We start from the raw sequence: 72,089 nt of genomic DNA on the forward strand, positions 1-72,089 counted from the left end.
GTATTTTCTTTCAACAAAAATACTTCTTTCCATTCTTAGAGCAGGGCAAGGCTAATCATTATTATTATCTTGTAAGCAAGTGATAAAACACAGTGACATACACGAAGCAGCTGTCACAGCTTCTCTCAGCCAGCACATCAGCCCTGTCTGCCTCTTTATAACAGTAATAATGACAGTGCCATGCTGATGTCAGAGACAGGAAGCACTGTAGGAGGGTCAGAGCATCACTGAGTTTGTCCCGTTGCCCAAGGCGACTCTGAGTATACACAGACCTTTGCAAGCTGCGTGAAAAGACATTATTTTCATGGCCCTTGTCTTGCTTAATTATCACTTCACAAGATAACTTTTTTTTTTTTTTTTTCTTGCCTATTCTTTATAAAGATCTCTCTGGAGTAGAAAAGGTCAGCTATGGAAAAAATCATAGCAGAAACTAATGCTAAATAAAGGTTAGGTTATTTGATTTGACTCCTATGTAAACAGCAATTATGTTCTCTTCTTTGTGATTTATTAGAGAGGAAGCTGATAGAAATATCTATATTTAGATTGTCTGAAAGATTTCATTATAATGGGCACTTGAGGCTTTTTCTTTCCTTGAATAAGCCCGATGTTTGACAGAAGGACAGCCCTGGAGCTGCAGGATGTCTCTGCTTCACTTATGAAGCTCCATTCAGTTTCTGTCCATGGGAATGAGGTGTGTATCCAGAAAGGTACATGGTCAAACAGGCCACCTCTTGAAATCAGCAAACAAAATGTCAATCCAGCCAAGGAGATCAGTGATTTTTAAAGAGATGTAAGCTCTGCGTTTACAGGAGGAGGACAAAAGAGGTTTGACCATTAAACTTTATCTCTGTTTGCTGTCATCTGATAAATACAAATTTTTACGACGTCCCATATTCCCTATTTGATTCCTAGGAGTAACTGTAGCTACTCCAGACCTAAACAGATACAAGTTAGGAAGAATATATACATAAGGACTATAAAGTAAAAATAGGAAGAAATTTTATGTGTTGCTCTGAAAGCACAAAGAGAAGCCCAGGAAAAAAAATAAAATAAAATAAATAAGTTTAAGTGATGAACCCTTAGGCCTCCTGTTACTTGCTTTGTTTGTTAGTTTACCTAATACAGATCTTATACCTTCTAGCCAGTCAGCATGGGAAGTTGTAAGACTTAAGAATCCCTTGCATCTAGCTACACGTGCTTACTGATACTACACTTACACCAGCTGTCATATCACCTTCTGTTTGGTCTAATGAACTGTAATGAAGCTCAGGTGGTCTGTCTCCACTCCAAAAAGTATGCAAGATAAAGCTTCTTGGATAAATGTGCTATCAAGTAATACTGCAAATGGAAAGCGTAGGTGGCTGGAAAGGGAGGAGTTGTTGAAAAAGATTGGTCTAAAGGGAGATTTGAGGTATAAGGCTGGAGGAGTAAAGGAATATCACTTCAGTTGCAGAAACCTGATTGCTGATGAGGACCAGAAAGCCAGTCATTTTTCACAAACAAGCTTTTGCTTTCTCCTGTCCATTTGTATGCAACACATCATACGTTCATGCTCATGGAGAAAGTGACCTTACACAAGGGAAAGCAGGAGTGAGCTCAACCACTGTGCTGCTCCAGGGCAGCCAATCCACAACCGATTCCTTGTTGCTAAATTAAGCAACAGGCCAGGGTCTGTAGCAGACATGGAATCAAGGCTTCATAAATCAAATTTCCCTGCAGAAATAGAAGCTTGCAGAGAAAAAGCAAACAGTGCTTTTGTAAACCCATTGCTGTTTCTATTTTTTTTTTTTTTTTTTTTTGGTTCTTTCTGAACAGTTCAGGGCTATTAGTAAATAAATGTTGCAACAGACTTTTACTACATGATAATGGATCATTTATATTATTACTGAAATATTTGCTGAAACTAAACAGTATTATGTGTGCAAAACCCAAATCTCATCTGCAAGAAAACTGAAACAGAAGCAATATAAATGTTGGATCGTAATTATCCTTAATTGCAAAAGCTTTAAAGGAGAAGAAAAAAAAAAAAAAAGAATTGAATCCTTCCACTTGCTGGGCTTGATTTAGCACTTCGTTAGTGAGGTTTTGCACTGGTTACAGAGCTGATTTGGAATTCAATTGGAGTAGCACAGTGATGAATAATGGGCATGCTTTATATACGTACTACTTGTGGAACTGGAGATTTTTGGGTGCTTCTAATGTTCACTTTTAAATGGCTGCCAACTAGGCATTACCTGAACTTCCTCTCAAGGGGAGAATCTTAGTGCCACCACTTTCAAAAATAAAATTTGAATGGTGTGTTCATGTTATCAAGCTGTCCTGGAGGGAGGGATGCTAGACCCACTTGAAGTGCTCAGCTGGAAATGATTTTGGTGAATCTTGTAAAGGCAAATGTCTTTCAGTGTCAGTCCAGAGAAAGGCAGGATCCTGGAGCCATTTGCCTGGTTTCTGCAAGGAAGTGTGCCATTTTGCTTCTTGAGCTGCTCTGGGACATACTCAGCCTGCGCTTCAATAGCCTTCTAGCAGATGTAACAGCATGGAGATAGTTCCAGATTTCTGAAGGTCCTTTTCATCTCCAGAAATCCTTTGCTGCAGAAAATGGCTTCCAAAAACCTTTGACTGTACCAACGCTTTGTTTCCCAGTTTCTGGAGGCCTGGCCCTTTTGGCTATAGCATGGGGAGCAGACATGGGGAAGCATAAAGGAGGCTCCTAGGTGAGCTCTTGCCTTCCAGGAAAAAAAGAAAAAAAAAAAAAAAAAAAAAAATGTTGTTAGGGCTTCCAGATTTCACAGCTGTAGTACAGTCTTCTGGGTAAACTTCCCTACAGCAGCTGTATCTGGAACTTCACCTTCTGTAGGTTAAATGGGAAAGTAATTCAAAATTACAGGTTAGAGGAAACTCAACATACAAACCGTCAGATACTGTAACTGGATTGAAGCCTTTCATCACACAATTCTGCTAGTTATGTGCATTTGGTATACTTTATTTGTAGCATTTAAATGTTCTTATTTATATGTATGTGTTTATACATATAAAGCAACAAGGAACAGCACATGCCAAATGAGCTTACAGTATCCATCACAAGTTATTCTCTTGTAGGCAACCATTCAGCTTTTCCATGAGTCTGTTTTCCTAGGGCCACTGTTTTTATGAGTTTCTTGCTGCAATAGTAACCACTATGTGGTAAGATCCATTAAAATATTTCTTTAATATTTCAGCCTTTGAAGAAGCCACCCTTTCTTTTCAATAAACCTTGGAGTACTGTGTCTTATTGTAAAAAAGGCTTGTTTTTATTTATAGAAACTGAAAGGCCTACTTCTTCTTTCTGAAGCAGAACCGAGAAACAATTGACTTTCATATCAATGTTGAAAAGAGAAGTGATAGAGAACTGGGACCTTATCTATGATCTAGGTACAGTTCCACAAAAGCTCAGGCCAGTTGAAGTCCATGATCTGGGGGCTTCACTCCTGTATCTGCACGTCACTTGAGGTGATGGGAGTTCTGTAGGCACTTGGGGTGAGGCGGTTTGGAAAGCTGTTACAATTACGATTAAGAGTTTGTAGAGTGACGGATTATGCCTGGATTAGCCCTCCGTTCCACCTCACAATGAAGGTAGTTTGGGAGTTTATGCTGCTCTGGGGAGAGGCAGAAGTGTGCAGTTGGGAGAGGGAGTGAGGCAGGCAGAGCTGTAGCCAGTTTGTACTGCCCTGAAACAGCACTCCTGCACATCCTTCTGGCAGCCCTCAAGCAAAGGCTGAGTCTGTGCTCCCTTTACCAAAGGATGAGTCCAAATAGCATGAAGCAAACTGCATTGAATTTTGTAAATTCTCATATCCTCTACAACAGGATGATTGCATGGAAATTGCTGTTGGGGTGGATCTGGAGCATCCTACCTGCCAGCCATTCATGCCCAGGAATTGCCTGGGAGACTGCTAGATGGCACTAATAAAATCTTGAAATACATGAAGGCATGATCGTGATCAACTCACACTGGAGTGTTGCAGTGGATGGCTATAAACTTTTCAGAAGGGATAGCCTGTCTTATAAGAAGCCTCTGGGTTGTATGATTTTCAGAAAATCTTATAAAGGGAGAAAAATATCTTAGGTAACTGTCTTGTTTTCTTCGCTGAATTCCCTCTGTGTCTTTGTTTTATGTTTCTGGAAAGGCTGTCCTTGCTCCTGCATCATACAGGCAGGGAAATTCTTCCTGCATGAGGCTCCCAGGGGAAACGTCCCGGAGGAGACTGGACAAAGCCTGAGCTCTGTGGCTATGGAAAGCAAGCATATTGCTCTCCTCTATGGAAACAAGATTAAAACGAGTCAGTAAACAACACATGCAGCACAAGAAAAATCCACACATTGCTGACTTACATGGAAAAGCAACGTGTTGATTAGTCCTCAAATACACTGCATCTCTCTGGTTCAAGAGACTCGAAATTAACTCATTTGTCTCAATTCACTTCACAATTTTCTTTAACTTCTGAAGAGTCAGTTAGATAAGGCTGGCTATTAAGTCATAGCCCATGCAAGGAGCTATTTGTTAGAAATGCCCATGTAAATGTATCCAGCTTATTTCCCACGTACAGGTCCAACATTTTCTTGAACACAAATAAGTGACTGCATTGAGGAGCCTCACTAGGAGCACATTTGGATGTATGGTATTTGCCAGAAGATTAAATATTTGAAAACTGTACATGCCATAGATTTTTTGTGAGACGTTTCTAGTGGTTTGCTATTTTTTAGAGGGTGGGAGCTATTTTGTTTTATTATTTATTTTTTTAAAAAGGGACTCAGTTCTGTTTCCTCTAGAATATTACACAACTCTCAGTGACTTTCAGAGAGGAATAGACTTTGTTTTATCTCTTCCTAGCATGGGATGTGTCTTCCTGCACCTTCTTTCCCTAAGATGCTCTTGCTTTACGCAAGGGTAGCCTGAGCCAAGCAGTTAAAAAACTTTAAAGAAATACGAATCTCAACTTTAGCCAATTTTGCAAAGAGCAATATATCTAGCCTAATTTTATAAAGGTGTCAAATTCTCACAGACGCTTTGTCCAAGTTTAGGTCATCTGTGCTGTTTTCTTTGAAAAATGAGGTACAGCATGATTCAGGACACTGTTTGAAATGTCTGGTCCTAGGACCTGCTCCTGACCCTGGGAAAAGCATTGCTGAGCAGGGAGAAGGCACGCTGGATCCCAGTTTTTGACAGCAAGATACTGTTTGTGGGGGCCAGAGGAAGAAACCTCCCAAACTGAAGGAGAAACCTTGCATTTCTGAAAGGCTGGCCTTGCTGAGGAAGCCCAGTTGGGTGCTAATGACTTGACCCAGTAATTTGTAACCAAGGCTATAGGGTATGTATGTCAAGATGCTTGTCATCTAACAGAAGTTCTGATCAGCACCACCATGCCCTTAATGGCAGTCATACAGCAAACAGGCAAGCACATGCAAATTCCCCTGTGCCCTACTGTGACTCAAATCCATGGGGATTTGCCTCTGAAGGTGGAATGGTTAACCTGTGCAGTTGTGCAATACAAATGAACACAGGAGGGAATATCGCTTTCATTTATCTAGCCTTTTCTCATCAACCTCAGTACATAAATAGTTGTTTTTTTTTTTTTTCTTGAGTCCACATTTCTCTTAATATAAGTAAATGAGACTAAAAAGAATCTGCCTCTTAAGTGAGACTAAAAAGAATCTGCCTCTGACTGTGCTCAGCTGAAGCTGAGTCCCTCCTTAGCACTGCTGTTGAGATCAGAGAAGTATTGCCAACCATTAACCTAGACTGAGAGCACAATGGGATCTATCTTTGATTACAGTTTTTAATAAAAAGCCTCAAACTCTTTGATAGATTCTTTATTGCAATTGAGATTTTCCTTTTTCTTCCCTACCTCTATTTCAAGAGAGCCATTCAGTACATTGGTAATATCCAATTTATTCTTCTAATTGTGAGTGATATCCCCTGTTAGTGGTATAAATTGTACCCTTTGCCCTTGGCAGAATTCACAACAATTCTCCTGCTGCCTATTACAGCACTTTCATAGATAGACACGCTTCATTAATACACACTTCTTCAAGGACTAATTGAATCTTTCCAATATATCCCTGAACAGCCATTGAATTATCTAGCTAGTGGTGGATGTGTGTAAACTCATGGGCAGTGTTGTTTAAAAGTCACCAGTGGTTAAAAGAAAGAACAGGATGTGCTGTACTTAAGTACAGGCTGAGATGCTTCAGAAGGCTGCATTCCTGAGAAAGCAGGCGAAATAGGAAGCTCTTCTCGTCAGCATCGTCTTGCTGTGGCAGTGATGCCTGCTCGTAGAGCAGAAGATTGTCAAAATCACCTCATGAGAATGCACTGAGAAAGAGTAAGGCAACCTAGGCTGAAAAGAGGAGGAACATCACAGAACTTTAAAAGAAAAGATAGGCTTTAGAGCTTTTTATTAAAATCACAATGAAGATGGCTTTAAGCATGTCACTGGGCATGGAAGCAGCTGAGGTGAAGCACAAGTACCTTTTTTCTTCCACAGACCTGGGGATGGCAATTCCTGTTGGGAAGGATTAACCTTCAGTCTTGTTTGATTAAACCAAGGCTCATTTGTCAAATTTCCAAACATTCTGTCATTTATTCCAGGACGAAAGAATTCATCTGGCTCAAAATAAAATAAAATAGAGAGGGGTTGAATCATGTGAACAGGTTCAGAAGTAGGTTTTCTCCATATGTGTCTATGCCAATGTGACTTTTCATACTGCTCTTCGACTAATATCAATTTATTTTTTTTTACATTTTTTTCCTCTTGGCAATATGAATTCTTTGCATGTATATGCACAATAGAAAATTGTTTATGTGTACAGGTAGATAACCATGTTGCCGTTAGTATCAAATGCAAACTCATTCATCTTAGTGGAAGTTAATCCCGTTAAGATTTACTTTAAAAGATATTTGCTGATCTTCTTTACCATCTTCAGTAATTACTGAAGTTATTGTTTATCTTTGTCTATGTTAAAGGTTGATGTTGTGTTGGGTTCAAGACAAGTTACACGGGCGCAGAGGTTCTTCTAGAGGACCCGCAACATATGAGACTGTTATTGACTATATTGCCAAAATTGCTGTACACCATCTGTTACAGGCTTCAGCCTTTTTGTCCATTAGCACAATCCACTTAAAGACTAGGCTCAACCAAATTTCCTGTGCTGAAGAGAGTTTACGGACTGCTTTTCCAATAAACAATGTAGCTCTTTCCAAAGAAAAGCAGGAAAAAATGTGAAGTAACTGCAAGATCTGATAGATCTGGGGACATCCCCATGGAAAAAATCGCACTGATGCCTACTGAAACAGGGTATTGGTGTCTCCTGGAACAGAGTACTTCCGCATATACATGTGAGTTAAAAGGAATTGGAGGAAATCTGAAATGATTGTGGGTGCAAATAACATTTACGAAATATAAATCATTTCTTTCAGTTAGGTTGATGATATTATTTCAGCAAAGAATTCACTGCCTTAAAAAAAAATGGTTTTGAATAGTAAACCATTCTCTAGCAAATTTAAATGGCCATGAGCCTCTCAAACATGATAATCTTCTGTGGAGAATATGGGTTGTATGATAGTCATGTCAAAGTAAAGTGACTAATAGCAGAGTCTTAGCCACCCTTTGCAATCTGGTAGTTAATATACTGTAGCTTTATGGAGATGGCTATAGCTTCACTTACGTCTCTCATATATGTACGTATGGTAAGCTGACTTTCTCTCTATGAGTCCCTTAACTACAGAATGTTTCCCAGAGAACAATGCAATAAATCTTCTGGCTGAGGACTGAGTAGGTGATAAGAATGTCAAGTCATATTTATGCTTTTATTCCCCCGTAACAAGTAAAAGTGATTTATATGCGGACAAAGAGCTGATAGAAAAAGACCCCTATAAATTTTATTATTTTTTTATTATTATTCTAGTGACATTAAAGTACCCTATTTTGCTGGAAGTAAGAAACATTCTTTTTCCATGTATTCTAAAGAGTCAACACCAAGAGAGAGTTAAAATTTCAAGTTATTTTTTAGCATTCAGAAACCTTTCTTTTTTTTCTGTCTGAACTTCAGTGTGTCTTCCTGGGATCCAGGCTGCCTCATGTCACTACCTCATTCTCAGAGTCTTTGCAGCTCTCAATACCCAGCAAAAGGAGGGCCAGTTTTATGACTACTTGAAGCTGAAGCCATTTGCTTTGTATCTCAGGGCTTTTTGAAGCATGTGCTGTACCTGGCAATGCTGCCTCATTCTAAATCACCAGATTGCCCACTTAACCCATTATGACAGCTTTATGACTGCTGAAGATTTCTGTGTCTTACTGGGCATTTTAGATCAGCTTTAAGTCTTTATCTATTGCTAAAGGCAGATTCTTATAAATTCTTATAAATTGCCAAAAATCCATTGATTTCAGCTTACTGACAATGATTTCTTCTTGCAGTATAACCAGTAGGCCTCATTTTGATTAAGAGCCTGGCTCAGAAAATAAATAAATAAGTACAATTCTCTCATTTAAATCCAACATGATTATGTTAGGAGGACTAAATATTAAATATTAAAATAATAATAATAATTAAATAATTAAAAGGGGAGGTCCAGCTCCTTTGAAGAAAGCACTCATGCAGCATTAAAAGTTAGCTTTTATGCTAGCCTTTGCCTAGAAGGATATATCTCATTGTGTTTGTTTGTGTATATACCCACAGAAAACATTGACCATAATGGCTGAGAGCTTTGCTGTTTTTCATCTATAGTATGGAAGTAGTAGAGGAAAGAGGACTTTGGTTTGCTTTATTCTCCCTCAGCTTTGGCATCACACTCAGTGACCCCATCCAGGACCTCACACCATCTGAATCTGATGATGAGCAGGAAGGCAGGATTAGCCCCAGGCTTCAGGTTTTGTAGTCACCCAGTCAATATGCCCTCTAAGAAAAACTGGCAGCTGGCTCAGAAACATTTAGCACAATTATGGAAAAGATGGGAGGGTGAAAGATGCCATCACATGAGGCTTGAGGTCATTCCCAGTGGGAGAGTGGGGAAATGTGTTCCAGTGGAGACTCATAAGGGTGAGCCCAATGCTAGGTCTGAAAAAGCAAATCTAGACAGAGTCCTCTTTGTCAGCTCTTGGAATCATACCTCTGGGTATGTCCATTGCAAGCTTAGCAAAGAAATTCAACACTGTTTTTCAATGAGAATATCCAGCCTTTCAGTTAGTAATCTGGGTGTTTTCTCTCTGTTATATTTTTGGGGGTGTGAGGGAGGAGAGAGGATTGGTTTTGATTTGTTTTTGCTCTTTATGTGCAGGTGGTTCAGCATTGTTGATGTTGACAGTAAGTGCTATTTAATGCTTTCGTCTATGCACTCAGCATTGATCTTAACACCCTTTAGCTACACATAGTAGTACTAAATATTCAACTAGGAACAGTGGCAAATAATAAAAGTAAGAGAGTAAACAAAAGGTGGATCTACGGTCATGTATTTTAGACACAGTCTTCTCTAAAATAGTGTCTGTTTCTAAAAATTTTTGAGCTTTCACTACTATTAGTACCTAAGCATTGGGATGATAATAATTACATGAACTATTTTGACTAATATTTGTAATGTTTCCTGGATATTGATATAACAAAATTCACCCATGTTTTATTTTTTCTCATGTACATTCTGAGAATTAATATCTGCTGTCTTACTCTTATACTGTGGGAAAAGAAACTGAAGTCATTTGGTCAGATTTAGTGCCTGAATTTATTTCACAGAGCCAACTGTGAAATGCACTTTTTGTTATCCCAAATATGTCTGAAATGCTCAACTGACTTTCAGTAAGAAAATTTTCCTACCTGTGCTATCTGAAAGAAGAGAGACGTTGTGATTCTTACAACAATTTTATCTGGTAATCCTCACTATAATGCGCATTTGCATTCATGGTCAGATGAGATTAACATCTGTTGAGAAAAGCTTACAAAAAAAAAAAAAAAAAAGTTAAAACGTCTTTCCTAATAGAATATGTAAAATACTCTACCCACTGTTGGAGGAAAAGACAGAGGAGGTGTCTGGGCTCACACAGGCATATGACATGTTGAGACAGAATTGGAAGAGGAAAGGTTTATCATCATCATCAAATGGTTTAGGTTGGAAGGGATCTTTGAAAGTCAGCTAGTTTCATCTGCCATGGTCAGGGACACTTTCCACCAGACCAGGTTGCTCAAAGCCTCATCCAACCTGGCCTTGAACAGTTCAGTTGTCTGTAGGTCACTTCGCCTTGTGAAACTTCATAAGGCTTGCAGAGACCCACCTTTCAAATCTGTTCAGGTCCCTCTGGATGGCATCCCTTCCCTCCAGTATGTCAACAGCAACATGCAGCTTAGTTACGTAAGGTTACTTAAGCTTGCAAGAGTTTTGTAATTTGTTCCTGATGTGGAACAAAGAGGAGATCCTACTGTGAGCACCTCATTTTGACTTGTCTTGAATGTCTTTACGTGTATTTTATATTGGAAAGAAGTGGTTTTCTATCTTTTGATGTTGTTGTTGTTCCAATCTTCCCACAGTAGAACTTAAGCCCAACCAAAAAAGCCTATCCTGATCTTTCATATAAAGGGAAAACTCTACAGCACAAAAGCAGTGAAATGTCATGGCATTGATCTTAATGCTCTTTAACTACACATAATTGATATGTATAGTTGTGCTACTTCATCTAGTACGCAAGTAGTCTCAGGAGCCTCTGGATTGAAGTTTAGCTTTGCAAATTGAACAAAATTCACATTCATTCATTCTGAATATTTTTCAAATATTTCAAATATTCAAATACTTTTTGTTACATATTTGTAACAAAAGTTACAAGTCCCAGAATGATTGAAAGTTACACCAAGACTTCTACATAGTAATGTGAAATCTAGCGCATGTGGCCATAGCTAAGGATGTGTGGTTGTGACTACTGATAATGTATACCTGTATTTTCTTGGCTCTGAACTCTGGAGGAATATACCAAAAAGAAGAAATAAGCAGTCTTAGTAATTTTGAGTTTATCAGCTTTCTAGAGCTGAGATAAGATCACAGACCACCAACTTTTGAGTTCAGAATGGTGATAGTTAATCAAAGGTTCTGACACAAAGCAATGTGTCATTAAGCTCCCATTAGATGTGGATGGAAAAATGCCTTATTTTTTTCCTATGCTGAACACCACTCAAATATGTTATCAGCAGGCAAGATAATATAAAATAATTAGAATTATTTTTAGTTAATTCTCCCTGATTCTTTTCCCTGTTTTCTAGAATTCTGAAGATTTTTGAACTCAAAGACAAGCTCTTCTGAAATTATTTTAAGGGATGTTGGCTTCAAAAGGACAGTAACCATTTGTAAGCTCACTGGCTCATCTGCTGTCTGTGGCTTACTCCTTTATTTTTGCCTCATCCATTGAAATCAGTAAGAAACCACCTAGAAACTTCAGTGTTAGTCATATTGAACCCAAAGACAATTCTTGGTACCCATGCATTTCCTTAGAAACAGCTGGAAAATACCTTCTTGCTCTGCAACTGTGAGATGTATCTTGCAAGGCTGCCCATGACTCACAAAACCTTGACTAGCTCTTTTTGTGGAGAGACGCCCCAGATTCCAAAGGAAAAAAATAGATATTTTAAGAATATGCAGGTAAAGCACCTTACAACCATATTGATATTCTTAATGCATTCACCCAAACCAAAATGGATATGTTTTTAGCTAGAATTTACACAGGGAACATTGATGATTATTACTGCAGAAAATCTATCTCAAAATGCTTTCCATAGGTTTGCAGGACACAGAGGGCTGGAATCACACGGAACGGGTCCTGCATGTACCCCAGAGGAACCAGGACAGTCCTGGCTTGAACAGGTCATGTCTAACTCTTTGGTGTCAGTGACAGAGTTTGGATGCTGCCTGCAGCAAGAAAATACTTTAAGGGGGCAGCAACTAGGAAACAGTGGAAAAATCAGCCTTGCAGAAAGTTATAAGGCCAAAGAGGGAAGGAGAAACTCCCAGGCAAACCTTGTCCATTCAAGTGAAACTAAACTGGTGTAAACTCCTTCGTGAGCACTGTTCTGGTGGAGTCCATGGGGAAGGTGCAGTGAGGTCATTTGGCCAGCCTGCTGCACATGAGAGTGTCCAGTGTGAATGGACTGAGCTGTTTACAGCATGCACGGAGGCTTTAACATAAAATAATCCTGAAAAGCAGAAGAAAAGGTCTGACTTACTGCAAATTGAGGAAATGTAAAAGTAGTTGGTTTGATTGAATGGAGATAATTACTTCTGTGTTAAGAGAAAGAGAAAAAATAAAAGCAAAGTCAACTTTTCGAAAAGAGCAACCTCAGCTTCTAGAAGGATCTACACTGAGCTGCATTTGAGCTACAACTGAGCTTTCTTAGCAAAAGATTTTGTCCCTATTTATTTAGATAAATAGAGGATCTAAATTTTATTAGACATGTGGCTGAGCAGGAGGTGCAATAGGGGCATGAAAAGGCAAAAAAAAAAAAAAAAAAAAAAAAGGAAACATTGGACTTCTATATTTTAGATAAAATAACATAATAGATAGATGATGATGATAGATACAACAACACAAAGAATGGCCAAGGGAAAGTAAATCAGATTTTTTTTTAATAATTCAAGAATAATGGGTGCACAGGCAAATTTAAAGATGACACAAGAATGTCACTTCGCAATGCAGAAATACATCACAGTATCATTGTATCATAATACGTTGATACCGCATGTTGGTAGGATTCTGGTTAGAATTAGTGAATACATAGTAGAAACAGGAACAACCACGTTTTCATTTTATCAACTGTCTTGACTGAATGTAAAGCTTTCTGTTTCAGGGCAGTATTGATGTGTTTAGAGATCATATTGACAGGTGATTTAATTCCAGACTTTTTTTTTTTTTTTTTTTTATCTTTTCAGGGAGCTGGTTCTAGACTGAGATACATTGTACATAGTTGTTTGTTATATCATATTCTTTACATTTAAACAAATTCTGTTTCTCCTCGGTTCTTTTCGTCTGCACTCCTTGCTGTTCTTGGTATTTATTCTCCATGCTTACACCTATCCATCTTTTATCTACTCACCTTGCCAATTCTATTATATCTGCATTTCATCTCCCCTATTGTATGAATCAGCTTAAAACTCCATGTTATAAGGAAAGCAACAGTGAGACATAAACAGTCTTGGTGGTTGTCCAGGAGAGGATTCTTTTGGTAGCATGAGGAGAAGATCCTGTCTTGTGTGACAAAATGTGAAAACATAAAAATGGCTGCAGTAGCCCTGCCAAAGGATGTTTCCCTCTGGAATAACATCTTACACAGCCAGCCGATGACATCCAAGGACATTGGCAGAACTAGACTTGCAATTAGAACAAATAGGTTCTTAAAATCTGTACAAATGTGCAAGCCATATAGCAGTCCAGCCTCACAGAACTGCATTGGGAAAAGAATTTAGGTTTGATTTACATTTACCTGCAACACTCACAACCAATCCTTAAAAGAAACTCAGACTTATTTTCTTATTTCCTGAACTTGTGAAGATACCAAAAACATTTGGTAGATACATACAGTCAACATAGCTTAACTGGAGACAGGGCTCTGAATCCAGAGCCCCCATGTGTCTGGTACCCCATTAGCTTAATTTATTGTTCACAGTAGGCAGTGGTTATCTGAGCAAATAGGTTTTCTGGTTGTGTTATTTGACATCATTACTGTTGAATATGCACCAGAATACCATGTGGTGAGTACGTAATAAATCAGCTCATTATGCCTATAATCATTATGATTATGTGTTGTTCCAGATCTCAGTTTTGTTGACATAAAAGGAGGTAAATAGCATAAATTACTGACTCATCAAATGGTTGTTTTAATTTGTTGAGAAGGCGGGGGGCGGATGGGGGAAGTTGTTTGTGTGTGTGTGGTTTTCTTTTGTTTGTTTGTTTGTTGTGCGTGGCTTGTTTCACATTTAGAATCACAGTAATGAATAAATAGAATATGTGTGAAATGGGAATAGGAGATGGTGAAATTAATCATACCCAAATGTACTATGGAGACACTAAGGGGGAAAATATAATTATTACAACGCATCAACCAAAAGTTTCCAATTTCAAATGCTGATTACTCCTGATGATTTTCTTGTCATTCATGTGCCTGGAAATGTTTTTCAGGACTAGCTGCTGCACCCCCTTCCCAGGGATCAAGGTGAGGCTGACTGGCCTGTAGTTTTCCTCCTTCTTGCCCTTCTGAAGATAGGAGTGAAATTTGCTTTCCTCCAGTCTCCAGGCACTTCTCCCAGTTTCCATGATCAAGCAAAGATTATAAAGAGTTGCCTCACAGGTACATCTGCCAACTCCCTCAGCACTCATGGGTGTATACCATCAGGACTCATGGATGTCCAATTTGCTTAAGTAATCCCTGACCTAAATCTCTTCCACAATGAGTACATCTTCTTTGCTCCAGATTTTCCTCTTGCTCTCTGGGGCCTGAGATTCCTGAAAGCTGGTCTTGTTACTTAAATAATGAGGTGAAGGTATTGGGTTTATGTGGCAAGGGTTTGATAGTAGGAGGGTTGCAGGAGTGGCAGACCTCATCCCCATCTTATGGCTGATGAAATCTCTCATGTTTTCTTGCAACAGGCTTAAGAGCAGTCAGGAAAATTGTGTAAACTGGTGTATTGGGTTTATATGGTAAGATTTTTTATGGGGGGATGCGGGGTGGCCTCTGTGAGAAGAGTCCAGAAGCTGCCCCATGTTAGATGAGGGACAGATTTGACCAGTTCTAAAAAGGACCCATCTCTGGCCAGAGCCAAGCCAATAAGTGATGTTGTATGTGCCTCTGTGATAACAGATTTAAGAAAGATGGAAAAAAAAAAAAAGAAGAGAGAGGGAAAAAAAATAATAATAAAGCACCTTCTGCACAACAGCAGCTCAGAGAGTGATGAGTGATAAAGATCCCTGCAGACACCCAGGTCAATGCAGAAGGAGTGTAGAAGGTGCTCCAGGCACACAGCAGCAGTTCCCCTGAGGCCTATGAAGAGGCCCCTATGAGCTTACTTTATAACCTCCTCCTTTTCTTCAGGATCCCCATCTCCACTATCTCTTAGCCACTGCCTTTGGCCTTCACATACCCAATGAGCCCCTCATTAGTGATGAGTACGAGATCCAGTGGAACACCTCTCTTCATTGGCTCCTCTATCACTTGGGTGAGGAGGTTGTCATTGATGCACTTTAGGAACATCCTGGATTGCTTATGCCCTGCTGTGTTGTCCTTCTTGTAGGTATTTCTGTAGCTGAAGTTCCCCATGAGGGCTAGGATGTTCACAGCACACTCTGAAACAAAAACTGTCAAGCAAAAACTGTGCATGGTAAATGTCAAGGACATTTTCATAATGCTGTAGAAACTCACATCTACATATCTGCAAGTGAAATTTGACACAGCTGTCTGAGGTATTGCAACTAGCATATGGATTTCTAGTGCCTTGGAACCACCATGAAATTGAAAAACATCCATTCACTCACAATGGTATATTATTCGCTCTTTATATTCCTTTTTTGTATATATCTATATTTATGTAGACTATAATGTTAAAAGAACACAGTCTTAGAGGAAATATGACCAAGAAATCCTTATCTCTCTAGTCATAGTGTCATCAGAGCCAATCTAATGATCCAGGAGTGTTATTGCTCTGGCTGAACAGAGCATCCATTTATGAGATGCCCAGTACAGCCCATTAGGTATGTGAGAGGTAACGGGAGACAGAGATGCTGTGTAACATGGAATTACTGTTTGCTCTGCTCTGTTGGTTGTACTGGAAGTGCGTGATCACAAAACACACACATCACGTCACCTTGTGTATGTTTCTTCGCTGATATGTTTGTCTCTAGTTGTACAGCTACTTAATGCAGCTATCATACCAGAGGATTATATCTTTTGTGGCTTGGTTCCCAGTCCAAAATAAGCATGTTCATTCAGTCCTTCAATATTTTTTAATGAGAAATGAAAGTGTAAATGCATTCACAAAACTACAAATGTTAAATGATTGTATTAGCGAGTTTGCTCTTCATTGCTCTTCTCAGCCCAGTCATCAGTTGTTTTGCCTATAAAAGCTGTTTTATTTACTTTTTTGAAGTATTTATAGCTCTTTTTCATGAAGAAGACATGAAACATGAAATATGCCATGTAAAAACTGCTTCTACAGAATTTATATTCAGTATCAATGTCATTAAAATTGAAAATATATTAAGGGATATGGTATAAGGAGTGCAAAAAGCAACAGGGCGAATCTATACCAATGTAAATCTCTGTATTGCTACTGAAGTAAATGAAAATATGCTAGCTTAGGGCAACTGCAAATCTTCTCCACATGTCGTGGTGCTTCTCATTTTAAATAGTCATCAGCTCTATTTTTTCAGCTCCAGGAAAGAACTTTCTTTAGCAAGATGGTGATATAGTTTTAAAATGATGTTCTTTCCAGCCTGTCAAAAAATATTAAAGCAATCTACAGGAGTCTTCGAAGGCACTGTAGAAGTGCGGTTGTCATTTCTGATGATTACTTGTATTTTGGCAGCACCTTGAAAATCCATCATCCTATTGCCCTGAGCTCTGGCCTAATACATATCAGAAAACAATTCCTCTACAGTTAAACATTAGCAAGTTAGAGAGGTTTAATTCTGTATCAGTCTTGATATTATAGAGACCTATGTACACATTTATTTTTAAGCATGTTCCATTGACTTCAGTAAGTGCTAAGCACAGTGCTTAAAACTATGCAAATGTCTGTGTGCTGCCCTCAGTATGAATGCTTCTCTACATTAACACCTACAAGAAATTAACATAAAACAAATATTTATAGCTGGAGATTGAAGCAGACAAAAGGATGGGGAAAAATTGTAAAATATTGGCCGTGACTCACAGGTGATTAAGCAAATGAGGTAAAAATTCTGGTAGACCAGCATATTCATCTCAATATCTGGTTTGTACTGATACGGTGATGCATTGATATGTTGACATATGATGGCCTCCTTAGCATATCAGTACAGAAGCTAGTGGAGTACAGGGCTCATAGCTGGCTTTAGAAGATGGTTTAAAGATATTTAATATTAATATCGCATGGGGTACCAAATGAAACCATTCTGTGGTAGGCTAGGATTCAGTAAAGAGAGGTAGGAGACAAAACATGTACATTAGAAGACTATGTAAATAAAGCGGCCATGCCCTTTGTGCATGTGTGCACTTTGTCACCTTAACCAATTCCTGCAATGATCCAAATCTCGTGATGCCTCTACTCAGCTTTCCAGAGGCATCAATGCATTCAGAAATGAAACACTTGTGCCCTACTGGGCATGGCAAAGAGATTACTAATTGAGCTGTATTTCAGTCATATTACTGCTTCATTCCTCTTTGATTTTCTTGCCATCAGACCCAGAGCTCAGTCATGACCACTAAGAGCAGCAAAGGAATTTTCAGTAATGCTGCACAGACATAAAGAGAGAAATGTTTATCTGAACTCAGCAGGAAAACATTTAGGCACTAGTTTTCAAGCGCATCAGCATGAAGAGGCTTAGAGCAAAGAAAGATTCCTAGTCAACTATTTTTGTCCTCAGAATTACAGTTGCTCTTTTCTGGCAGGGTTTCTCTACCTGCTCTGAAGGTGCTTGACAACCCTAAAACAGGAAGGGTGCAGTAGCCTGTAGAAAGTCTTCCCAGCCTTTCCAGCTGAAGCTGTATGGCTCTTACTGCTGTGACTTTCAAGGCTTTCAGGTTGACCATCCAGTCAGCTGCATGTCTTGCATGCCTTTGAAAATCCTACTATGTTTCCATTTCAATTAATTCTGAAGTTGATTTCCAAAGAAGTCAAATGTATTAGCTATAAATACTAAAACAACTGAAATTCCTTCCTTTGTAAATAGTGCCAGAGTCATGTAAGGACTGCCAGGTGACAAACCTGAATCTCACCTTTCCACAGTGTCTTATATCTTCCGGGGCAGGAAAAGTTGCTGTAGAAGGGACTAGAGATATTATTTGGGGGATTTGGAACTGGGGAGAAAGATGCAGAAAGGAAAACCTGGATCCGATGACACAAGTTTACAGAATTATCTGAGTTAATTGGTTAACTGAGTGCCAAGACTGAGATTTTAGTATCTTGGGCTAAGGAGTCTCAAGAATCTAGATAAGGAACCTTCTGTCTAGCAAAGTTTAGGAAAACTATAATAACTGAAGTCCAGGGAAGTCCTCATAGCAGCAAGGTCTGTTAAGTGTCTATAGCTACCTCTTCATAAAAGCACAATTGCTGACAAAGGAAATTGATTCATCCAGTCTTTCTTCTTTTTTAACACAAAAGTGGAAGCTGCACTGTAGTAATGTTAATGGTAGTGGGATTAATTCTAGGAAGTCTGGCAGTGCTTCTGTAAAAAATAGTTCCTTTTGGAGAATAATGAAGAGGAGTTGGCTAGCCTGACCTTGAATTCCTGACTCAGACATGACCAGGGTGAAGACTAGTCTCTATACAAGTCTTCCAAAGCACCAAAAAAGAAGTGAGATTGTAAAGACAGCAAAGTAGATTTGAACTACCAGGAAACCCCGGTTGTTAATGCTGTTCATCTTTGCCTTTCCTGATAAAGTCTGATGCTTTCCTCACTCTCTCCCTCCAGTGAGATTCCCCAGTGTTTGAATGTTTAAGTTCTTAAAAGTACTGTTACGATTTTGGCACAGGTAAGGAAGCAGCTATTGTCGGTGATTATTGAAAATCTCTCTTTATTTAATCACAGAAAAAATCAGCCACATTCAAGCATTGATACTACATATGTGCTGATCTCACTGGCCAGTGTTGGGGAAGAAATTGCATATACCATGGTAGGAGACATGAGAAGAGTTTCATGATCCACCAATGATCACTTAACTCATGAGTCAAAGAGATTTAGGATCAGTAACTGAGCCTGAGGGTGTTTTGCAGAACAGTAAATAAAATACGGATCCACTAACATGGATTGTGAGGACATGATTTATTGATGTTTTTGATGATAAGAGATTTAAAAAAAAAAAAAAAAAAAAAAAAAAAAAAAAAAGATGATTTGTTAGGTCCTCTAGTCCACTGTTCTTTCTGTTTCCCAATCTTTTCCAGATTGCAAAGCCAGGGTGAGAACAGGAGTTCTCCTTGCAGCTTGTCCTATGGTTTTGGAAACCTTGTTCCTATATGCCTATTAAGTAAAGTAGAGGAGTTGGAATCTTCCTGGTTGGAAACCTGTACTTTACTTGAACCTCCTGGCACTGCAGAACCATTTCCTGTGATTGCAGCAGATAAAATTCCTCGCTGGTGGGAATGCACTGCAATTAGATCAAAGCTTTCCAGACAAGTGTGAGTCCTAACGCAAAGCACTTCTGTTGCTGCTATTTTTGCGGGGATCTATTTTTCTGATGGCTAGCCGCAGGCAGGCCGGCCAGCTTCATAGCGGAAGCCAGATTTCCGTCTCAAAAGCAGCAAGCAGCCCGAACTGAACGCGTGACAGGAGCCCATCACCATTTGCATCCGCTGCAATGCCCCACGCAAATTTGGATGATGGCTCGTCGGGTGCCTGGATAGCTAAGCTAAGCGACACACGGAGGAGGGCTGGATGGGACCGGCGGATTTCCTCCCGATGTGCTGCAGGTCTGGTGGCTCTTGTACCGCGGAGGAGCAGGCGGTTTCCCCCTCCGAGCACGTAGTTTTTGCTCCGGGAGCGGCTCCGAGGTGGGCTCGGCGCGGGGGATGCCTGCACCGAAACCGGGGGCCCGGGGCGGGCTGGCGGGGGCTCGGGGCTGCCCCGCTCCGCCGGCGGCCGCCGGGGGGAGCGCTGCCCGGGTCCTTGGCTCCCCGGCTCCCCGCCTCCCACCGCCGCAGCTCCGAGCGGCCCGGAGCCTCCCGGTGCCTCTTGCGAGCCCGCCCGGGTTGCCTCTCCCTGCCGCCGCGGCGGGGAGGGCACCCCGGCGCAGCCCTCCTCCCTCTCTCCATCCCTTCTTTCTTCCCTCCCTCCCTCCTTCCCTCCCTCCGCCGCACACCCCGAGGACGGGCTTGTTTTCCTGCCCGGATGATGAATTTCTCCGCAAGGTCATCCCTGCCCGCGGCGGCGGCGCGCCCGCAGCTTCCCGGGCGCCGCCGCGGAGGTAAGGGGCGGGGGGGGGGGAGCTGGGGGGCAGCGGGAGCACCTCCACCCCCCGGCAAGTCCTTACGGAGCCGGTGAGGAGCGGGCTCAGTGCGAGGGCAGGTGCCCGGGGGGCTACGGATTATTATTATTAATAATAAACCCCCGCCCGGCCGGCCCGGGGAGGGAGGGATGCGCGGTGCGGTCGCCACGGCAGCGGAGAGGTCGCCACGGCCAAGTCCCGCGGTGGTGCAGAGCGGGGGACCCCCCCGCGGGTAGGGCCAGCCCTCGACCCCACCTTTGGTCCCCCCCGGGGGTTTCCATGCGAAGGGGAGACCCCCACGGCCCGTTCCTGCAGGGTGGATGTCAGCAGAGCGCACGCCTTGATGTGCCAAGGTACTAGGGGCTGGGGGTCCTAATGCCAGGGCTCCCAAAATTTGCTCTCTGAGTGCAGGGCCAAGAGCAGGAGGCTCACCCGCTGGGTTTCCAAGCTGTTGAGTTGCATCCAAATAACATGACACCTTAAAGACTTGCCTGATGCTGCTTACCCCTTCTAACCACCGTTAGTTGTGCAGCAAGTTTGCTGGAGACACTTGGAGCAACCTGGCTTGGGGTCATAAATCCCTAACAGGCCTTTTCTTTTTGCTGCTGAAATTATTGGCAAAACTCTGGATGATCTTACCCATTCTTAGTCTGTGAACATGTCTGCTGTCCACAGATTAACCTACTTTTTTGTGCCCTCCACAAGTCTTGGCTCCCTTAATGTGTTTTTCTTTCATCCTTCTTTCTGTTTTTCCCAGGCAAAGATAACAGTGCTGCTAGTGGGTCTCACAGAGTCGTAAGGAATTGTTATGGCCCTGTAGTCTAAGCTCTTGCATAACATAAAACACAGACTATTCCCCAAAAAGTCCAAAAGGTGGGCTCTGGCCCACCAGCCTCTTCACACCGTCTTGATTTAATGACCTCAAAAGATTGGGAATTTACTACTTTCACAGATAATTGGCTGCAATTGTTAATCTCATAGCTAAACGTTTGCATCTCACTTCCAATTTGAACTTTTCTGACTTCATCTTCCAGCTACTGGATCTGGTAATGTCTTTTTCTGTCAGATTAAATAGCTATCTAGTTTCAGATAGTCTCTCTGTGCAAGTATTTAAGGACGGTAATTAAATAGCCACTTAACGTTGTCTCTGATGAGATAAATAGACCGAGCTCCTTCGGTTTCTCCCAAGAATGTAAATGCTCCAGAGGAAAAAAGGCCCATCTGCTCTTCTCTGGGCCCCCAAAGTGGCCGCTTGCAAAGCGTGGCCACCGGCACAGCACAGTGGATTCCAGGAAGGCTCCCATTAATGTCACGTGCAGAGATAATAACATCGTGCTCAGTATTCCCCTGTCTATTCCCCCAACGATACGAACTTTTCTTTCCCACGACTGCACGGTGGGAACTTGTATTCCGTTAGTCGCATGCAGTGATCCCTGCATTTCCCTACAATCCACTCTTTTCTCAGAAGTTGGTTGCCAATCCTGTAAGGGGTGTTTAAATTAAGATTTCCTACATGCATAACTTTGGATCTCTCTATTCTCTCTTTTTTTTCTTTTTTTTTTTTTTCCCACTCCTATAACTTTACTTCCAGGGTGTTCACAGCTTGGTAATGAGGGTCAAGCTCTGGTATTTCTCCCTCTGCAAGTCAACTGAATTTTTCCTCAGACCTCCATGATAAAATTGTCTTTTTGGTAGCATTTGGTCCATGTGAGCTTTAAGTTATTTGAAGTTTAGTGGGCGAGAAGTTCTACTGGGTAATACAAAAACTGAGAACTGAAAGCACACAGGAGAGTTTCGTAGCTGTTTTCATTCAGCTGTGCTTCTGAGTGATGGTGGGAGAGAAATTTGCTTTCCTGCACTACAGAGCTGTAAATCCCTTGCTTGGTATGATGCCTAAGCTGATACGTGCATAGTCACTGCGTTGCAAATCTTGAACTTGAATTTTCTGAATTTTGTTCACTTTGAAGTGTGCTCATGCCTGGATTTATAGCTCTCTTCAGAAAGTACAGAGTCTGAGAGTAAGGGCCAGAGGCGGGTGTTTCTTACAGGGTATTGTTAAGTGCTCTGATAACGTGTAGCAGCCCCAAAGGGGACTGAAATGCTGTGAATGGATATAACAGTCTGAAGACGCCTGGTGTGGGAGATGTTCTCTGAAGTGTTGTTTTGGCTGTGTTTTCTGTGTTTTGCTGGTTTTTTGAGGGTTGGGGGAGACTCCTTAGTAACATCACATCTGCTTAGTAAAGGCAACTGTAGCTTGCTTAAGAGCTCAGCGCACGCCGAGGGAGGGTGATGTAAGAAGAAAGGTAGAGGTCACACGGTGTTGTACGGGTGTTTTTGTGTGTGCTTGCTGAGTGCAGCATGCAGAGCACTGAGTCAGGCACTTCCCAGCTAATAACACTTCAAGAATTGTTTCCGGTAGCCTCATGAAGAAATTCTGAGTCTGCAAACAAATGTAATGCCTGAAAAACTCCCGCTGGGTTCGATTGTGGTACTTTTGCAGCACAGAATAGCAGGATATTTGCCCTTTTACAGCAAAGGCATAAAAATGCCCCTTATAGTCTCCCAACATGTCCCACATTCATTGGTATGGAGCTTGGTGACAATACCATACAAGCCTGTACTTTCAGGGGATTGGAGGTCAGCAGCAAACATTGTTTTAGGTTAGAGGCAACTATATTTTTGCAGATAATGAAGAACAGGCTGTATATAAATAGTAAGGTTAAAAAAAAAAAAAAAAAAAAAAGTCCTGTCCCAGGGTTAAATACTGTTCCATTCTTTTCCTCCTTTGAGGTGCTTCAGTATGCAAAATTAATGACCTTATCTGAACACGTACACCATCCCATGAAGTAAGTGAAGTGATTCCTATGACTAACATTTGTTTGTGTGAACAAATATAGCAGGGTTTAGCCCTTTGAAGTAATGTATTCAGAGTGTTAGAATTTAGAAAATGTTCATTTTGATCAGGTGATGATTTAAGTATTAGTACAGGGGCTTTCTTGAAATTCCGCAAAGAAATTTTTTGTTTTGCTTTTCCAGTCCCTGAAAATATGTCTATACAAAATACTGCAGTAGGTATCAGCTATGATGGATGAGTGAGGTGCCCATAAAAAATCTAAAAATAATTACTGAGCTAAGATATCAAAGCTGATTGAATACAGTAACCCGGTGAGCCTTAGAACTGCAGTGAATTCTGTTCGCATTAGTGTCAGCATCTTAGAATTTGTTTATTGGGCATTTAATTGTAAATTTTCCCCAAATTACCTGGCAGTTAACTTCACCCATCCATTCAAACTCTTTTTCTCTCCCAGACTTGGCTAACTTCTTTGATTTTTTTTTGATATGTACTTTTCCTTCTCAAGGTTGCATCTGCTCTTTAACTTCTTTTGCAACTAGAAGAATATGCACCTCTCTCCATAGTGTGACTGGTCCCAGAAATCATCTCTTTTTGCATTATGATGATCACACTGGGTCAGTACAGCACTAAGAACAGTGGCTGTTAGTTAATCCTACAGGCCCAAGCTGGACAGAAGATAGTATTTGTATGAGTCTCAGAGTTACATTGTCAGCTGCAGAGTGTTCAACAAGGAGTGACAAGCTCTAGGTTACAGATGGTTGGATTTCATTAGCAAATGTGGTGGCAGTAGTAAAATTTGTCAAATAGGCCCTACAACCATTAGTGTCACCTTTATTTTTTAACAACATAAACACCATCCATCAAATGCAGTTGAAACTAAGGAGAAGCTGATTATGCTAAGAACAATATCCTGCGTGTGATTTGCTTCTGAAATCTGATGCTGGAGTAAAAGCAAGCTGCTTGCAGTCTAACAGCTACAGACAGAGGAAAATTTTGTAACCTGCATGACTCTTCTTCTAGATGTGCATCATTTCTTAATTTATAAAACCCATATTAAAGACGGAGGTGACATATAGGCTGAATCTGTTGCCATTGTGGATTTAACAGCAATCCTGGATTTATAGCTGATGTTATTTAGTAAATAACATTATTTAGTAAATAATGTTATTTAGTGACATGTAACAATTTCATATCTGATAAAACTTTGATACATCTTGCAGGGTTATAAGCAGGTTTCATTTGTGCAAAAAAAAAAAATAACTATGCAACTATTTTTGAAGTAAGTGGAACAGCATCTTGACTAGGCTTCTGGAAAAATTTAGCTGAAGAACCAAGACAGAGGCATCAGCCTTTTCCTCAGTCTAGACCTCTGCACATATGTGGATAGAATAACTGGCCAAAAATATGATCAATATGGGAAATTGTATTGGTAATACTTCAGTATTATTATGAAAGATTAGAAATCTACCAAAAGTCACCTAGTACTGTTTATGTATTAACCATGCATCCAACCAAATTGGATGCACTGACTGTAAGCTCCTATACTATGTGACAAGATGTCTAAACTGATCCTATTTGGGGGGATTCATCAGCTCATTTGGGTAAACATCAACTTCTTAAGAGACAGAAAAAGTAAAGACTGATAATATTTATTAAAAAAAAATTGTGGGGGGAGGTCTGGATACGTTCTGAATCAATTAAAATTACCTTACAGTAGGAAAAGCTTTTGAGAGTGTATCTGACCACAGTTTGCTTTTGCAAACAGCAATACCAGAAAAGAGCTACATATATCTTTTATTATACATGTATACATGGACTTTGAACTCATTAGCAGTTCTATAGAAACAAAGACTTGTACTGTTTAATTTTTTAATCATGGAACATCAGTCACTTATTAAGGTTGAGTGACTTGTTTCTCGGAGGCAGTGGTTAAGTATTCACATTTGTAAATCATGCACATATGAAAATGCAGAGGTGTCAGCATGCTGTTGAGTAAATATGAGAAAAGCACATCACTGACACTTGCAACTCCATGCAGTGTATGGGTGAAAGAGAAAGCAGTGAAGATGGAGACCAAAAAAGTAAAGATTAGGAACCAGCATAATAGCATTTTGCCCCCTGCTTTGTCCTTTGCCAGCAGTGGACACGTGTACGTGGGAAAAATAATTAAGTAGAGGGAAGAATGCCAACAATCACAAATATTGCAATGAATTACTCTAGCAGCCTCTGACAGGGTGCTACAGTCTAAGCAATGAGGCAAGTCCACAGAGGACAAACTGTATTCTTTTTTTTCCCCTCTATCTCTAACTCCATGATCTTACGTTACAAAACTTATCAGCAGGTAAGGAAGCTATTCCCATAGCCAATATCGAACAGACGTACATAAAAGATTCTTTTTTCTTTTTTTTTTTTTTTTTTAAAAAAAAGATCCAGGATCAAGAGTCCCTATCTATTAATATCTATGTTTGTAATTGTCAGCAACATCCATTACTTTAAATGTTCATTTTATTATATCTATGGTAAAATAGTGAAATGTGGCATTATCTGAGCTTGCCCACTTTCCTCCCTCAGTCCGCTTAGAAGGACAAGAAGGGATTAATCAAGGGGGACACAAACAAACATGATGGTTTCTGTGCATACAGTGCCTAGCACAGTGGAGACTAGCTCTCAGATGAGACTCCAAGTTTGTGTCATTTGGCAGATGATGAAAATTCATTTTCCCAGCTGAGCTATATCACTGTTTAGCTCTGGAGATGAAACTGTTTTCCTGAGGGAGTGGAAAAGAAATTTTTTTAGAAAAGGATCTTTAACAGTGTATTCTGAGCTGAGATGTTCTCATCACCCTCTTGGGCAACCTTCACAGTCACTACGAGGGAGACAAACAAAAAGGTTATAAAAAAGATATGAAGCCCATTGTTAGACAGGAATCTTAACCGTGGTCTGATGAGCTTCTGATCCAGGAAGTTGTAGTATTGTTCGATATAAAATCATTCATATTGTCCATGGACTGATCATAGGTCCTGCCCATTGGGCACAGAATTTCCGAAGCCAGGCCAGAGGAGTCCATCAGCACATTGTACGAAAGTGTGAAGAGATGTAAGGAGGGAGGACAGGCTATAGTGTTAGCATTCTGCCAGGCTCTTCGCATACAGATGTCCCCAGTTAGCAGTCAGTTTAATGATAACAAGCACACCTTTAGAAATGCCATGGGGTTTACCTGCTTCCCCTTCTCCTTTTCTTTCTGGATGATTTATTACCTGCTAGCAGCAGCCTAGCTCAGGTGAACCTGCACTAATATATATGGTTTCTGTGTGTAAAGTGTCTGCCAAGACTGCTGTGTGAAACACATGCGTTGTGATTTGGCAGCCAGTATGTCTGAGCCAAGGAAGCCCAGAGAGCAGTCAGTACTGCAGATTGTGCCATTACATGCCATATTGATCCTATTTATAGATTTAACATTTGTATGCCAGTGCTGCTTTATAGTTAAATACTATAAAACAAATACAAAAATATCAAAAGTTGCATACTGAGTACATACACACACTCGTTTGTGTGCATATACATTAATGTATGCACACAAATTGGAGGAAGATTAGTGTGTTCCAAAGGGCTGGTAGTCTGGCAAGACTGGCAAGTAGATCAGTTAGCTACAGCTACGTATTTGTTCAATTGAAGCGCATTTGTTCAACTGAAGCATAAATTAAGACTGAAGTAAACCGTATGAAAGGCTGCTTGAAGAAAGCCTGAAGTTAGAAGTAACCTGGCCTTACTGTCTCAGAGCAAAACACTAATATGCATATCACAGGCATAAAGTAGTGAAGAAACATTCAGTTTTGGAAAAGAAGATCTCATTATCTGCCCTTTTTTCTGACCTATTTTTTTCTGCTAAAAAGTTTTTTCTAGAATCTTGTACCAGGTGTTTCTAGACTCTTGAAAAAAAATCAATGTTTACCTGGATTCTCTCTTTGACACCTGTACTTTTAGATCCTGCTGTAGATCGACAGTAATTGAGATCGTCAGCTCTTCAAGATCATCATGCAATTGGTATTTTGTCACGAAGAAGAGGATGATTTTCCATACATAGTTTTCTTTTCTTTTGGAAAAATATTTGTTATCATGATCAGGATCCCAGATTGCATTCTAGTGTTGAAAGCTTTCCCCCCCAGTGATGCTAATATGCAAAGAGCTCAGCTTATGAAAGGGATCTCAAGATAAAAAGATGAAACAAGCGACTTGTGCAAGGTGCTATGCATTTTTTTACTGTTCATGCAAAAAGACAGCAGATTCAAACAGAGAACATGAATGAGTAGAGAACACAAATACAGTGCTACATTAAGACTAGTCTTAAAAAGTTACTGTCAAAAGAAATGGCTTATCTCAGATGATGACAGTGAGCAGTTAGTCTTTTAACCTAAAGCCAGACTGACCGAAACTGATTTTCTACTCTTGGGTAGCCATTTTGCCTTCATAAAGAAACTACAACATTTTGAAGTCAAAGGACTGATACGTTACCTCTAGTGTGTCCTTATTTTGCCAGTGTGATCTTAACCCAAAAAACAGCATGTCTGCTAATTGCTCCTGGAAAGGTACCTCCCCTTCAGTAGGGCCCCATGACTCCCATCATGGAGTATTTCCAAAAGCAGGGTTGAGCAGCAGAGTAAATCTGTAATGGACTAGATAGGAAATCTACCATAGCAGTGTGCAGCAAAGATGAAGTGGACAAGGGTCCTGTTGCATTTTAGCACTCCTAATTTTCTCAGGCTACCAGAGCTACAAGCCAGCAGCTTTTAGGGTGGCCTTTGTGCACTGAGAATAAATGGGATATCACCAGGTCCCAAGCTCAGAGAATAAGGAGGTAGAAAAGTCCTGTAAATCTTCCCCGCTCAGCTCTCCCAGAAATAATCTGGCTAGTGGGGATTGTCTAGCCCTTAACCTAGAAAGGGTTGAAGGATAATCAGTGTTTGTTGTTTAACTTCTTGATGGAACTAAAGAACCCCTATTGTTAATGTCACTCTCCTTTCTCTGAAGCATCAGTTCCATGAAAGACTTCACAGTTGATAGGCTTAGCTTTAGAGATGAGTCATTAGGGAAATGATACAACATAAGAAGCATGCTGGGTGGCATTGGAAGGGGTAGAAGTAATGTGATAAAACATTTTTCAGAAAGAAGAACTGTATGGAAACAAGCTGACAGAATTATTCCACCCTGAAAGTCTGGTACTTCAAAACAAGATCTGAAAGTTCTCTAACACTGCAGCACACCACAGCATCTCCATACTTATTTAAAAGAAAATGTTAGTCTTCCCCTTGAGGTTAATAATTAGGTAGTATCTGTTAAAAGCCAGTGAGCAGGCTATAAATATCTGCATAAGTTTATGAGAACCCAGATTTCTACTCAAGCTGAGCAACAGCTTTACAAGATCCTCTGTTTCAATACTCTCTAAAATATCTTCTTATCTTCCACCCAATCCATGGGGACAGGTATTCCAATTATAAACGTAACTGTGATAACACTAGACGATTCTTGGTTAGAGCACCAAAGACATTTTCACAGAAAGGGTAAGTGATATTTCTGAGGATCACCCCAGTCAGTGGTTGTGGCAGGAGGAAGTGACCAAACCTTCAGGCCCCTGCTTGCCTTCCTGTTCTTCATGTGGTCCTGCTTATGCAAGAAGCATTAGGGCTATGAATTGCAAATGCATATTCTCCTATGTTTCATACCTAAGAACATAAAATTCATAAAACTGAATTCAGCTTATAGTTTTGGCTGATAATGCTAGAAATGCATGAGGATGTGCAAAATATGACTGAGGAATAAAACTTATTTCTTCTTTTCCTGAGAAGTAAGGCAACTCCAGCAGGAGAAGCAGAGGAAAGTTCGAACAAACGAGGATTACAGGATTAACTTCGTTAATTTAGCTGCTTGTGCTCTTTGACACTCAGGAATGAATCCAGCCTTAATTTTTTAGGCTTGATGCCTAAGAAATGGAAAGGACAATCAGCTTTCTCCTGCCTGTATCAGACATACAAACTAACGCAGAGGTGGTCCTCACTTTGGTGAGGAGGGTAGCCATTACCTCCTGACCGAGGTCAGTGTATATGCTAACTTCAGGGGAGCAATTCAAACCTCGAGTCATGGGGCCACTTTTTACAATTGGTGGAGCAATAAAATCAGCCAGATATAATCCCATCATAAGGCCTAGAAGCCTTCCCTGGGAAATATTCCCGTATTAAGTGGTGTACTTTGAAAGTTGCTTCCAGCTAGACCATGCTGGGCCATTATCATACAAATATGTGCAGTTGATACTGGGAAATAGCAGAACAATATTTATCCAATTCAAAAGATACTCTTATTATGAAGGGCCTCAGGGGAATGCTGCTTGGGAAATGTATTTTTATAATAAAATGACCTATTTTAGAATTACAGTTTTCCATGCTGGAGGAGGCAGGAAGGTGGCAGAAGGCTTGCCAAAGAGCTGGACAATAAGCACACTCACACTTGCTCCCTAACAAAAAGATAAGTGGACTGAATGTATTAATAATATAGAACACAGGATTTTTTTTTAGGTAAGTTCCTGCATACAGTGTATTTGTAGGTGTCTGTCACATTCAGAGCAATGTGCCTTCATGTGAGCAGACATTCCTATCAGCAGCCAACCCAAACAGGCAGATGATAGGAAGAGAGCCCACACAATTAACTGTTCGAGCCACTCCTCAAAAAGACTTAGGAGAAGAAAAAGAAAAAAATGAGGACAAAGCTAATAATAGTTTTGGTAAGTAGCTAACTAGAAAGAAAGCTTCTATTCCATTCAGTTTCTGACAGGATGATCCCTGATAGTGAGCTGTGTAACAAGCGTTATTTGCTCTTACTCACCACTTCCATCTGCACTAATGCTCCAAGACAACCCACATGTTTTTGCTTCCCCAGTAACACAGCCTGAATCCCACCTACTCACCTTCAGTTTGTCTCATATTTTGTCTGTTTAAACCTTTCAACTTTTTCAATGTGTTATATAATCTAACTTCAGCAATCAAATTAGTCTTTAACCACTACATGAGTTAAACTAGTCAGCAAAGACATACCTGTTACCGTAAAAATCAGATTAGTCAGTAGCTAAAACACTGCTCAGAAAAGCAACAAACAAACAAACAATACCTGAATTAGATGGGTGAAATGTGACCCTAGTAAAAGTCTGTAATTTCATTGATGCAAACCCCATCAATGGAGCTGCTGAAGTTTATCTGAGGCATAAATATAGCCTTTAATAGCAGTATCCAACCAGAGAGATTAAATAGATGTGATTTTTTTTTTCCAAATGCCATAGTTGTCATTCTGACATGAAAGCAAACAACAACATCCTTTCAATCATCCAGTCTGTAGGCAGCTGATTCAGAATGAAATTAGGGCAGATGAGTTAAAGATGAATGAGCAGAATATTTAGTTGAGGTACTTCATTCTGCCAGAAGAACGTCCTTTTAAATTCTTGTCCTCTAAAGTCCTTAGGGATGGTCCTGAAGTGCTCCTGGCCTGTACAGAACAATGTTGCCATCCCAAAGAGCAGATAATGATGGTAATGAACTCCCAAAAGAATGCTAAAATGCACAGAAAGAAAACTTACAGAGAAAAAGACACTGAAGAGGTCTTGTGATGACCTTCTCAGTTCTGTGTCTGTTTGCAGAAAGGAGTTTTCCAATCACTTTTATGCAGTTTTCCTTGAACCTTTTGTGACATGGTTTATGATTCAACTTGTCCACGTATCTTGAATGAAAGCAAGAGTGCAAAGGTACCTGTTTTCTAGCAGATTGTATTGTGGCTCTTGCTATGATTTTTAACAACAGCAAAAAAAGAAAATGGAATAAATACCCATCAGAGACAGAGAAATGTTTATGACATTCCAGTTGAGTATGTTACGTGGGGTAGCAAGAAGTGTGACTACAGTCACCTTCACAAATACTTAAACACTATTGAAACTGTCTTTCAGAAGGATGATATATCATGGTGCAAAACATCATTTAAAAGCATACATTTTTTGTGAACAGTTTCCTGGCCTTGAGCTATATGAGGCTGAGAAATGGTCTGGCAAGGAGCATGCAGCAAGTGACAGATGCGCAGTCAGTGCTGGAAGACCATTCAAGCCTAGGTTGAGGACACAGAGGGACAACAAAATTCCCTATCACATGAATCAACCAACTTTCTCCTGCATATCTTCTTTTTGTAAGTGAGCAGATCTCACCTTTGCCTCTTATCATCTACTGCCTTCTTACCAAGCTGAAATTCACTTTGTTGTTCTAGTGATAAGCCTGTGTAATGAGTGGAATAAAGTCATTGAGTCCATGTGGGAGAAGGAAAGGTAACAAGAATCAGCATTTCTAGACTAGCTTCATTTTCCAGTTTTGTGGGAGAAACTTTAGGGTGAGGCACACTAACCTGGAAATAACTAACAGCTGAGCAGCTTGATCTAGTTGCTGCCCAGGGAAAAGATCAAGGGGCTAGCAAGTTTCCAGCCTTTCCCTGAAATCCAAGGGCAAAGTCCACACATATTAGGGGGAAAAAAAATAATAAAAATAAAGATTAAAAAAAAAAAAGGTTTTCTGTCCTCCTGGGAGAGGAAAAGGGTGAAAGGTTTGAAGTAGTGATGTGGGATTTTCCAGCCCATCTGCAGTGCTAGCTGAACATCTGTCTCTCTCTAACCACCTCCCACAGCAGTCTGCATTTGAAAAGACTTTTTTTTTTTTTTTTTTTCTGTTGACTTGTAATAGTATGAACCCAACAGTTTTCCAGTGGCTATCCAGGCCTGTGATTTGTGGCTGTTAATAAGTGAGTAGATTAGGTGCCAGAGTGAACAGCGCTGAGGTAGTGAGGATCAAGCTGTAGTAATGATCTGGAATATCGCTGAGCAGGTCTGGAGGGGAAGTCATATGGCAGACTCCTCACCGTAGTGACAGCTGAGTTTCTTGGGCGAGGCCTAAGTTTTAAATAATACAATTATACAAGGAAAACCTAATGAATCTCTTAGTTTCCTAGCTCTGTAGTCTGGACTTGCCTGATCTTATACCTCTGACACTATTTGACTCTCTGCTCACATACTTGCTCTATTTCCTTTTTGTCTGTTTTGTGTCCCCCTGTTCTTGCACACAGACTAGGTTTATAGGAAAAGGTGTTCCGAACAAATTGCCCCCCTTGCTCTGGGGAAAAGAAGCAACTTACCTTTAAGAAGAAAAAAGACAATCAAGTAGAGTCACTTGTTGAGTATCTCACCACCTGCTGCCCTGTTCACATTGGACATCATCCTCTCCACGATCAAACATCCATGCTCAATTTGATCCTACAGTCATCCTAAATTTTCTGAAGAGCAGGGACATTAACAGAGCCTTTTTCAGAAGTGCTTACCTCCTAGTATGAACACATACAGATCTGCAATTGTTTGCAAGTCTTTTTCTTGAGTGGATAACCTTCCTAGGGCTTGTTCATCTTTAAGGTGGCATTTGTTAGGCTTTGTTGTTGTTTTTTTTTGTGTGTGTGTGTTTGTTTTTGCAAATGCTGGCAATAGCAAATTCTGTACACTTTTTTTTTTTTTTTTTTTTTTTCTAGTTTGTGCTTGAGCAAAGGTATCCGACTGCTTCACCTCTGTATGGATTCAAGACTTGATGTATGGTGGTAATCCAGCAAGAGGATGCCCCTTTTCATATTTTTGATAGTCTTTAAAAAGTGGATCTCTTAAGCCAGATTCCTAAGCTAATGATTGCAAAGAGTTTTTAGGAGTAGGTGAAGAGATGCAGAAGAAAGTTCTTCTGTTGTTAAATCACTGGCATTAGACACTGATTATATATCATATTTTTCTCCGTGATCTTTTTCTGCATTAGCTTCTAAATATGAAATAGAACAACTTTCAATTCCTCCTCTTTGCCTGTAGGTATCTCTATGCCCATATATAGCATCCAGTAAAATGGCAAAATATTTTCTGGGATTTCCTATGTAAGAGCAAAAACAAAAGGAACTAAAAGGAATTCAAAAATATTGAGCAGCTTTTGATTCCTGCTGGCTTTACTGGTATTTCTGGCTATTCAGCAGTTTTGAGAATCAGACTTACTTGATTTCAGAGGCTAGCTTCAATCATCCTGTTTATGCAGGACGCCTGTCGTTACATTAGCATACATCAAATTTTATTTTTATATGTACATCTGCCTGCAATCATATATGTGTGCCTAGTTTGTGGTAATAAAGAAAACGTGTCCATAAATAGGATGTCAGAGAAAACAAATTGTGGTAGGAAGCCTACTGTGCATCCACAGCTGGTGAAGTATCCAGCACTTATCTTCAAGAAGATCCCATGTGGAAATAAATCATCTTGCCTGGATTTTCATACTGTCTGAAGGGTTGCTGTGTGTTTTCTCATTCCCTCAAGTAGTCATCTGTGCATCAGGCATCTACATTCAATGCAAGTCCGGTAATCACACTCTAAGCTGTGAATGATTGGTTTTCACGCCCTCCAGCTGACTTGGAAACAAGGACAAAGCTGTCACAGAGCCCTGCTTGCTCGCAGCTGCCCTGGCAAGGTACAGCCTGACCTCCACTCACTTCTAAGATTTGCAGGTTAAACATGCTGGCAATCTGAGTAAGGGCAGCTGAAACCGTTCCAAAAGAGGAATTTGTTCCTCCAAAGAGGAATGCAGACCAGTGTGAGGAGTAGGGTGCTAGGTAATAAATTCAATAATTGCACTGTAACATCTCAACTTTTTTTTTTCTCTATCAGTTCTTGGAGGCATGCTTTGCTCTTTTACTGTGAAGCAGCGGTGTGTAGGATGAGATGGTACATGCAGGGGTAGCTGCATGGTGAGTGCCAGTCACACTGCCCAGGACGTAGCCTTGGCTAGGTGGTTGAGGCAGCCAGTTGCAGTACACCTGAGACTTTGCTAAACCCAGACATCATATATCTTGTTTGAGCCACTGTTTCAATTAGTGCTAATTATAGTAATTAAGTAATTTTGCTACCACCCTGAGAGGCAGTAATTCAAATCAAAGCTGATGTCCTTCACCAGTCCTTCCCTCATGGTGTGTGTTGTTTCACTCACGTGATAAATGTAAGGCTAAATATCCCTGACTCAAGTCCAGTAGAAATGAGAAATCCAGAAGAAACCCTAGGTCTGGAAAATCCTAACCCATGACAGGAGTGGGGATGTTGCAACAGCTGGTGTAAGTCAGCATGGCCCTGCAGAGGGCTAGGGCACTGTGCCATGTCGCAACAGGCAGAATTTTGGCTTGTGTATGGCTCCAGTAATTGACTCTTGATATTATTATTAGCTTTGAAGAGAATTATGAGGTAAGACATGCTGGGTCTGTTTCCAGTGCAGTTAGATTGTAAATACTGTAAAATAGCTGAGAAGAGAGTTTTATTGAACTAATTTCCAGATTTTGCATTGCTATCTCTTTAATATTTGCTGTCTTAAGGAAGTATGTCTGGTTTTAGTTTGGTTCTGACACAGATGAGGTTTCCTGAGTCTCAGACACTAAATAAGAATTTGTCAAATTTATCTTATAAGTTTTGTGATTTCTGAGAATTTGGAAGAAGAAAATGAAATTATTCTTAAGGCCATGAAAATCCATGTTTAAAGCAGTGTAAAAAACTGTAGGCAGGTGGGTTCCTTAGCTGCCCTTGGTGGGGCTGGAAGAATAGAAGTGCATCAAATCTAAGGATATAAATACATGTTTTGAATAATCCATTGTTAGGGGACAAATCTAATAGGAGAAAGGAGGATGGTTCCTGAAATTGTGAAGTATGAGAGATTTTTATGCACCTGTGTGGGCTGCTAGAGCAATTCTGAAAAGCTATTACCATCAGACACCTGTGGGATAGACTACATATAACAAGCTGTTCCCAAAATAGGCCATTGTACAGCACAGCTGTTGGTGCTTTGCTTTGCTGCAGAAAGGCTGTGGTGTTGACTTTGTGAATGAGTTGGCTTCTTTACCCGCAGAAATCACTACGGTTTCTTTGTTCAAGCACATCCACATGATAGCTGAAGAAGACTTAAGAACTTCTTTGTCTTGAAGGGATCTCTGGTCATACAGTGGATTTCAGGACTCAAAGTTAGTGAGGTTGGGGTCTATTTTTACCAATACAGAGTTGGTATTGGTACCAAGCCACCTTTTTTTTCAAGGTAAGAGCCAGAACGTTTTCCCCTCAATTTTACTTGATCAGATATGCCACAGTGGTAGTCACTGTAATCTGGGAGGTTTTCTTAGATGTGTTTTTTTTAACACCGTCTGTCAGCTCTGGGTGGAGATGGAAGAAAATGTGGTGTGAGTTATAGGTGTAAGTTTCCCAACATGTTCTTATCTAGTATTTGCCTTCATTTTGGTTAGGTGGTTGGAAGCCCAGATAGATGTTCTGTTGTGTATGCTGTTAAGCTGTTCTTTTTTTTTTTTTTTTTTTTTTTTGATATAAAAAAAAATGACAAATGTTTTCCGAGGCATTGCAAGGTGCTATTTAACATGTATCATCCCATCCTTGGTTGGTTGGCTTCCTACCCTCCCCATGTTCCACATGCAGTCAATTACAATAATAATAATGGATAATAAAAATAATGAATGAGGCTATCTCATGCTTGTCTATGGTTTGGTCCAATTCCACCAGGGTCTAAGTTCAAAATAAAGTATATAGCCTCAGGTAAAGAAAAAGAAAGGAGTTTGAGACTAAGACAGCAGCTTTTCCTGTAACAGGAAGACAAGAGTTTTCCTGTAACAGCCTCACGTACAGTCATACTGTAAGCTCTTGTGACTGAGGTGAGCAGGTTGGAGTCCTTGACTGAATGTACAGGTTTGTGTCACTGCCCTCAAAGGAGCCTTTAGTAGCATTACATACACACCAGTGGATTGCTCCAATTTTATCTCTGAACACTGATGGCTTCTGGCTTCCTGCAGAGCCTCAGGACATCAGACAAAAAGTAGCTGTAGCACACTCTGCTTCCTCTCATGTTTTTTGAGAAGGTGTTTAGCAGGAACCAGGGAGGTTGTTTTGTCCCTTTTACCGTGCTTATTGTCAATGGTAGTCAGTGGCGTGGCAGAGAGAGAACTTGAAGAAACAGGAAGCAAGTGCTGAGGTGGAGGCAGGAAGAAGGGGAGATATTTTTAACTTTTTTTAAAAAAGCCACAGTGACAGTTGTTTCAGCTGCCAGCCTCTTTATTCACATTAGTTGTCTTTCTTATAGCCAGGAGGCAAGAGTAGACATGGTGAGATCATCATCGTGCCTTTCTTAGGTTAATCACATGCCACAGCAAATTTTTGTTACTGTAATGAATGGTTATACTCTGCATCCTTCTTCTCTAATTACACGCCGCTTGGAGTAGCTCTTTTCCATTAGGACAATACTTGTAAGCAACAACGGATATGCCCTTTGCTGGGTGCCTGTTATGTATGGATTCTCTTCTCTAGTATTGAGCCCGGTGTCTTCATTAAAATAATATGATATATGAGGAGAGCATAATTTCTTAGGAGTTAAAAAGTTGTAGTTGGCTCTTACTTTACACACACACAAAAAAAAAAAAAAATTCCTCCTCTTGTAGGCTCACTGAGGCAAAATTTCCTTCCCTGATAGGTTGGTGAAGTAACATTGCTGCCACAACACACTTCTCTGAGCACCAATAATATGGTTCATCTGCATCAAGTCAGGCCTGATTAATGGGGGTGCTACCACCACTACTAGGGCTGCTTCTGCCACACAAATGGTGTTTGCATGCAGTGTGCTGGGGGAATGATCTTATGGGAAAGGTTGTGATGGAATTGTGGAAATTTGCATTAAAGGAACTGAAAGCACGTCAGGTAACATCCTTTGCCCCATAGAGCCACCCTTTCCAGACAGGCGTACTTAGCAGTAGCTAGGTTTTCCTAGCTGCACAAAACGTGGGTTTCATGTTGGTCCAGCTCACAGTAGACGTATGTCTGTGTAAACTGCACCATCACAGCTGTCACTAGTTGACTGGGACTCTTAGCACAGAAAGCAAGAATTGTATGGGCACTAAGCCAGCACTATGCTTTCATCTCCGAAGATGATTGTTCTGCTTTAAAATGAAGTCACATTGGCATTATTGTGTAGGAAAGGGGTATTTATCATTAGCTATTGTTAAATTGCTCTCTCAAAAAACAGTGCTTTTGTTTGTCAGTGGTCGATGTTCAAAGGCATTCAGTTGTATGAAATGCATTAATGAGGGGTTAGGTTTCACTGTAGTTGTACCAGGCAGAAAAAGATAGCAGGATATGTAAGGACTGAAATTCCCCCTTGTATGATGGGCAGTGTTCTTACTTTCCACATCAAAGGTGGAAGTGGTGTTTGGAGGGTTCATACAACCCTCCTGGCAACCTTCAAACACCACTGTCTTGTTATTCAACAATAAGCTAAAGGAACCTAACGTGACATGAGCTATGTGAAATGGAGTCATCTACCTGATGTGGACAGCAGACTTCTGGTTTCCTTCCACGTGTGTGTGTGACAGGAGCGTGCATGCACATGTTCCTCTTGAAATAAGGCTTACCCTTGAATTCAGGCAGCAAAAGTCACCTCCAGCATCAGGTACTGAAATTTTAAAAATGCTCTGATAAGTAATGAGGTTAAACATAACATGCCATTAAAGAAAAAAAAATATATAACAACAACAACAAAAGCATATAGCCCTGTGGCTTTTGTCAACATGTTGTGTCCCCTCTAGAGTGACCCATGTTATGAGCTGGGATCACAGCCATGCCTTATGTAACTGTTAGAGCTGGCTGCCAGCTAGGGTCGCTGCTGTTTGATTTGGCTGTTTTCACAGAGCCATTTCTCCTTCCTTTTCACCTTGGAGAAGAAAGACTGCCAGGCTCTTGGTGGAACTCTGCAGCAAGCCTGTTTTTCATCAGGGGAATTTTATATCAGGGTATATACAGGGGTATGAAGGCAGGACAGGCAGTGGGGCAGCGAGGGGACAGGCAGCGTGGGGAGGAGGACATGGGGTGGCACTTGTGGAAGATGAGCTTGGGATGGGACAGAAGAGGGCTGCTTTCCTGGAAAGGCAGCTGGCACCCAGCCCTCCTGCTTGCCTGTCCTGCTGGACTCACCCTTCATGGGGCTGTTTTGGGAGCTCCTGAAGGTCTGTAATTTCAGGCTTCCCCAGAAAAGGCTTTTAATCTATGAGAAGGAGGTTGACTTTGAGGGACTCAAAACTTCAAGAGCCACAGAAGATGCCGAAATCCTTAATTTAAATCAGGACATTCAAAATCCTTTCCAAGTGCTGATTCCCAGTATACCACTCAAGGCTGTATTTTTTAACATTTATAAATATTGTTTTGAACTGGTTTGAAGTGTTTGAATGCAAAGCAACCCTTCTGAAAACTTGACAGAGTTCTGCAAAATTGTGGTGTCCCCATAAATCCATAGCCACTTTGGCTTTATTCCCATGAAAACAAGCTGTTCTCTCAACACCACCACTGTACGTACCAGCCTTTGGCTGTGGCTGGGGAAAGTGTCCTCTTCAGAGCAGCCAGCCCAGCCTTGCAGTTCAGTGCTGCGGGGCCTTCGAAGGAAGGTCACTGTAGCTGTATCAAGGTAAAGAAACCTAAACTGCATCTCTTCCAATACGATTTTTCACTGACAGAGATTACAAGCCAAGTGAAAACAGGAATGAGACCTGAGCCAGTTTACAGTACTGTATTCTCTAGCAATCTGGAGGTCATGCTAAGGCTGCTGTGACCGATGCTTGTTTTTAAACTAGGGTAAACACTGCAGAATTAAAATTATAGATGGGCAATCATTTGTGCTCACTGCTAAGTACTAGAGAGTACTTAAGAGAGGTCCAGTCTCTGTTAGCCTCTTCTGCAACCATCTGGGCACAGCACTTTCTGGACCACCAGGAGTACAGCAAGAGTTTAGAGAGTACAGGGACCTTAGATTTATAGAGGGGAAAAAAAAAAGCAATAGCTACCCACAGAAACAAAATCTGGCAATGGTATCTGCATGCTGCAGTGAAAAAAATATTTTATTTTACGTGAAGGAAGATGCAAAGCAGTCTGCCTTGCTTTGGGTTAAGTCTAGAGACCACCAGTCCATCCGGTGGGACTTGTGTAACCCATGTCCTCGTTTGTAGGTTGAGGGCAACAAATTAAGCTGGGCTTTGCTCTTCCAAATGCAGAGCTCCCGTGCTCCACACTATGCAAAGTTAAAGCCTACACCTGGCCTGGAGATGCAAGATGAGAGGAGTCAGCAACCAGAAACCTGTGTTTCTTTAGTGTGTATAAAATCTCCCTCAGATAAACTTCTAGTGGCTGTTAGACTGATTGGCAGCCATCTCTTTCTGGAAAAAAAAAAAAAAAAAAAAAAAAAAAAGCAGTGGTATTTAACCACATCCTCACCTTAATTTTTCACCTAGTTTTCCTGTGTTTATTACCATCACAAAGCAAGCACAAGCACAGCCTGATGCTGTTCTTCAGCATTTTCTCTGTTTTTCCCTTTGGATTCATATCCCATTTTCCCTCTGTTCATTCCGTTTTTCATCACTCTGTCCTGGCACCTGTGCTGCCAGACCTGCTAGGTGCTGCAGGTGCTCATACCTTGTGCTCAGGAGGAATAGTGCTCGAGGCTTTGTGAAGAGGCCAGTCTGCTCTGGGAGAGCCCTGGCAGGAGCTGTTTTTTCTCTGGGGCTGTTCATGTGATTTTGTTGGTAGTTTTTTTGTAGGTAGTGTTGGGGATTAATAAACAGATGTGCATTAATTTCCAATAGTGATTAAAGCATGTCCTTCGGTTTAGAAAATCCTTATCCTCCTGATTGTCAGGAACTGGGTGAGCAGAAGGAGATCAGGGTGTGTTTCTGGGCCAGGACTTGAGGTTGGCCAGAGCTTTCAAGTGGTTCTGGAGTTTGCCCCCAACAAGAATGAGACTGAAAACCTTTCAGAATAAAACCCCAGACATTTAGAATTAGGAACTCAAGAATTAGAAATGTAATTTTTAATATAAAGAAAAATGAAAATAAATAAGCAAGATAAGAGTCTGTGCAGCCAGACCAAAGGCTTCTGAGTTGCAAGAGGCTCTGCCTTATCCCCTCTGGTCCCTGGGACATCCTTCCTGTTGCCCTTGGTGCCTGTCTGGATGCTCCCTGTGGGGCTTCTGCCACAGGGTTTTCCATGTCTGGCTTCTTCTCAGCTTTTTCCACCATTTGCTCTGTGGCCCGCCAGGCTGAGCTGTCTTCCCTCCTTCTAGAGGTGTGCAACTTACCAGTCAGCCTTTTAGGGGAACAGAATAGCAAATGTGCAAATATGACACATGCCACTATCACATCTTGCCCAGTTTCTGTCCTCAAGGCAAATGTAATAGAGCCAAACAAAGCTCTGAGCTGGCTTGGTGTGACCTTCGTACAACAGCAAGCACAGCAGAAAACAAATAGCCTTGTGCTGGGTGTGACACACTTGTGGTGGTGGTGGGAGTGCGATAATCTTTCCACAAATGAGATCACAGAAAGAGTGATGCTCTGGCACCACCTGCAATAACAGGTGCTGTCCCCAGCTGCAGAAAGGGAAGTGGGACTTCAGTTCTTACTTTCTGACCATTTGCCTTTGAGTTTTGGACAAAAGACTGCAAAATGGGAGTTGTGCACCGCATTCTTGAAATCCCAAGCCCACCTTTTTTGGAAACCATAAGTACACAAGTTATATCCCCTCTACATGGGGATGCAAAAGTCCTATCTCCTTTCAGCATCCCAAAGCACGCTGAGAGACAGAAGCTGTGTATATCTTGTATCTTCCCTCTTTGGGCCATCTCTTTTGTATTTTAATGAATATTAAAAGGCAATTTTATCTTTTACAGATAATTAGGAGGAAATAACCAATTAAGCAAATTTTTCATGAATGGAATAACTAAGACCCTTTGACACAAAGGAAAAAGCCACAACGTTTTACAGAGAACAGAATAAAGAGATAGAAAAAAATGCAAAATCAGAAGGATGCATGTGCCTGTGTATATATAAAATTAAAAGAAATGTGCTTCATGATCTATCTACTCAGTGGTCTAATATGAGTTAGAGTGTTCCATAGTTTTTTCCTCAGATTATAAGACAAGAAGGGAGGCTGAATTCCCACTTTAGCAGGTGTTCATCTGCAGCATTAACCTGTGCCACTCAACAATGATTTTCATTATAATTTGACAAACCATAGGACAAGATTAGAAATTTTAAGAATAAATACTTAGTTCTTTTACTTATAGAGACAAAGCCAAACAAAGGGCTCGAAGAATGTGGATCTCAGTGACTGGAAAGCTGATAAGAATCTAGATGAGGGAGTGGGTACTTGATTTGTCTGGGAACTGGATTTTAATTGTTATTCATTATTCATCTTTAAACTACTTCAAAATTGAGAGTAGTTGGAAATGCTGGTGGTCTTATGTGTGCTTTTGCAGATTTTCAGAATTTTTCAAAGGAAATGGTAGTCAGAATCTTATGTTAAAATTTCCTGGAAATTATTTTTAATTTTAATTATTTATTTATTTATTTTAGTAAATTGCAGATATTCTGGTTTTGTTGACATTCCAGTAAGCAGTGAGAGGGAAATTTGCAATATTGTTTTACTGGGAAAGGGTGTTACCAAAATAAATAGGAGTTTCTTTGCATTGTAGCTTGAGGTTAATAACATTAAGTCGCCTGGAAACTTCTTAGTGTTTTCTGTTTGCTCGCTTTTGTTTTTCTCTTTAAGCACATAAAGAAAACATGCTCAGTGACACAAGTGTGTGAAGGTCTGCTGGCCATGCAGGGACTCTGCCAGGCTATATAAGCTGAACATAGACTGTGCCAAATTAAAAACTTCTTGTTGTAAAGGTCCAGAAAAAAAATCTACATTGAGATAAGATTGACATAGTCAGGCAGACAAATGTGGTCTGAATGCATATGATGTAGGAGAGTTGTATTCATGTCAAAAATCTGTTCTTATTATTAAAAGAATGATTTTGACCTTTGGGGAGATATTAATTTTGCTGCCTTATGAAAGAAAATTTGGGATGATTGCTCCAGGTCAGGCATACAATACTTGCAACATTCACCAGCAATCTTAATTTGTTTTGACATGTTTTTTGGCTGTCCACTGAGTTTTGTTTTTCTTTTTTCTTGCAGTCAGTGTTGCTTGTTGGTTTGAATCCTTACTGCCTTGACAGTTGACTAGTGTGTGTACTCTGTGCCCACAGGTCTCAGCATTGTTCTTCACTCCGAGGAATAATAAAAATGCCTTTCTGATACTGTAATTAGCTAGTTTTGCTGCTTTTCTCTTGCATAAGACTTACATCCTGATTTTTATTAATTTTTGAGAAAGCATAGTCTAAATAAATGTGGTAACTTTTGACAATCACAGTGCCATTGGTTCCTGTCATTGGGCTATCTTAGTAAAGAGTCTAGCAATAAGATAGCTCCCATGACTGCAGCAACAACGAAGTATTTAATATATATATCACATATATTTATTTATTTTTTCATAATCTAATGAATTTTCAAGCTGGTCTCATGCAGGGGAACGACCTGGCCCCCCACTCTGTGTTTAGGGGTCGAGGGAAATGTCTAGGTTATACTCTGTTATCCCATATCTCAGAATAGGGCTGCATGGGTTTATTGGGGCATAATTTCCCCTCTTGGCATGACATGTCTAGGGCTAAGTAGCAGAATCACTTTTAATTAGTACTTGTGGCATATAAATGTAGGCTTCAAAAATAAGCTTTCTTAACCACACTTTCTAGTGATGCTGCTGAAGAGACACTAAGCAGGTGTGGGGTTCATGTGGGAGTTCAGGTCAGAACTAATTTACTGAATTGAAAAAGGAGGAATTGTTCCATCACTGAGCGGGTTTGAGTGAAGGACAGTGCTCCGTTGTTCAGAGTGCCTTTCACGGCTGCTTCTGACTGCCAGCACGCAGACCTGTGCTGGCATCAGTGCTGCTGTAGGATTTTCATGTGATGACACAAGCAATCTGTTTCCATCGAGAGCACTGGATTTTGGGTGCCGCTCTTTCAGAGGTTTTTATATAGTGAAGAGGCAAGCAGATTTGCTCTGCCTTCTTTTTTTTTTTTTTGTTCCAAAGCTTTCACCATGTAGTATGGCACATATTAAGAATTCAGTTTGGTTTTGTTCCATTGCTTGTTTGTTTGTTTTAAATAAATTCTTGACCTAAAAAATGCGACCTGCCCAATTGTATATGCCAGTTTAGTTTGCACTGATACTTGGAAAAGCAAAGAAGAGAGTACCAGAGTTTAGAAACAGATGCCCAAAGCCATCTGCTCCTCTGCTCACGGTTATTAGACGTTCGGTCATGGTACAACAGCAGGAACTTGGAATGGCTCTCCTCTTCAGGACTCCACTAACTGGCATTAAAGTGAGCACAAAATGAAGCAAACATCTTGTAGGCAGTCACAAAGTTGTGCAGATTTGCAATCTGGTTTCCATAAACTCAGTGCAGCTTAAAAAGCTCAGCCGTCGTTAGCCTTGGAGGAGACCCACTTTGGAGTGATACACGGCTGCGACCACAGATTGCAGCTCAGTGTCCTCCAGGGGCAGGATCACAGCTTATCAGGGCTGACTTAACCCAGCAGGCTCTGTGTATCTGTGGTTGGAGAGAGCCCAAAGATACTGTATAAAAAATAATGAATTATCCAGAAGACATAAAGTTTAATGAATAAGTAATCAGTTGCAGAGGTTTCCTTTTCTTAGAAAAAATAAGTTGTCTGTATTCTTTCAATTTTCCTCTCGTTGAGCATTTTTTTTCTGTCATTCTTTCTATGTACCCTGAGATGCTGAAATATAGGGTGAATCTTACAGAAACTGAGAAAGTTATAGCACTGCCATTATGGTTTAAAGAGAGGAGAAGGGTAGGGATCTACCCTTTCGGGAGCAGGCTTGTACTGACACTGCCAGTGGGTAGAGAGGGTCTGGGACATCACAGCTCCTGCCAGCAGCATCTCCCAAGTCATTTTGCAAAGGACACCCCACTGTGTGTCTTCAGGGACATGGACACACAGGTAATTTTCCCAGCACCATCCCTCTGCTTAACATACAGCTAAATGTTAGGAGTGCCTCCCAGGTCTCACACCGGTGTTTTGCTGGCAGCATGGGCTGTGAGAAGCTTTTAAAAGAAGCTGTTCAGCTAGCATAGGCAACCTGCAATAAGAGTGGAGTGGGACTTAATCGCCGTCACCACCGCTCTTCTGGCACTGACAGACCAAGTTGTTGACCTTTAGCAGGACCTGAGCTGGGCAGTGCCGAGTCCTTTTGAAAGCTCCAGTCAAGAAGCAGGTTTTTGAGGTCGCCTCTTGCTTGAAGTCACGGTTTCTCTGCAGTTCTGGCCAGGTTTCAGCCTGGATAACTCTGCTCCGCCTGCTTAAAATTCCTCCCTGCTGTTCCGCTGGCTGTGGCATTCACTGCTGCTTTGAGCCCCTCCTGTTCAGTGGTGCAGGTGGTGCAGCTATGTTTTCCCCTCCAGTTTCATGTCACCTCTTCATAAACTGATTTTAAGATTGTCTGTGCCTGTGTTTATTGATCGGGCTATCCAGCAGGTTGCCTTTCCTCCATCTTCCTTTTACCAGTGAGGTAAACTCCATGCATGTTAGGCTGAACTGACCCGTGTCAGCATTTCCTTGCTGGTGGTGGAGGGAAGGAAGGGCTCTCCGTGAGAGGAAGGGGACACCAGTGGGCAGCAAAGTGGGGAGATCACTCGTGTCACAAGGTAGTCCAGGGGGAATCATATCTTGTCTTCATGTACGCACAGCGGGCAAGGCAGCAGCTGCTCAGTCACCTTCCACAGGTGCCTTGACACAGGGTTTTATCACTTCATTTTCTGACCTCTTGCTGCTACGTATTCTCCCCCAAAACTTCCAGACACAGTCTGCTCCCCTTTCTGTGCTTCCCGCTTTCTCTTCGTATTTCTTGTTTTACAGTCCTTGTTATGTCATTACGTTTTCATTAATGTATCCACAGCAGTGCAGCTGTTACTGCTTTGTTCCTAGCATTGTCTCCTCTATCCAGACCTTGGAGTTGGGACATACCTGAAATCTGTGTCTTTTATGTGATTTTTAAGCAGAACTGGGTGCTTCACTTTCCCCTTACATGCAAGTATTTCTCTCCAAGCTGTAAAATAAATACATTTTGTACTTCTTATTCTTAAAACTGAATACAGCTTACACTGTGTTTCTTTTGTTGACAGATTAACTATACAGGAGAACTGTTGCTGGAAGCCTGCCCTGTTGGACCCGCCACCCTCCAAGAGCCCTCTGAGGAGGAGCTGACTGTGAGCTGCATCCCTGAGGCAGTCCATGGGGACTGTACCACATCCCCTGGGACCTGCCAAGCTCTCCCTAGCTTCCCCTCCCGAGGAGAAGGACTGCCCAGGAGACCTGCTGCCTGCTAAGCACCAGCCCAAGGTTGCTGCTGAAGAGAGAGCCAGCAATGGCTTCCCCTGCTCCGTGCCAGGCTCCGCAGCCACCCGCACCTGCAGCCTGAAGTGCACCAGCACCCAGGAGGCGTGCTGCAAGGAGGATGCTAACCAGCAAGCTGTGCTCCTTCCCAGCCTCTCCAGCCAGGCTGTGGAGGGGTGTCTGGCAGGCATAGGGCCAGCCCCGGCAGTGGAGGCGGCAGGGTGTGGGCCAGACATGATGCCAGCTCCTCAGAGCTCCCAGCAGTTCGTGCAGGGCAGCCAGGCGAAAGCAAGCCCCCTGGCGCAGGTGGAGGACTCTGCCTTGAAACCTCAGGGGACTGAGGAGCAGCCAGCTCTCCAGGTGTTGCAGTGCTCCTCTCCAGGCAGCCCGACCAGGGGTAACGAGTCGTGTCTCCCCTCTCAGGCAAGCCTTCTGCAAAGAGAGGGGAAAGAGAGGGAAGCAGAAGCCAACGCTGCTGCCTGCCAGCCCACCTCTCCAGTGAGGGACAGGGATGCTGCCACTGATGCTGGGAGAGATCCACAGGTGACTGTGGTGGCAAAAAGTGGGTCTGCAGGTCCTGAGCAGCTGTGTCCTGCTGATCAGACTGAGGTGACGCAGAGCAGCACAGCAGCGGCCCAGCTCAGCTCTGAGGGCACACATCCCCTGTGTGATGCAGACACTGAGCCGGGGAGCTCAGGCCCGACCCAGCTCTCCAAATTCAAAGAAACGGGTACAATGACGGTTCAGTCAGAGAGCAGCTCTTTAACTCAGGAAGCAGCAAGCAGAACGTGGCGAGATGCCGAGGTTCAGGCTGTGGCCACTGTGGAGAATAAATCAGCTTCCACCAGCCCCAGTATCCTCGCTGCCTTCTTAAAAGGGAACCCTCCTCCAGAGGAGAAGGAAGAACTGCACATCATTTACCAAGGCAGCGGGGGGCTGAGCCAGTCTGAACTTGTTAACAGCTTCTCCTCGCAGCAGAAGCCCCCATGTTCTCCTGGTACAGTGTCAAAATTGACTGTTGTTACGGCTGGGGCTGCTACAGCCCAAAGCCAGCCTGCCGGGCTGCCTGCTGCCCCACCTGACGCAGTGTCCCCAGGCTCAGCAGACAATGCAGAACCTACTGTCCCCTTCTCCCCTGCAGCCATCACCTCCCGAGGTACAGCTGTGGATAATACTGAAGGGATGGGTCCAGCCAGCAGTGAGGCTGCTTCTGCACTGCCGACAGATGCTGTGGCCCTGTCGAAGCCAGTGCCTGCCCAGCAGCTTGCCATCAGCCCCAGTGATCAACCTGCAGCACTGTCTGCTGCTGGTGAAATAAACGTCACTGCTGCTGCCAGAACCGAGAGCAAGGTGCAGTGTCTTGTGCATGACACGGGAAGCAGCCAGTTACCTTCACTCTGTAACCTGCAGAGTGAAACCAAGCAGAACGAGGCCCTGGGCAGCTCTGAGCAAAAGCCAGTGCCATGTAAGGGTGTGAACGAAGTGGAGGCGATTCCTCAATCTGTGGTAAAACCAAAGGGAGAAAGCTTGATGGTGCTTGATGCCCAGGCAGGGGCAAATGCTGGCAGAGAGTCCGTCAGTGGAAAGGCTTGCTCAGAGGAGGTGGGTGAGAAGGAGCAGAGCGGCCACCAGGGTGAGATGAGGCCGACTCTGCCAGCCAGCAGGCAGGCTCTGCCGGTGGGACCAGTGGCTGCTCCGAGCTCTGGACATGTCACCCCTCTCCTGGAGGTCTCGGCAGCTCCCCAGCAAGCCAAGGAGTCCAAGCGTGAGCTCCATGCTGCAGCTCTTCCTTCTTCGGTTCAGGCCTTGCCAAACCGTGGGGAAAACAAGAAGCAGACCGCCTCCGCCATGGAGGCGAAAGTGCAGGTGAAGCAATCCAAGCACGTTAGGGATGTTGTCTGGGACGAGCAAGGCATGACATGGGAGGTCTACGGTGCTTCCCTCGACCCCGAGTCCTTGGGAATCGCTATCCAGAACCACTTACAGAGACAAATCCGGGAACATGAGAAACTGATCCGGGCTCAGAACAGTCAGAACCGGAAATCCATTTCCTCAGACACGTCCTCAAATAAGAAACTGAAAGGGAGGCAGCATAACATATTCCATTCCATGCTGCAGAATTTTAGGCGTCCCAATTGCTGTGTCCGACCTGCTCCGTCATCTGTGTTAGACTGAAGTGGTCCACAGGGGTGGGTGGATATCTGCAGTGGTAGTGAGAATCCTTCCCCTCGAGTCTCAAGTCCTACTGTTCAGTTGTGTTATTGGGGTTGCAGTGCAGCAACAGTGGAAATTATTGCCCTTTGTTTTCTGAGTAGCCACTCACCCCGTCATGCCTTTGTCATTGCCACAGCTGGTGTATTTCCACATGGTGCCCCCATCCCGTCCACCCTCAGAAGAGAAGCTAGGCACTTAGCAAAAGCACAAATTTGCATTGCCACCTTGTGGCAGGGAGAACAGCATCTTCTGATAAAGCAAGAAGCAGAGGGATTATCAGGATTGTTGTCAGAAATTACTGGTACGCATCGCAAGGTCTTATGCAGAGGGATAGGCTGGGGGAAGCTGGATGAGGTGAAACTAAAGTTAAACAGCTGTTTAACTGAGCTGTGAAGCAAGACAACTTTCCTTATGTTTAAGTTACCCACAATGAGGCATGTCTGTAAAAAGGCTATGAACTGTTGATGCAGTGGCGCACAGTTTTTAGGTGAGCTTAAGTGAGACGGTTCTTCTTTTCCTCTTGAAATGGAGAATGAAGGAAAGAGTGAGGATCAGGGCTGAAGAACTCTCTTTGGGAGAAGAAGTTGAGTAAATGGGGTTTTGATGGCTGGAAGGGGAGGTGAAAGAGGAGTGTGCAAGGTGTGTGCAAGCAGGCGATGCCTGCAGGTGAGGCCAGCCACAAGAGGACACGCAGCCAGGTCTACTGGCACAGTGACACACCAGCCCAGGCTCTCAGCAGCCTCCAGAAGTGCTGAATGCTGCTCCTGTAAAACACTTTTTAAAGTGGTGTGGGTCTTTTTTCTCTCTCTAGAGATGCACGGAGATGTTTTAATGTAGGAGCAGGCTGTGCTGTGCACCTAGGTCCATGAGCCTACATGTCTACTGTGTTACACTGCTCTGACTTTTTAAGCCCTTATCTGAATCTGCTCCTTTTTTTTTTTTCTGCAGTATATTGGTGCTTTTCTCGCTGCCTTTCATAAACTTAATACCATTTATTTAGCCTGTGCATATCTTGTTTTACCAAATGTTCTCTATATTATAAATCGTTGTATTGTTAACTTGAAGCATTTACTTTACACAAGTATTGAAATCTTGAGACAATCTTTACTGTATTTCTAATGTTAGAGAAGTTGTAGCATCTGCCAATAAAAGGTAGCTTAGTGACTGTTTTTCCAGAAGTGTGATATACAATAATGTCTCAAATGTACATTTGTCACATTTCTCAGCTTAACAACATTTTTCAACCTAGGAAATGTTTCTCACTAGTTCTTCATTCTGTCCACCAGTGCTTATAGTAGGCTGGGGAACTCCTGCAGTTTATAGAAAGTTTATTTTTCAAGGGATTGGGATATTGTAATCCTGCCAAGTGCTAGAGTTAAATAGGAGTTACTTTTATTCCATTAAAGATTTTTTATAAATCATGATGATAATTTATTTCTGTCTGTAGTACCACACATCTGACTTACTCTGTAGATCTTACAACACAGTGTAAACAAACATGAATATCCTTTCTTTTTTCTTTTTCTGTGAAGCAGCCATGAGGTGGTCCACTTGTATTTAGGAGGCCAGGCTTTTTGAGTGTATTGACTGCCAAGCTTTCAAAGCAGCTGTTTCAGGGCTTTTTTTTTTTCCCCCAGTTAGGAGGTAAAACACTGTAAGGTTTCTGTAATGGACAATATTTCAACCTACTTCAATGAAAGTTGTTGCCCCTATGCTTGGTACTCCTAATTGACTCCTAATTTTCCTCTGGTATGTATTTGGAGTTTTATGGCACCTCCACATTCCATGTCTGTACATTATTTCAAGTTGTCTGCCGCCTGATGCTGAACTGGTGAATCTGAAATACCGTATCAGAGAGTGTCTTCCCAGGTCCACCTACTAGGAGGAAAGTCTCCCGTCTCTTTTTTGTTAGTACTGCTGTTTCCATTACCTTTCTAGCAGTGTCTGAGATGTGAGTTTCCTGTGAAATTTTGTGTGGGATTAATCTCGACAGCATCATTAGGTTAGTTGACAAGTTCGGTGTCTCTTACCATGTCGTGTCTGTGTCAGCCATGAAGAGGTTCCCAGAGTTTTCTGTGGTGTTTGCTGTCTCCTGTCCAGGTACAAAGCTTTGCACAGCTCCTTCCTACACCTTCACCTCCCTTCTGCCAGCTCCCTCTTTAGCTGTTGCCCAGCCTGTCCTCCTGTGAAACCGTGTCCCTTGACTGAGCTCGCGTCCCTCCCTCCACTGCCCTCCTCATTGCCAGCTTGCTCTGAATTGTCCCTTTACAAATATGTCTGGTCTGAATATATAAATGGATTGTCATATTCTTCCCGAGGAGAATAAATGGATATCATGCACTCAGCAATTTCCATGAGCTTTATCCTTTAGCTCCAGCGCTCCTAAATGTTTCTACAGTATCTATGAATGGCTTTATGGAGGCCAAACTGGACTTAGCAATGAGGAAGCACTGCAATTAACACTTCCTCACAAGGAACCAGAGATCTACAGGTACCCTGCAGCTGCTCCAAGCTGTGAGTCTACACCAGCTGGTCCACTCCCACCTTCCCCCCACACCCACCACCCTTTCTTCCAGGGAAATTTCACCAGTACGAAATGCTGGTGGGTAGATTACCAACTGGATGCATCTAAATAACTGCATGGGCATAGCTGGCTACACCACGGTGCTCAGCAGAGTGGTGTGGTTTTGTGTTCTGTGAGAATACTCATGCCCAGACAACCTGCAACACGTCAGCAACACCGTCTTGTGGACACAGAGATCCTGTAGGTGTGCATTCACAGCCAAGCAATATCGTGTCAAAAACACACAAAAAATGAGTCAGTAATCACCAGCACATCTCATGTGAAATATTTTATGTTTTCACTTTGCCCTGTTAGTGCAGACTGTAGGCAACCTGCTAGCTTTCCACTGGCAATTTGTGCTTTCTCATGAATACAATGTTTAGATGACTTACGTGAATCCTCGGAAGAATGATGCATGTTTCACCAGAAGGAAAACATGTTTTGGGTAGCAATTAGCAAATATGTGTGTGAATAGTCCTTTAGCAGCCAAGAAAGACTGTTCTTGGTGTCACATCAGTGTCAAAAACAGAAGTTACTGTATGGCAGAGAGTAGGGAGAGGTGATCCACATGCCTTCATCCTCTTCTTTTTCCCTGCCCTGTGAGTCAGCACCACAGAGTGTCAGTTCAGTGGTTAACAACCCAGGAAATCAATTTGGGATAATAAAAAGAGGGCTCAAAACAGAAATTACTTTGTCATTCCCAAGAGAAATCTGTACAAGGAAAAATAAAAACAAAAGACCTGTGCTTATTGCCAGAGAAACTGTCAGTGCATCTTCTGGGGAGGTTGATGTGGCCAGAACCAAAACCAGAACAGTTAATAGGAACGTAAATCTATATTTCAATGTTTCCAATATGAATTGAAGGAGAGCCTGGTTGCAGGCAGTTTGCAGCATGGCCCCAGATTTTGTGTTGGCTCAGGAAAAAAAAAAAAAAAAAGAAAGAAAAAAAAAAAAAAAAAGAGTGAGGAAAGATTTGGAGACAAGGAGGAAGATACCTGTCCTCCCTATTTCAGAGGTAGGAACCCTCCCTTTGAACATATAGGAAGGAATTGCTGAGAAAAATGAGGAAGAAAGGACCAAATGAAAACTAAAACGTAGGTGACATAGGTTCTTCATGAGGATATTTCTGTTCCTATGTCCATAAAGCCACTGTTTTACTAAATTTTTGCAGTTGTCCCCACTTGTTCATTCTGACCTCACAGATTTTTCATGTTCTTGGTGACCAATGTTTTTTAGGAAGATGAACATTTCTGAAGGCTGTATATATTGCTGGTGTGTATAGCTATGTCCAAATACAATTCAACAAAACTGATCTGAGGAACTAACTGGTGATCGCAGTAGGTGAACAGCCTCAGTTTATTACCACTACTGTCACATATGAGCTTGTAAAATGCATTGTTTGGAGAAGTACCTTCAAGGAATTCAGAAAAAGTGAATATATGCTCTAAAGATAATGCTGTTTTGTCTTGAAAGTCATGACTGCTTTGAAATGTTAAAGTTGGAAGCGGAAATGCAAATGAAAATTAGAGTTGAAGTTGATGGGAGATTTCTTTGTGATGCTACTGGTTTTCAGTTTGGAAATTTGGTGGAATCTACATCAGCATTTTATTACTTAGTGCAGTTTGTATAAGCATAAAAGTAAAATATGTATTAGTTTATTAGGCTGGTTTTCCATTGCCTTTTTCCATGTCTATCTCTTTACACCTTTTAAAAACGAATGTAGAAGGCAGAGTAAACCTTTCACAGGCAGCTTATGGAGATGGTGGCTCCAAATGAGAGACCTGTTCATCAAGCTCCATGGCCTGGAGTAATACAAAGCCTCTTGTAACCTTTTTTTCTTTTTTTTTTTCCTGTTGTAGTAGCATCTCAGACTTTGCTTATTTACTTTTCTAGTCACTGTGTGATGGTCCTACAAGTGGTCAGTGTCTTCACAGTCATCCCAAAGGTATGCAGACAGATTCCTATCTAAATGCTGCACACTACCAAATACCTCTGGAGTTGTGAGATGCTGCAGTGGCCCATGAGCCTGGAGGTCAGTTCCTGTACATTAAAATGGCTGAAATGTTCTCGTAGGGGCCTAAATTTCATTATTTCACCTGAGTTAGTACAGATATTTAAAGTTCTGATCAGCTGAACTGATCTGAACTGAAATGAACAACATTCATTTCTTTGAAGCTCTGACATTTATTAATTTATCTGCTCTGTCCTTTTCTGACTAGCTCTTCCTTCCCAGTATTCATAATATGGATTTTGAATCAAATCCTGGCAAGGAATATTTTGTGATGTGAAACTTATCCTTCATCATTAAGGCTTTTCTTAACACAGAAACTGATAGAGTCCAAACACACAGAGAGGAAATATTTTTTCCTCTAGGAAAAAGTTTGCTGTAGGTCACCTTGTGTGTGCATACATGTACTTGTACATGTTTAAAAGGGCTGTACATGTGTGCAGGTCTCATGCATTACTCACACTCTAAGATTTTTTCCCTTTCCCCTTTCTGACTAAATGCTGGAGGGTCAGCATTTTCTACAACTTTGAGGCAAGTTTAGGTTATTCTTCAGTAGACACACAAGGATTTTATCTTTATTTGATCTCTAAAAAAAAATCCCATTGCTCTTGCTAAAATAAAAGAGTTGGCCAACCTCTGTGTCTAGACTGTCAACAGAAAGCACAGTGGCTGGGTGTACAGAGATACACACTGACTCCAGAACTTTGTGGGTATCCACACAGTATATACAAATGGGTTTCTGCACAAAGACAGATAACAGATGGGTGATAGCAAGCATCTGAGCTCATGAGGGGCAGAATCACATGAACCAAGTCCTTCCTGATGTACTAGACCTTGAGGTTTTGTTAGGTTTCTGCTGAGGCTCACAACCTCTGGGGTAGAAATAAATGACAGCAAAGTCTCCAGCAGCTGTGTGCTGCAGAATCCAAGACTCTTGAGATGTTTCTCAGCAGCTCATCTAGCTGATCCATCCGTTAGAGGGTTCTCCCCAAAACACATCCTCTAGCTCAGTTCACAGTAAGTAGTTTCAAGTACATCAAACCCAAGTGTAGACACTGACCTGAGGAGTTTCAGTAACAGGGGAGAGAAAAATCCAAGTGTTCGTGGTACATAAAATCAAGCCTCAAGCCTGAAGTTAAGGTCTCAGTAGCACACTGGAAAGTGATGGGAGTTTGTACCCAGGGCTAAAGGGAGAGAGGGTGGATGACCTCTGAATTCCTGGCTGTTGCAAACACCATAAAAATGATGGCCATAAATCAGTCAGCAGAAGAAGAAAACCAATTCTGGGGCTTCTAATGATGACTAATATTATTGTGGCTTTATTATTTTTATAGTTATACTGACTGAATGTGATGTACTGTACAAAGTAAAGCTAGTTTTAGGCTTCCAGATGTACTGTAGCATTTATTTGAGACATACCAAGAGAAGTTTGCATGTGAAGAAGTCTTACAATGATATAAAGCAATGTTACCCACCTGATTGACTTCCTTAGGAATTTAATGTTTTGCTGTTTTACATCTTCTGGTTTCCATGCTGAGTACAATAAAATTAACACTGTCTTAATTACTCTGGGTCTCTGTTTGTAGGGTAAAAAGGGCAGGATTTTAGGTTTGTAGTGACACTGTCTAGTAAATTGTCATCCCCCACATCTAACACTCATGCACAACATGCACCAAGTGGTGTGAGGTGAGGTGCTGGTAGTATCAGCATCAGAATAACTTTGAACCCTCTTCTTCCCCTAAAGGAAACAGAAGTTTTATCTCATGGTACGAATGAGCATAACAGAGAATGGCAGAGTAGTATTTTGGTCTGATGGTGTTACAGGTGTAGTATTTCAACATGCCTGTCTCCTACTGGAGGACACAGCGACCCTACCTAGACTTACTCTTTACTATGGCTATGGCTTGGGAAATAGGGAAAATCATTTCCTACCTTCCTAAATTGCCATGCTCTGAGAGGTAAGAGGAGTGAAACAGGTCCTGGGAAAATGTGGTTATGCAGTGTCTCTGCTGCTGGGGAAACTCTGGCTTTCCACCCATAGTTGGAGCTCTCTTTCCCAAAATAATAATTAGCTATTTCCTTAAGTGTGTTTCTATACTCTTTGTACCTTGTGGTTGGCTATGAGAGTTCAGGCTACTTCAGCTAAGTGCTCAGTGTTTTGGGCAATCACACAGGGTAATTTATTAATGAGCTTTGCTGGATTCTTTGTCATACGGTTCAGGTTTCTGCATGCCAGTAGCTGCCAAAGATCACTCTTGAATCCAAATTGCTAGGAGCATGGTGTTCCCCTGCATTTGGTGGGTCCATTCAGCTGCATGCTGCAATTGACAGTCTTCCTTTCCAGGCAGGAAAACCTCTGACAGCTCTTCCTACTTCATCCATGTAGCCTCACTGCAGCAAGGAAAAATCCTAGAGATCCCCTGCCCAGCAAAAAACTGACTAGTGCTCAATTCTGCAAAAGAAATAGAGTTAGCATCCTATCAAACCAGTCATCGCCGGTGCACCATTTCCACCTGACACAGATTTAAAACCATATAACATAACAGTGAGATAGTGCCTGCATGTATAAAGAATAAATATGGCTTCTTGTTCGTGTATAAATTGATTTACTGAGTAAGTGAGATTTCCTACCAGCAGCACTACAACCCAGGATATCTGCTTAGCTTCTTTAACCTGATAAGGAAACTGAAATGCCTTCAGAGATTCAAATGCTATCAAAACCACTCTGCAGTTAGTGGCAGAATTGTGAGTGGAGACCTTAAGACTCCCTCATCAAATTTCAGATTGCTCCTTTGAGAGCCATAAATTGCTATTTTCACAAACCAATGTTTTAAAATGTAGGCACTTACATCTGCAGCTGAGTATGTAGATAAATATGGCCTAATTTGTGAGAAGTAGAGAGTGCTTTTTTACTCCTGCTGAGGCCAGGTCATGGAGACCTGTGGACTCCTGATGTCTCTGCAAAGAAAGCTACTGTTAATTAGACACCTATATCCAGTACTGTAGTAGGTAAGTATTAGTAGTATCCAACTATGAATAAAAATGTAAAAATGACAGTCTGCATGTTTGGACTGACAGAAAGTTGCCAGCACAAGTCAGGAAATGGTAATGCATACACTATTGTTTGTATTCCAGCAGTGCTTGTATGAGTGAGGGTACAGCTGCTTGCATGGCAGAGCACCCAGTTCAATAAAGCATCGTCCTTTGCACTTGCAATAGTCAAACTAGTTAAGCCCAGCAACTTGGGAGTGTGGTTGCCAGCCTGCAAAGGAGTTTGCCTTTGTTGTTCCATCTTAGTGATGAATTAACTTTAAAAAGATAAAAATTAAAACTTTTCTAATAGCCTGTAGTGGACTGCAGCACAAGGAAGGGATTTGGGTCACTCAAGCTGGGGTTCTGCCTTAATTCCATAATTCCATTTATTTATTTTCCTAATTAGAAACTTGCTCATGGCAGTGCTTTTCCTCTAAATCCACTTACATAACATCAGAAAGGTATAAGCTACTACTGAGCTATCAAATAATGAGACAAATTGCTTAGGTTTCAGTAGGTCTAAAACTAAGGAAGAAGCCTCTGTACAGATACTGGACCCATGCACTGGGTTACTTGTCCTCCTGAAATGCCCCATTAAGTTATGAGTGCTTCGAGCAGAGCCTGGTGGACAGGCTTCTCTGATGTTCCCCGGCTCTGTACCTTCAGCAGAGAATGAATAGGAAATAAACAGGGCTGGCATTTGCTCAAGTTGCTTCTGAATGTCTCCCTTACCCTACCCAATGTGACCACCATATCTTTATTTATACCAGCTATCTAAAGAGAAACACTGCCTAAGAAAGCTGAGATCTATACCATAATTTTAAGCAAGACAGTGTAATCAGAAGAGTCCTACAAGGTGACAAAAGTGAATGTAAATGCAGTACAGCTCCAGTTTTGGTTAATGCGAAGTATTCTTTTTCATGGGTTTATCTCATTGTCTTTATTGACATTGCTCCACATGCTTACATACTTCTCTACCGGGAAAGTTTTCCTGGTATTCTCCCTAGCTTCCCTGTCATACAGCTTATGATACAGCAGTCTACACCGTCTTCATCTGCCCATCTTAAGCAGTGCTTTCTCTCTCCTCTCAACCTCATAGACCACCTTGACCCAGTCAATGCTGAAGGACAGTTTGGAGGGGTGAAGTAGCTCCCAGCTGTACAGCTCTTTCTCATGCTAGCTCTCTCTCATCTATTTTTCACTTCTTGGATGTTGCTGTGAGTGATACCAGCAACTGTGCTGGATTTTCTTAATGTGGTTTCCTATGCTTTGGGTCATGTCCTGAGGTCACCAAACTGAGTGCAAGCAATGCAGCCAGGATGTGGCTTCTGCTCCTCGGAAAGGCAGTGGGTGAGCAGCCTTTCCCCTGTCTGCCACTCACTTCTCACATCTCCCTCTTTCTTTGTAAAGCCAAAGCCAGCTTCTCTGGCCTGTTCCACCATGGCAGCACGGGTGGAGCACAAAGCAGTCACATTTTCTCCACTGGATGTTTCCCTAAGAAGACTTCACACAGAGCTGCAGTAACTGTCTCATAGTGGCCACTGCTTTGCTTGCAGAGAGTAAATCTATCCAGTTCCTTCCATGCATTTTTTTCTCACCTGGTTGGAACAGCTATTGCAAACTAATTGATGACAGTGTGGACAACGGCAATGGTCCTAATCTCTTTTGATAAAATAAGCTGGAGCTTCCATAAAACCTTAGAACCTAATCCCTGAAAAAAAGAAGAAAAGAAAAAAAAAAAAGTCACAGCTTTTTTTAAACTAGCTACAGATGTGGAGGCCAAAGCTGATCCCTTCTGTCTCTAGTGCAGGTTAAAGAAGAATAATAAACTAAAAAAAATATTTGTGCAACCTGATCTAGTGGAAGGTGTCCCTGCCCATGGAGGTTGGAACTAGAGGACCTTTAAGGTTACTTCCAGCCCAGGCTGTTCAATGATTCAATGACTTAAGCCTCTATGAACTGGGACCCACTTCTCTGTATTATTCACCCAAGCACATACAGAGGTACATTGCTATTACCTGCTGGTCTGCACTGACTGCACAGTTCACTACTATTGCAAAATGTCCAATATCAACTCCAGAAAAAAAAAAAAAAAAAAAAAAAGGCAATCACTTTTCCAAATACTAGGAAGAAAAAGATGTTTGGTTCTAGTGTTCCTGTCCGAGAGTGTGTCATATTCAGCAGGAAATTGGGAGAAAAAACACAGAGCAGAGATTTGTTTGGAGAGAAAGAATATCCTGTGTTGGAAGGGAGCTACAAGGATCATCAAGTCCAACTCCTGGCTCTACACAGGACCACCCAAAAATCAGACCCTATGTCTGAGAGCATTGTTCCAAACACTCCTTGAACTCCAGCAGGCCTGATGCTGTGACCACTGCCCTGGGGAGCTTGTCCCAGTGCCCAACCACCCTCTGGGTGCAGAACCTTTCCCTAACCCTCAGCCTGACCCTCCCCTGTCCCAGCTCCATGCCGTTCCCTCGGGTCCTGTCACTGTCCCCAGAGAGCAGAGCTCAGCGCCTGCCCCTCCGCTCCCCTCGTGAGGGAGCTGCAGGCTGCCATGAGGCCTCCCCTCAGCCTGCTCTGCTCTGGGCTGAACAAACCAAGGGGCCTCAGGCACTCCTTGCCCTCTAGATCCTTCAGCATCTTTGTAACCCTCCTTTGGACACTCTTTAACAGTTATGCATCCTTCTTACATTGTGATGTTCAAAATTGCACACAATACTTGAGGTGAGGCCTCAAGTACTCACCAGTGCAATAGCTCATTAACAGAAAATGGGTGGGAGAAGGGACAACCGCTTACATCATCACCTAGGCTAAAAGGGATTTTCTGCTATGTAATTGACGTTAACAGAACAAATGTAGTGAGCTGATGCTCCAGCAAATGGACAACGTTGCTGGTTGCTTGTGTTCCTGCAGCATCTAGTATGGTAAGGCCTTCCTGCAGCTGAATTTGAGGAGTTACTCTGATTTAGAATAGAAAAACTTTGCTGGTTAGAGTCAGGGCAGACATTTATGTATTGTTATATGTAAATGGAAGCAGCTGTGAGTGTTTTGTTTGTTGTTTTTTTTTTTCTTGCATCTGGAGAAAGGGAGGTGAAATCAAGCTAAAGGATAGGAAGGAGTTTACAGTGACAGCTGAGTAGTGATTGCATTGCCAAAAGGTATAAAAGTGGGCAAGTCTCCCTCTCAGAAGGGATGTCAAAGTATTCAGTGGTGGCTTGATAAGATTGCTTACCCTGTAGGACAGTTCAGAGGATCAGGGGAGCTGCAAGCAATGAAAGACATGGAATCCTTGCCTGTGTGGTGACCGTATTTGAGGTTAGTTCAAAGGATTGTGAAACCTGAACCTGGTGGGTGGAGAACCTGTAGGGCCTGGGTTGAAAGGGAGGATCCAGAGATAAGGCACCACACTTCCTGGAGTGTCTTGTGTATTTATTGCATAGCAAGGGAAAGGTGCATCTTCTTTGGAAGACTTTGGTTCTTTAAGAAAGTGAAGAGATTTGGGATGCCGCACTGGATTTGCGGCTCTTGCTTTGCAAGAACAGACAGGGTTAGAGCCATATAAAAGAAGAACATAAAGGAGATAAGCCTGTGGTGTGTTTCTGTCCTCCTGCCATCCAGGGAAGCCCAGGGAGTGCAAAATAGCACTGCTGTCTGGACTTAACAGAGGGGCACACAAAACCCTGTAAGGCTAGGATTTCCCCTAGAGGTTTTATTGCTTCCTTCTCTTTTCATGCCAAGAGGCACATAGCTGCAGAAAGAAATATGAAGTTCCTGGTAGATACTTTATTGTAAGTCTTCATTGATTTTTGTGGGAAGAATTATGTCAGCTGGATTTTGATAGATACAAGCAGCAGATATACATTGACCGGGTAACCTCCCAGAGCATTAGAGAAATGCCAATCAAAAATGTTTACTTATGTAAATGGAGATTGTCTCTTCTCATGCATTAGGATTCCAATAGAGGAATGAAAAATGTGCTCTGGCAATTTGGATGTTCTTGGCATGTTATGTGAGATTGCCACCTGTTTTAAATGAGATGCCTTTTAAATGGAGCTCTGCCTCAGCTCTCATCCTTGCTTTGCACGTGTTGTTTACTGGGAACAAAACATTGGCTGCTGGAATACTCAGCACACATCTATTTAAGTGTCTTGCTAACACACTGCACGTAAACAAAATAAAAGCTCTTGTAAGCAGCACCAGCCATGGTGTTGTAGGGATAGCTAACTCTTTCTCACTCGCCCTGGGCCTTTGGCATACAGGGCCTGAAGTAGTGTGTCTGGCCTTGCAGAGTGTCTATTTCTGCTTGAGGAAAAGGGGGGAGAAAAAAAGCTCTCTAAGCTGCATAGATTGCTTTGAAATTGTGCCTTCAGTGTAAACTGGTGCAGCTGTATGCTTTAAATCTGCAGGCAGCAGACTTCCATTTCTTGCAATGCAAATTACTATCTGTTTGGAGAATCAATTTTAAGCCCCAAAAGATTATTGCCAATAACTGTGCACTGAATTTGGTCCTCCCCTGACATTCACTATGGCATAGCATAGAAAAACTGGTGGAATTGAGTCATTTTTTTTCTTCTTTACTTAAGCAAAAGGGAAAAAAACTCTTTCTCTTGGAAGCAAAGCAAGTATTTTTTCCTTCCTAACTTCTAATGAGCTATCGTAGAATCATTCAGGTTGGAAAACACCTCTAAAATCATCTAGTCCAACCTTTAATCTGGTACTAAAGTCTGCCACTAAACCATGCTAGTAAGCTCTAAGTCTACATCTTTTTTGAAGACCTCCAGGGATAGTGATTCAAAATCTAATTCTTCTCATTTTTCTACAAAGTATTGATAGAATCACAGAATGGTTTGGTTTGGAAGAGATCTTAAAGGTCATGTAATTCCAACCCCCACACACACCATGGGCAGGGACACAACTAAGAGGGGAACAGCTGATCTTGGCAGGACTCTTGCACTGTAAAGCTATAGGTCTCCTGCGAAGAGTGCCCCTCCTTATGTCTACACAGCTATGCAACACAATTACCAAGTTTACGTCCTCAATCATTTCAGCAAGCTAACGATTAAACTGTACTTAGAGCCCAGGAGAATCAGAAGTGCCACACAATTGTACAACTTGCGTGCTGCTAGTGTCAAAACATCACAGCCTGCTAAATGTGTTTTCTTAGCAAAGGAAATGCCTTCATATTTGAGTGCCCACTGCCACAGCTCATGCCTGGCATACTTAATGGCTGAGCTCCCCCTTCTTCCAAGATGACTTTTCTGAAGAATTTTGCAAATGTATCGCTCTACCTTAAGAAAACCACTGAAACCCAAGGGAGCATCAGCCAAGCCTGAATTCCTAGCTTGTGGTGAAATAGTGATTGTATACAGCCTCTTGCTCACAAGATCAATAACTTTGCAGTAAATTGGACAAGCATGTTGGTCCAGGGTTTGATTCTCAGATGTCTCTAGTGATGCTCGCCAGCCCCAGAAGAGCTCTCTTTGCCTAGTGGAGTAGAAAGGGAGTAGTTAGTCATGGGACCATAGTTCTTCCTAAGGATACCGCTTTGTATAAATTGACAGCAAAATGGCTAACCTGGCTATTGTGAAGATAATCTTGATTCTTACATACTTAGGCACACCTCTTATTACAGGCTATCCCAAAGCCATCAGGCAAAAGAGTTTTGGGCACTTCTGTGTGGGTAGATTTCAGCTGGTGATCTAGGCAAGTGGGGCTCTGTACCCTAGCACTAGACTTCTAAATTCTTGCCTTAGTGTCTGTGAAAGGCTCCTTGAGAGAAAACCTTCCATGTCACTTAGCAAATGCCTAAACCCTCTGTTACCTTTGGTCCAAGAGAACACTTTTCTCTATGCTGCTCTGGTACCAGATGACTCAGAATATGCTGAACTCACACAGTGGATGCATTGCACAATATTTTACCTCTCCTCTACTGAGCCCAAGCATTTTAACCTTGTTGCCTTCACCACGTGAAGCGCTCAAAGATGGTTCTGGTGTTTTTTAAAGCCACTCAGCTGTTCACCAGCTCATGGTCTGGCCAGGATATGATGCATGAAAGTCATAGCGAGACAAAGCTGGCTGGCAAGAATCAAATAGCATCAGTGCCAGTGTTTAGGAGCATGGCCCAAGTGAATCACTTGGGAGTGTCTCAGACAAGACCAGCAATTTCCAGCCCTGTCAAGTGGATGCAGAAATTAGCTAACATGTTTCTCTGGCATATATTAGGCAGACAGACTGGGTGGGTGACTGATAGGTTCCCTTCTGGTGATAAAGCCTCCAGAAGAATGGCTCTTCACTGAGATTTTCTATGTCTGAAAGATGTAGCCTTGCTACAGTTCCTTCCAGAGGCTGAGCTCACTTGCTCACAGAGCTCAGCCAAAAGTAAAGCGCTCCAGACTGGGTCCCCAGTAAGTGGAGGCAGAGAGCCCTCATATCCTTTTGCTAAGCAGCCAAAATGAGCAGGGAACCTCTATTAATTAAAAGCATTAAATGATGCTGCTTTCTGGAAGGGTTCATAAATCAATGCTTGTCTGTGGATCTGCCTAAGCATCAGCATCAGCATCTTCCAGACAAATCTGCAATAGCATTGCTAAAAGACATATGACACAGCTCAGAGCTGCCCGTGGCACCTCTCTATCTTTGGTGGTATTGTGCAGGGATACATTACAGTACAGCCTGTTCAGAAGGGTTGCCTTCATGTTGGGCTTTGGTTGAACTGTCCTTATAGAGGATGGAAAAAGCCCGGCTGCTGGGCACCAGCCAGCTCTGCCTGGGACCACCACCTTGCCCAAGAAGCCCCAGCTCTCTCCTGCCCAGGCCAGGTGGGATGTCCTATTAAATCCATTCTCCTAGTAACACGTGTAGGGGTCATAGAAAATGGGATTTCCTTCAGCTTTATCCCACCCATACATCATCTTCTCAGTAGGACTGCCCTCTGGAAGTCCTATAGCTCCTTCTGATCCTTGTCCATGAGACGGTCAGATTAAAGAAGTTCCCAAACTGTGGGAGCTCCTGGAGGATCTCTGGCACCAACACGCATCAACACTGTTCTGTGGGGAGATTCTTACCAGGAAATCAAATTAAGTGACTTAATTTCCTTCTGAATGCCAGAGGAATCTGCATTCTGCATTTACCTATTCCCCAGCATCATATTTGGCTTTTAGTTCAGCCAGCCCCTGGTCCGCAGTGATGAACACTCTGAGCATTGCAATCGACTCAGACAGCTCCTTTGGAATGTAATGAGAGTGCAGCGTATCAAGAATAATAATGGGCATCGTACTCCTCAGCTGCACTGCATTGCTTCTGTGTACAAGGACAGGGACTCTGGTTTGTGTAGCTTGCTCTGAAGAGATGTCCTGGGTCTAACTGCTGTTAGATTAGAAATTAAAAACAACGTAGCCATTAAAAATACATGGAAAAAAGTCACCTCTTTCTTCCTGTTCTTATTGATGGGCTCTCCACAAATACATCTGCAGCTTCTCGTGTGGTTTTTAGTTGATTAAAGATTTATGTCTGAATCAAGCCCCAAGGGCTAGATTATCAGCTGCTGTTAATGAACACAGCACTAGCGACTGCAGCAATGCCATCACTCACGTTATAGAGGCTGATGAACTGACTTTGATTCTGAATAACTCCGTACACTACTGCACCTACTACCTGAATCCAAATTGCAAAGCTGCTGTCCTGTGGATAGTGAAGAATGAGCCACAGACTCCATGTGCTTTGGGGGAGGTACTACCTACACTGTTACATTTTGAGGTTTATCTTAACGGATCTTTTGCCATAAATTCAGTGTTCGGAGTCAGTGGAGCCCATCTTATTGACTATTTTTTTTCACTTTCTGGCTGTGAGTATTTTCATTTCATTCTTCTGTCTCATTCCAGTCCTAAACTGCAGACACAGAAAGGTAGGGAAAACTGCCACAGAGACAGCACCTAGCACAAAGGGGCTCAGCCTCCTGAGTGAGCTTCTTCTGGAGACCCAAGCACAGAGAGTGAGCATTTACGAGAGGCTGATAGGGCTATTAGTGCTACCCACAGTGGCAAAATAGGTACAGACTCTGCAAAGTCTCTGCCCCTTCTTTTAATTAGTTCCCCACGTAGCATACTGTTTCTACCCAGGTTTTGTTGGAGCTTGTTTGCTGTGTCTGTTTGAACACCTGGAATCTTCACACCACAGGAGGCAGACACGGAGCCCAGCCTCTGATCTCCCTCTGATCCCCAAAGCCTCCTGCCTCACCTCCCCAAGCTCCCCAACATGGAGGAGTAGCAGAGTCTGTTCCCTGGTGGCAGTCCTAAGCCCTGAGGAGACAAGAAGCTCAAGGTTTCAGTGTTTAAGCAGCCAGAAGATTTGAGCACCTGGAAGCTAAGGTACTTCAAACATAGGCTAAATTATGTTTATTCCATGGGCAAGTGGGTTTGGGATGATTCTTTCAATATCTCCTACTTCCTACCCGTAGCACATTAATTTCTAAAGCTTTCTGTCTTCTACTGCAGATCTTCAGCTTGTTGCAGAAGTGTCTGTGGTCCATGATTGTGTGTGAAAGAGGGTGTTTCAAGGCTGAATTATATAGCCACTCTGCAGAAAATTTCACTGGATTATCAATTTATTTATTTACTGCATTTGTCTCCATGGGAAGGAAGGAGTGTACTACTGCATTAGCTCTTAGTTGCATCTTTGATACTCCTTAAATCTACTGGCTAATTGCTTCTCCAACTACTCAAGGAAGCACGTAGAAATAATTAGATGAGTGAACATAAGTCATTAATAGCACGTCTTTAACTCCTCTAATATATCTATATTCAGGAAAAAATGATGTGAGCAGCGGGAAATTCAATGAGTCTTGACAGGTCACTTTGATTTACTTGTTTTTTAATTGGACAAACTGAGGATGTCTGTTTAGTGTTATTACTATTGAGCATAAAGCAAATGTTATGAGGGTCTCCTCTGCACCTTTCCCTGCAGTGGTTTAATGAAGTTATCTTGCTGCTTTAACACCTAGTAAGATTTTCATTTAGTGTATCTTTATAAAGAGTTAAGTGTCTTGCAGTGAATCTATAGCCTTAAGGTAGCAGTTTCAGGGAGGGCTAAAGGAAGAGCAAGCCCATCATTTTCCTCAGGCAGAACTTTACTATGATGAAACAGAAAGTGAGGGTACAAATAGCTTCATTTGGATTAATTTATAATATTGTTGTTTCTGGTGTATGGGGCCCGAAAATATTAGAAGTTGATATAAAAAAAAAAAAAAAGAGGGATGGCCTGAAAGTTATGTTAATACCCTGAGATCACAGAAAAAATCCTGGCCTTTTTGAAGTCATTGAAAAGATATCCAAACACAAACTTTTTCTTCCTTGTGTCTTTTCCTTAAAAAGACATGATTTCTTTCCCTTAAATTTTCACCAGAATAAAAGTCAGGAACAAGACTTTGTCAGCTTAAGGCTCAATTAAAAACCAGATAACTCGTAAGTGGCTTCCTATGGTGACAGTAGTCAGGTGTCTGACCTGTGGTGTGTGCAAGATGAACCTGCAGGCAGCAACACATCATCTGAGTAGTGTGTTTCAAAAATAAACAAGGACATTTATGGGTTAACATGTGGGTTAACAACATTTATGGGTTAGCCCTAACTTCAGCCTTGCCCACCCATGCCTTCCCAGGCAGAGATGCCTGTACCTGATATTTCTTTGGGGAGAGCATCCTTCAGGTTACAAAGGCTTCCTTCCTGCTCGTTTTAAGCTTCCATGGAGCACTGAAAGAAGCTGTGTCCAGGGGATATAAATAGACAACCTTTCTGAATGAAAACATGTTCTGTCATCTTTAAAACAACAGAAGTGAGAAACAGCCCCGGGATATTTGTGACAGATGCCCTGTTATAGATACGGCAGCAGCCATCTATCAGCACATGTCAGTGGCTGTCCACTGTTGTATCTGGAGTGCTTTGGAAACTAGACAAAATATTTTATTTTGATAAAAGATCCCAGAGCAAAATTTATTTAAAATTTATTTAAAAACTCTCTTGGTTTGAATCAGATACATATTCATTACAAACAGAGCTCAGACCTCATTTCATGATCACCAAATCTGACTCTTCTCTGCTTCCTGGAAGTGTCTCTTACACTTCAGGTTGTTTTTCCATCATTATGACTTCCCTAAATATTCCCATCAGTTTCTAGGTTTGGTTCCAAGAAGGATTTTAAGACAGTACCCAGCCTTAATGCCAAGGCATGCTCTGTAACATGTTGATCCTAAGAGGTACACTGAAGTGTGCACAGGACAGTGAGCACATGCTTGTGTGGTTTTCGCATTGAAATTCCTGTTTTCTTAATATCATGAAAACTGTTCCACCCCCCCACCCCCGAAACACTGTTCTTTAGAGATCATTTTCCAAAAAGGATACAAAAGCTGTAGAAATCAAAGAAACCAATTTGGATAGAATATGTGCTGTTCTGCGTATTAATTAATACTTTCAAAACAGTGTTTGTTAGCTGCTTGCTTTTAAAAGACTATTTAAAGTATCATCATCCTCATCTTATATTTTGAAGGCCACACTACATCATCATGGTCAGCGATGTTTTTATAAATCTTATTATTTCAGTTTGAGCTAGGCCATTTATTTTTGCAATAGGATCTCTTGCATAAACCAAGAAGATGAGTTTCTTGGTCTCTCACTAGAAGAAGGAAAAGGCATGATTCAGATACTGAACACAAGTGCCACCAAATCAGTGAGCCCAGGAAAATGATAAACATTTAGTAATTGTTTAAAACTCTTATTTCTAGCCAGACAAGTGAGTTATGGAAAGAAGTTATAAACACTGCTAACTTTTTTTTTTGTTTTGTTGTTTTTTAGAAGTGTACCCTTGCAGTGCTTCAGTTCTGTCTCCACCCCTGAAACCATGAGCTATGCTATTTCAGCAGCATTTTCAGTTCATTAAATGCTGTCACTCTTTTCGTGCATATTCTAAGTCCTTTTATACTCAGCCTCTTCCTACTTACCCTGCTGCAGAGGCACTGGCTGCAGTGGGCTGTGCAAACACAATCGTTTCTCATTTTCAAACATTTGGCAATTAAAATTTTGAAGTGATTGATAGAAAAGCACTACAATGGTATCAAGGCTTTGCTCATGCCTCATGTGTTGCCTTTTTTGAAATGACACCAATACCTGACAGCAGCTCTGACAGGTCAGTGTCATCCAGACCCAGTACTTTGGACCTTGACTTGGCTGTGGAAGAGACACAAACTACTGTGATTTATGGTTTGATGCGCAGGCACTTATGAGCAAAAAATTTAATAAATCAGCTATGATGGGAAGAGATACAGTACCTACACAGTGATCAACTTCATGGCTAAGCAGAACAAGTGTCCAGTGGGTATACAAAGCTAATCCTGTATAGTTTTCCATTTATTTTGTGTCATTACTGCCCATCCCCAGCATTTAAAGCAATGTCAGAAAATCATTATATCTCCATGATGGTGCATATAAACTATTTTTCACTATTTTCTAATTTTTGTGCCTCTATATTTTTTTCTACGTGACTCAGAAACCTGTAATCAGGAGGTAAAATATTGTACATAACTGCAAAGCCACTTAGAATATTTCAGACAGGTCAAATACAGTCAAATAATTGCTCGTGTTAAGTGAAAAGGCAACATGCACGCTCTGTGATGCTTCTCTAAATCCTTCTTCATTCAGTGTAGCAAACTTTGTTCCTACTCTTCCCTCTGTAGAAATGAATAGCTGAAACTGAAATTAAAACTGATGAACAAGGAAAAGCAAGCACTGAACTTACTATTGTACTGAGCAGAAATTTAGCTGATTTCCTAATATTTGCTTCAGTGAAGCTATATCCATTTAGTACCTGGAAGGTTATTCTCTCAGACTGCTTAGCCATGACATTTAGAGTTAGAAAACAGTTTTTGTCTTGCTGGACTGACTCCACAAAATGTCGACTGCACAAAGCCCAGCCTCTATGTAGTTCAGCTCAGCAATGGCTCAACTGATACTCAATGCTGGCAGAGTTAGGCTACAATGCATGTTATTAATGTTTATTTGCAAGTGCTATGATTCAGCTGGGGCTCAGCCTAGCTTTTTCTTTGTTCTGGTTTGCTTATATCACTGGGAATTCGGAGGGGGGGAAAAAGAAACATCAGGTGGGAGTTCTCTCTAATATTGACTCCTCTTTTGAATTAAGGGGAGGGCAATATTCAGCATTGTACTCATGAACAAGTATCTTTTAAATGAAGAGTAGCTTAAAACTGCAACTCAAATTTTGGCTCCTAAACTCCAGGGCCTGAGAAAATCAAGTTTACTGACTCACTTCTCAACAATGTTTGAGGCTCCCAAAGATGAAAACAATGGTACGGGCATTGGTGCCAGCAGAGGGAGCATTCATATTGATGGAACAAAATCTCCTAGCGCTTGTTTTTGTGTGGTCTTCTGCACACAAAAGAGAGAGCTGCTGTTGGCAGCACCCATTTTCCATGCTGGTAGTGTAACAAAATCACAAACCACTCTGCCTTAAGTAGTGGTGGACCACCTCTGTGTTAGGCCACAAAGGAAAAACGAAGCCCCTAACAGCCAACCTGAAGGCTGCTAATCTGGTCACTTCACAAAGGGCCTTTCTGTAGACATGCTAGCAACGTTTCTTATTTTCAGTTTCCCTGCAAAAGATGCTGGTTTTGACTTACAGAAGTAAATGTTGATTCAAATATTTTGTTGCTAATGCCGGGCTTGCATGGGTACTAGTCTGATACTTCTGGTGTTGTGAAGGTTTAGGGCAAAATTCAGTATTTGTGAAAATAACACACATATACACTTCGTATACAACAGATGTTAGAATTAGAGACTGAACTGAATGGGTATGGCTGTAAAATGTCTGAGATGAGTTTGAGGGTACTCATTGAAACCTGTCAAAGACTAATACTCTTACAATGGCTGCTTTGCCATAGAAACCTTCCTTTCTTTCTCTTCTGAGATTCTGCATAGCTTCATCAGTTTAAACCTTCCTCCAGATGGTGAGGGAGGCCTGCAGAAAGCTGATGATTAGTCACATCTGGAGAACTTGGCCTTTGATTCACCAATAAATACAGTATTTCTAAGACCACTTCAGGCTTCCCAGCGTCTTGGTGTTAATATGATTCAACCTTTACTAGAGGGACCGAAAGTACTCTAGGAGTTTTACTGGCATTTCCTGCAAGTTTAAAAGGTATTTGCTGCCTTAGTGAAAGAAGAGGAAACTACAGAACCATCCTTAGTGTAGTTGTCAACAGAAAGGACTCTTGCACAAAAACAAGCATCTGAGAATGGCAGAATGAGCAGAATGTCTTCCTTGCTGTAGTTTCCTTCAGGTCTCAGGGGACTTATTGCTGAAGATTGGTCTTATTGGTAAAGAACAAGACAAAGAAGAGTTTAAGTACCTCAGCCTATGTCCTTTGTCACTAGGTCCCTTACCGCTTGAAAAAACATGTTTCCAACCTATTTACCTTCTGTAGTCTTATTTTGAAAAAAAACATAGAACAACCTTATGAATATCACTCAAGCCATTTGTATTGTCTGCACAGCTGTTGGGCAGCAATACAGCAAAGCACATGAATTATCCCCTTATTATCAATAGCATTACTCATGTGCCCAAAGTTAAACACATATTTAAAAGCTTCAGGAAATAGGTCGTTAATTTCCATCAATGTGAAATGCTTGAAACACAATCTGCTGCTATTTAAATCTTCTCTGAGACATCTACAGAGTACAAAATTGTACACATTCAAAGATCAATTTAAAGAATTGCTGCTAGCAAAGGAAAATGGTAGAAAATAAGAGAACACCTAAGAGTGGTGACTTTTAAGGAGAACTAGGAGCTGGACCAGACTGACCCTCCCATGCTTGGTATGCAGTTTACAAAGCTGGATGTGTCTGTTTGGATTCATTTGGAAAGCCTGAAGCACTGATTTTAGAACACAGAAGGCTTAAGGTGGGCAGACAAGCTGAAACTCAACTCTGAGCATCTCTTTCTCTCAGATAAGTGTTGTCTTTCCTACAGGCACTGACATGGGGCCTCCGATGTCTTTCTCTAAGCCTGATTATACAAAACACTTTGCAGAGTGTCTTGGTGCTTTGGTTCCATATTACTCAGGGACAATTCTTTGTGTGTGTACCTTGGCCCATTCCTTCATTAGCCTCTCTGCTAGAATGCACATTTCTTGATTGTAATGACAGCTTTGTAAGGGTAGAAAAGCTTATCTGGTTCCTGTAAATATGACCGATCTGGGAGTCAGAAATGAGTGGTTTCAACGTTTTGATACTGCTGATGTTGTTTCACTTCTGCAGGCTGGGGTGGGGAGGAGGGTTGCCTTTGTAAATTGTTTCCGGCAAAAGCTGTGTCTTTGCACAGCATCTGCCCCACTGGGATCCAGGGCTTTTCCCTAATCTGCTACTTTGTGAGTAATAATAGTCAATTACTGTAATGAGACCAAGACCACAAGTCCCTTTTCTGAAAAGCAGCAGAGCAGTCCTCATGTACCAACGGGGTAATCAGTGCAGCCTTTTGAGAGCAGCACTTCCCAAGTGATTATGGAGATGACAGCCTGACCTCAAATTGTTAAAGACTCTCTTGTAAAACTGGGAGATTAGTTTCACTTAGATTAGCCCTGCCATTAGTTTCACTTAGATTAGCCCTGCCAGATTCTGACCTGGCTGTTTGCACCTTGCTGAAATTATCCTTAAAGTCTCAGTGAGACTCAGTGTAACAAGGCTCTTTGCTACTTATCAGCAGTCTGTTATCATTCCCTGTTTTCTCTCTGGAGCAGGTCTGTGGGGACACACAAAAGGGCGGCTGCACCAAGGTCAAGCATGGCCTGACACAAAAATGCTATTTTTGAACTTGTGCAAGTGCCCCGAGGTTCCCTGGGATGATGAACACGAGGAAAACATGAAGCATTTTATATTAGTCATCTGAGTATACTTTCATTGATAAACATACGCATGAATAGTGCTATCAATAGCACCATCTACTGTCTTCAGGACAGCAGGACACGAGCTCTGTGTTGTAACAGTGGGCTTGGTGAGTGAAATGAGAAGAGGGCAGTAAAAGAGGTTCACCCTGCTCCTCTCCTGCCAGCAGCAGCAGTGCAGGAGAGCTGCTGCATCTACCTGTGCTGGTGACACAGGCAACCTCCTGGGAGCCAGCATGGCAAATCTCTGACAGTGTTCTGGAGCCTTGTTTTCAAGCTGCTGTGGCCCTCTATGAGTGTTGCCAAAACATAGCATCCGAATTGTCAACAAACACCAGGAATATTATTTTCTCCGGTGCTTTGACTATTCTTCCCTGCTTGCCCTTGACAGTCTTGAAGTCCATTCTGGGGGAAGTTGCTATCCTTGGCTCAATTTCCATGAGAGGCCATAGGCCAGAGAGCCACAGAAGGCTTCTGTCAAGACAAAATCATATTTTGTGTATCTTTTATTCACAGAATTTAAGCCATAACTGCGTTCTCAGTCTGACCACATCAGAAACAGAGGTAAAAGCCCAAAGGCCCTATGAACTGAGACATAGTACTTGACGTGGGACTTCACAAGGACAGAGTAGAGGACAATCCCCTCCCTCCACCTGCTGGCCACCCCTCTGATGATCCAGCCCAGGATGCAGTTGGCCTTCTAGCCACAAGCACGTAATGCTGGCTCATGTCAAACCTTTCGTCCACCAGAACCCCCAAGCTCTCTGCAGGGCTGCATCCAGGTGCAGCACCTCACACTTAGACTTGTTGAACTTCATTAGGTTCACATGGGCCCACTTTTCTAGCTTCTCTAGGTCCCTTTGGATGGCATCCCTTCCTTCTGATGTGCTAACTGGGGATGACAAGATTCCCGTTCTTGGCACATGTCAGAATAATGGTGATCAGCAAATGCTGCAGTCTTTAATTTCTTTCCCTCATGCCTCCTGAGAATACCATGAGACTTTGGACCTCTTTGCTCTGCAGAGCCATTATCCCTTTTCTAGCCCATCAAGAGGGAGCTTTACCACAAAGTTCCTGCATGCTCCAGCCCCAGAGCCACCCATGGGGTTTCATCGTGAGAAGCCATCTTACTATTTGCTGCAGAGTTGGCCTTTTGTCAGAAGGAATAAACTCCACACTGCTCTGCCCCAGGGAGATGAAAGAAAAAAAAAAATATTGACAAGGAAACCAAATAAACAGAAGTGGGCAGCTTTAACATGGCAATGAGGAATACCAAGATAAACCAGACATTTCCAGCACAGAACAGCAAAGGACACTTGTATGCAGTTTTGGAAACCAAAACATAAGGAGGATATAAAGTTATCAGAGACCATTGGAAGGAGGGCACCAAAATGGTGAAAGGTCTAGAGGGTAAGATATGTGAGGAGCTGCTGAGGTTGTTTTGCTCAGCTTAGAGAAGAGGGGACTAAGGAGAGGCCTCACGGCAGCCTGCAGCTCCCTCACGAGGGGAGCGGAGGGGCAGGCACTGAGCTCTGCTCTCTGGGGACAGCAACAGGACCCGAGGGGACGGCATGGAGCTGGGATGGGGGAGGTTCAAGCTGAGGGTTAGGGAAAGGTTCTGCACCCAGAGGGTGGCCGGGCACTGGGACAGGCTCCTCAGAGTGGTGGTCATGGCACAGAGCCTGTGGGAGTTCAAGAAGTATTTGGACAACACTCTCAGGCACGTGGTCTGATTTTTGGGTGGTCTTGTGTAGAGCCAGGAGTTGGACTTGATGATCCTTCTGGTTTCCTTCCAACTCAATATATCCTGTGCCAGTGTTTACTTGGTTCTATGCATAAGGACATGGATTTCTGAGGGGAGTATCTGGTGTCTGTGAAGGGGCAAGTGTGTGTGACTGTCCTTG

At 42.0% G+C, this 72,089-nt stretch overlaps 1 protein-coding gene across 2 annotated transcripts; it reads left to right on the top strand.

Moving 5' to 3' along the window:
- Nucleotides 1–19,487: 19,487 nt before the first annotated feature.
- Nucleotides 19,488–53,754, top strand: GPRIN3 (GPRIN family member 3). 2 transcript variants are annotated; one of them, XM_082759787.1, is made up of 2 exons: nt 19,488–19,657; nt 45,216–53,754. In XM_082759787.1, exon 2 carries the CDS (start codon nt 45,325–45,327, stop codon nt 47,599–47,601), a length of 2,277 nt encoding a protein of 758 aa, XP_082615913.1. In that variant the 5' UTR covers nt 19,488–19,657; nt 45,216–45,324; the 3' UTR covers nt 47,602–53,754. The 2 variants fall into 2 exon arrangements, with proteins under 2 accessions (XP_082615913.1, XP_082615912.1); XM_082759786.1 differs by lacking the exon at nt 19,488–19,657 and adding an exon at nt 19,830–20,151.
- The last annotated feature ends 18,335 nt before the right edge of the window (nt 53,755–72,089 follow it).

This window comes from Aythya marila (assembly GCF_965140915.1).
Source record: "Aythya marila genome assembly, chromosome: 4".
NCBI classification, from domain to species: domain Eukaryota; kingdom Metazoa; phylum Chordata; class Aves; order Anseriformes; family Anatidae; genus Aythya; species Aythya marila.

Coding starts and splice junctions, on each gene's coding strand:
- GPRIN3 (XM_082759787.1), top strand. CDS start 45,325: ATGGGGACTGTACCACATCCCCTGGGACCTGCCAAGCTCTCCCTAGCT.